General features: G+C 34.4%; 1 long non-coding RNA gene across 1 annotated transcript; it reads left to right on the top strand.

The window, feature by feature from the left end:
• Nucleotides 1–31,667: 31,667 nt before the first annotated feature.
• Nucleotides 31,668–52,464, top strand: LOC117664440 (uncharacterized). The gene is made up of 2 exons (XR_004591055.2): nt 31,668–31,748; nt 51,553–52,464. It is a non-coding gene; the product is annotated as an uncharacterized LOC117664440 (long non-coding RNA).
• The last annotated feature ends 19,625 nt before the right edge of the window (nt 52,465–72,089 follow it).

The raw sequence follows: 72,089 nt of genomic DNA, 5'->3' as shown, positions 1-72,089 counted from the left end.
TTAAGGGGCATATAAATTTGTTAAACAAACAAACAAACAAACAAACAAACAAACAAACAAACAAACAAAATCTTGCAAGTCTAAAAGTAGCCTCCCTTCTTTCCTTTTACTCTCAGAAAAACTAGGGAAGGTCCCTTCTGATAAATTTCCCATCCACTCCTTCCTTCTTTAGGCTGAAATATCTTTTACATGTCAAATGTCCAATTTGCAATTTTTCTTCTTGTCTCCAAAAGTCATTCCCACATACCATTATAAGCAGCTTGTGACTTGGAAGGTAAGAGAAGAAAGAATTAGAAATAAGTTTTTGGGGAAAAAAACTGTAGCATCCTAAATCAATATGATTAAGGGGTTGGGTCCTGTCCATGGGGTTTTCCCCATGAGAACGAAGTGGCTGGATGGAGGCACTGAAGCAGTAGGCATGAGCCTAAATGGACTCCAGAGGATTCCAGAAGACAGGAAGGCCTGGAGGAATGTTGTCCATGGTGTCGTGATGGGTCGGACATGACTTTGCAATTAACAACAACAAGGGGTTGGGAATAGAGGTACTCTATTAGGTTAAAAGAAGGTATGGATGAGAACAAAATGAAAGTTAAGCCATCAACTAAATGTTAATATTAGTGAACACATAGATTTTCTATGCCATGTGGCTCTAACTACAGATATTCCAAAGGTGAACTCATTGCCATTGTAACTAAATCCATTTGCTGCTGGTTATCTTCTTTTTCTGTTTCCTTCTGCCTTTCCTACAATATAAGCTTCTCTAATATAGGCTTGGATCATTGGATAGGCAGAAATTGATAAATTGCTGTCTTGTTTTATTTTGGTTTATTAGGCATAAAGTCCACTCCCATTATATTTCTAATTTTGACAATTTAATTTCCAATTACAAACAATACATATTGTTTGTCTGTTCTATAGATTTCAGATTTAATCTGATTATAAAATTTTTGCATCCTCCTGCACTGGTTGTTCAAATATTAACTTGGAATTCCCTGGTGATCCAAATGATGCTGTTGTTGCTCTCTCACTTGGAGGCTGTGGGGGCCTGGATGAGGATAACATGTTTTGGCTGAACCCTGGGAAGACTGAATGGCTTTGGGTTCATAGAGCTTCAAGATCTGTACTTTAACTAATTTAGCTCTGGATTGGGAGGCATTTCTCCTGAGAGACCCAGTCCACAACTTAGTTCTCCTGTCTCCAGTTCACCTGGACTCATGATTCCTGCTTGAAGAGCAGGTGGCAGTCACTGCTGTAAAAGACTTTGCATAATTTTGTGTTGTGTGTCAGTTGTGGCTTTTCTTGAATCAAGTGTTCCCGTGCTCAGTCCTTCAAGCCCTGATTGTCTCACATCTGGACATCTGCAATGAGCTCTACATGAGGCTATCCTTGAAGAGCTTTTGGAAGCCTCAACTGGTAAAGAGTGTGGCATTGCAGGCAATTCTTGGGGCTAGGGTTACACCAATACTCCAGAGCTGCACTGACTGCCAATTTGTTTCTGGGTATAATTTAAGGTGTATTATTAAATTAAGGCAAATAAAATAATTAAATAAAATAAATAATTTTCATACGGACAGATTGCTTACAAGTTTAATTGATAATATTTGGTCTTTGAGTAAGTACTGCCTTTACTATATCCTTTTTGACTCTGAAAGCAATACTGTTCATTCTTTGTTTTCACATACTGGGTAGTAAATAACACAATCTGATTCAAAATGTCAATTCCAGATCATTTCAATTTTCTGATGCCTAAGATACAAGTGTATAATCTATTCATTTTCATCTTTCACTGTACTGAAATTTCTCATGTTTATGCTTCTGTTTTAGATTCCCAATGTAATACTGTTTTTGGAGTTTTGGATTTTCTTTTCCTGAATGGCAATATTAGCAACTAGATATCCTGAAGGTTTTAATTTAACCACATCATAAATGCCATTAGTATTCTAAAAGATTATCTGCTTTTCCTCAATTGATGCATGCCAATTTTCCTAGGTGCCCATCAACTAGCATTTATACTGTCAATCACTTTATACATGTGGGTTTTTTGGTTAAATTTCATAATGGTTCACTGTTGTAATATGAAATTATGCCTTTGCCATTGTCATTAAAGTGATCATTTTCCTCCAGCCTCTTTACGTATCACTGCTGCCAGATATAAGTACCTAGAATCTCTAGAATAATATTTACACCTTGGATAATCCTGCTGGGATTATATATTCTTGGCATACATTCCTGGAACAATCCCTACCACAAATTATAAAAGGTTATAAGATCTCTATTTATGATATTTATCATACATGTAATATTTCTTCAGGGATACATCCTTTTGTTTTCACTCAATTTTTCAGCTTTCCCCATTTTAATTATATATTTGTTAAATATACATATTAGTTTAAAGACTTCTTTATTTTTTCATTGAAGTATCTTTATATACATATCTCCTCATGCATAAGCATGCATGATTCTTCCCCCCCCCCAATTTTAGGTAAAACTGTCTGTACATTCTTTTGAAGAAATGAAATTGAAATGAAATTGAATTGAATGTAGATTTTTATATTGTCCTTAATCTAGTTCAAAATACTAATACTCAAAAATTCTTTTCTTCTAGAAATTCTTTATTCTTATAACATTTTACAATTGTTATAAGAATAAAGCTCATTTACTTACCCCTTTTCAACCCCATGCTAATTAGGCAGGTTGTAATGGCAATAAATGAAGAGCAAGCGTTTAATTTTTTAAAAAAAAACCCTCATTTTTAGAATGCAGAACCAGGATATCACTTACAGGTAACTCAATAAAAGCAAGGTATTTCAATGTGCCACTAAATATTAGTTTCTGTCTTTTGGTTATGCTAGCTTTTTGATTCACTTTGTCACTTTGTTTAGAACTGGGGGGTGGGTGGGGGGGGAAACAGATGGGCAACTTTCTTACTGAAGCCCTAGCTCTTGTTTTGCAGCAGCTGTTGCTCTTTTGAGTGATCAAGTACACTATATTTCTTTGTCAAGTTTGAAGAAGCTGAGAAATAGAGAGGCAGGTGCTCAGTGCAGATCGGTAAAGGTAGTAAATGTGACCTGTCACATTGCCACCTTTCTGGTTTTCTTCATGTACCTGGATCTGCCCTGTCATTACATAAGCATTTATTTCTGCCGCCCATGGAAATGCTGCCAAAAAATGTTTGGCTTTCCAAGTCGGAAAATTTATTTATTTTGCAAAATTATTACATGAAGTCGTCATCTTATGACCATACATTTAGCAACCACTCAAAATTATGGCAGCACTGAAAAGCGACTTATGACCTGTCCTCACACTTACAATCATCACAGTTTCTGCATGGTGACACGATCAAAATTAGGGCATTTGGCAACTGCCATGTATTTATGGCAATTGGAGCACCCTGAAGTCAGATGATCACTAAGCTGGGTCCCAACCAGTAGTGGGTTGCCCTCGGTTCGGACGGTAGTAAAACCAGTGGGAGGCCCCACCCACTGCCCCGGATGTCGTCATATGTCACTGATGAAAGAAGATGTTGTTCTTTGTTATCTAATTTGGGTAATGAAACATCTTCAAGAAAACAACCAAGGTCAGAGAGCACCAAGGATACCTCAGATTCTAATGCACAATTCAATCCATAGTATAAGCATGTTATATTGGTGTTGTTTATACTCTATTTGAATAGTTATAATACAGGCACTAATAAGATTACTTACAGTTTCTTTCTTAATTTTACATAATCTACATTTGACAGTGGTGGAAACTTTCACAATATGACTTTATTGACATGTATGGTTTATTCTTGAGATGCTATGATTTTTTCCTTCATTTCTTTCTTCCATGTTCAAAGTTCAAACTGAAAGTTTCTAATTATATGAGATTTTGATCTGTTTTTCCTTCACTGTCATTCATACTCTGGCTATGAGATGAGAGTGAGTGAACATCTTATCAGATATTCATCCGACTTTGAATTATTTCATTTTATATTCCAATTCTGTTTCTGTTATTTCAGGAACTTTTCACTGCAAATTTTCATAAGTTCAGTCTCATTACTTTTTCTGATATAATCATTCAGATTCTTTTTTTTTTTTACTTCCACAATTATTTTATTTTCAACAATCCTCCAGCCCAGGAGGCAGTCCTTCCCTTCCCTAGTTACCTCGGCCCCTTAACCGCGGCCCATGGATCAGCTGATCCAGTGAGGGCCGGAAGTTTGTCACTCCGGGTGCCTGAAGATGTTTCCAGCGATGAGACAGAAAGCCATGTGACTGGTCGGAATTGGTTCCCCTTCCGCCTGTACCCAGCTGCTGCTGCTTAAGAAAAGGACAAAAAGGCAGGCAATTCTGAAAGATTGTGGGATGCATGTGCTTATGATAGAAGCAAAGTGCAGCCTGTCCCTTTCAAGCAATCAAATGTCTCTCTGTGAGTGAGTGAGAGAGACAGAGACAGAGAGAAAGAGAAATGATGGAGGGGAGTAATAAGAATTGCAGGCAATGCTGTTTGAAAGGGTTTCCTCTCCACTGTTTCTCAGCTTTTGTTTGTTTTGAGGAACTGTTTAGCAAATACATGCAGGCTCAGCATAGCTGTTTTGTGGAGGACATTCAGGCTCTGAAAGCAGCACAGATCAGCTGTTTAATGAGGCCATGGAGGCACTAAGCGGGACAGGCAGCTCACCACCCCCACTCTTCCGAATACAGGAAAAAAAATGGGGAAAAAGACTTCCCTTAAACTAAGACCTGGTGCCTTTTTTGGTGGTCCCAAAAATATAAGACCTAGTCTTATTTTCAGGGAAACATGGTACATATTTCATTGCAGGCACTGCCCAAGCTTTTACTGCTTTAACAATATTTCTGCAATTAATATAAAGTTTTTTAAAAAATAATTCCTTTAATTAATATTTGAACAAGTACTTTTTAAAACTTGTGATGAATAAAAAGCTTTTATTAGTCCTAAATACTTTTTCATATGCCAGTGTTCATGGCACTTCCATTTATTAACTATAGCTGATTTTCTCCTATAATTTCTTCCTGAATTTGCCAAATTAGCACTTTTGTCCAAATCAGATTTCCTTCCTATATCTTCAATAAATATGTGGACAGTGCTCAACAGAGACTTAATTTCAGTTTTGATTTAGCATATAATTTTAGGTAATCTATAGCAAATAGATTATTTTAGGGTTTTGTTTGTGACTTGCAGCCCACATTTGATTTTGTTCAGGATATAATGAATGAATCCTTACCAGTGCAAAGATTAATGGCGACAATAAGTCTCCTTGGAATGTGCCTTGTTTTATGTTTAATTCCCAAGTCCTCAATTACCATCAGTCATGTTTTTTTCATGAACTTAATGACATTTCCAGGAACTGTCTCATCTTTCTGCTTATTCTTAAAATTTCCAAACATTTTTTTAATTCAACTATGGATTAAAATGCCTTTTTATAATCTATGAAAACTCATTAACCCTATCCTCAAATCTAAGGAGGAACCAGAATCAGAAGGTCATATCTGCCATTGGTTTACATATTTACAACTGAAAGAAAGATTTAAATTAGACAAAAAGAATCATGGATTTAACTCTGTTAAAATGAATTGGAAATCCTATTGTATGGTAGTGATGAACATATTATTGCTAGACTATAAAATGTTATTGAATTTAAATCTGGAAAATAAGTATTCAGTGGGCAAGGAACTTTGGATATAATATAATGCTTGAACAATGGGAGAATATGTGGCATAAAGGTTTAAAATGTACATTAAACTATAACTTAAAAGTAAATTTCTATAAGATGAAGTATCATTAGTATTTAACTCCAGATAAATTGTCAAGAATGCATAAAGGTATTTCAAATGAGTGTTGGAAATGTAGATGTAAAGAAGGGACTTTTTATCATTTATGGTGGATGTGTGATAAAGAAAAGAAATATTGGAGTAGGATTCATATCTTAATACAGAAAATTCTTAAAGTGAATATAGAAATAAAACCATAGACTTTTCTTTTGAGTTTAATGGAAAAAAACCGTGGGGAGAAAAATCGGAACTTGTTATATATGTTGACAGCAATAAAACTACTTTATGCACAGAAATGGAAGGTCACCTCAATCTCTATAATGGATGAATGGCTGCAAAAACTAATGGAGTTAGCATAGATGGCTAAATTGACTGTTTTGATCAAAGAAAAAAAATACAAATACTTGCATTTCTGCTTGGAAACCGCTTCTGGACTTTGTGTTTGAGGTGGGAAAAAAATAAAACTTTGATTTTGGGCTTTACTGATTAGATAGATTTGTCATTATAGAAATGGCTAGTTTATACTATTATGTAAAAGTAAAAGTTGAGGGTTGATATTAATACCTTATTCTACTGCATAAAGGTAGTCGGACGTCAATGCCTTTTTTTTCTTTCCCCCCTTTCTTTCTCCCATTTTTCTCTTTCCTTTTCCCTTCCCTAACTTTCTTACTATTTACTTTTGTATTTTGTTTGTATGCTATATTATAAACTAATAAAAAATGTTTTAAAAACCCCTCTCATTAACAGTTTTGCTTTTTAACTGAATTTTTAAAAATACTTTCATCAATTATCTAGTATTTAATGTCATACTAATTTTGTAAGTTCCCTTTTTCACTGGGATCCACATAAAATATATTAATATATACAAATAGTATATTCAAATAGTATAAAAAATAATTTTGTAAGCTCCCTTTTTCACTGGGATCCACATAAAATATATAAATATATACTTTCAAATAGTGTAAAAAATAATAGTATAAAATATGTTGTCCAGGAAGGTCTGCCTATCTGGCAATCATTTTTCTGGAAGAAAAAAGTGAAGGGCATAGCAGCCAAAAAATTGTCTAAGAGGATAACATAGTATTATGCAGCCCAGGCTGAATATCTTGCAAACAATTGCCAAAATATGACAGCAGGCAGGATTTTTAAAATCAGATTCAGAGTCAAACCAGCATGAAGTACAGATATTCGTCCTTTCTTTAGGCCAACATCCATATCCACCCATTCTTTCTTTGTTATTGTCTGTTCCTAATAACCAATGGTGGGTTCCACTTACCTTTGCTACAGGTTTGCAACTATGACTGCGCATGCACAGCGCTTCTGCACATGCGCAGACCATCTGTGATGATATCTGGGCAGGTGGGTGGAGTCTCCCACCGCCGCTACCAGTTCGCGGGAACCGGAGCGAACTGGTAGAAACCCACCACTGTTAATAACTTCTATTGAGTTACCCTCTATGTAAATTTTAGGGAGAGGATGTAATTAAGTAATATGGCTGGTGGAGTGGGAAAGCCTGGCTTTTACCAAATAATTATGCAATGGGACTTTAAACCAGTGGTGAAATCTGAACCAGTTTGCTACCGGTTCTCTGGCCGCACATGCGTGTCACACACCAAGTGTGCGCTGCACCTGCACAGTTCGCACCAAATGCGCACTGTGCACGCATGCACAGTACACAACAAAAGAAGGCTTGGGAAGGTAAGTAGAACTGCAAGGGGGGAATCAGCTGTGGCACACAATCTTGCGGACCTTTTAAAAAAAACTTTTTAAAAGCATCTTTTACTACTGGTTAGATCGAATAAGTAGTAAAAAATGCTTTTAAAAAGTAAAAAAAAAGGTTCCGACGATCATAGCTGTGCCGCATGATTGTCGGAATCTTTTTTAAAAACTTTTTTAAAGCATTTTTAAAAAAGTATTATTTTATTTTTACTTCATTTTTCTTTTATTTATACTTTTTTCTTCTTTCTTCTTTCCTTCCTTCCTTCCTTCCTTCCTTCCTTCCTTCCTTCCTTCCTTCCTTCCTTCCTTCCTTCCTTCCTTCCTTCCTTCCTTCCTTCCTCCCTTCCTTCCTTCCTTCCTTCCTTCCTTCTTTTTTATGCAACAATATTTATGTACAATTGTATTTTGTTTTTATCTGCTACTGTATATTCTGGACACTGGTAATGCAGCTGATAAGTATCCTTGGATAGCTTTTGCACATATACTATATGTTTATGGCAAAGAGTACTAAGGGCCTTAAGAATGATACTTATGCTGTTTTCTCTCTATAATAATGAAACTCAATACCTGCAAATGTAAAACTGACTCAGCTATTTCTGAATGGCAATTAAGTCTTCAGGCTCTAAGGCCTTCCCAGAAATACCCACCCACATTTGAAAATAAGAAGTAGAACAAATTAATTGAACTTTTGATCTGATCCAGCAAAGCCATTCATTTTAAATAAAAAGAAATGCGGTCTCAAATTTTAAGACTGACTTTTGAAGATAAGCATAATACAATGTGATAGGTATAATCATACAGCACAATAATAGCTTAAAATCTTGCTCCATATCACAAGAGAAACTGGGCAATGATAATTCAGAAGCCCTCCATTAATGCTTTTAGAACTAGAGCAAGTAGGTTTTTAAGAAGATAGCAAATGTGCCCCAGTCACCTGGATTCAATCTCACTTTATCCATTGGCAGTTTCTCTTTTAATAGAATTAAAGTTTGTTAATATAATACTATATGCTCATCAGTGTGTTAGCCAAACTGTGAATTGCCCGAGCCAAAAACTGAATTTGTTTTTTCCTGGTGCAAAGTAGCCAATTATCACCCAAGGCAGGAAATTTCAGCCTGTTTATTCTTACAATGCAAAGAGGTGTATGACTAAATCACAAATTGAGAGCTCCTAATACACAAATTGGCATAGCATTTATACACTTTTGGAAAACAAAGGGACATGATCATTAGCAATAAACAACAATGTGTTCACACCCTGGTAGAGATTGGCCCACCTAGAAAGCAGGTTCATTAGCAAAATATTACAGTTCTCACCCTTCTGTCCTTAACTGATAAGACTTATAATTAAGTATGCAAAACTTTGTAGCTAACAGGAAAAGGAAGTTAACTCTGAATCAACTGCTAGCCTGGTTCGAGTTCCCTTTAGGTAGCCTTCCAGGAATTTTAGGGCAAAGATGTAAGACTCAAGAATGAGAAGTCACAGAAGGAAAACATCCCTTTGGAGGAAAAGAGCAAGACTCCCCCCACAACAAAACAGAGTTTCTCCAGCTACAACTAGCTATCCCAGTCCTACAAATGTAACACATCACAGTGTGTCCAAGATATCTATAGGAACTACTTCCTTACGTGGATTTTCCACTTAGGGAGTAAAACAAGAAAAGCATTAATTTTTTTAAAATTTTTTAATGAATATTTTTTATTATAGTTCAAAAAAACAAAAAAAAAACAAAGACAAATGTATAAGTTTTTTCTATCACAGTGTAACATCACCAAAATATCCATGTATATATACTCCTTAGTCTCCGGAGAGGGGCGGCATATAAATTAAATAAATAAATAAATAAATAAATAAATAAATAAATAATAATAATAATAATAATAATAATAATAATAATAATAATAATAATAATAAAATAAAATAAATAAATACACCAATAATCAGAAAGTAAAAATAGAAAATATTTACAGATTCTTATATACAATTTACATTTCCAATACTTATTGATTACCATAATTATAGCATCATCTATAATTATAATCTAACATTATCCTTTGTCTCTCTCCCATCGTTTCTGGATCCAATCATACCACATGTTCCAATTACTATAAAAATCTGAGTCTCTTTTACCCTTGATCAGCTTTGTAAGTCTGTCGGACTCCGCACATTCCATGATTTTATAAATTATTTTTGAGTCCGTTGGTAAGTCCTCATTCTTCCATTCTTGTGCGAATGCCAGTCTCCCTGCAGTGATTATGTGCAGAATCAGATACCATTTAGTCAATCCAATATTTACGGGTCTAACCCCCAACAAAAAGGTTTCCGGTTTCAGTTCCACTCTACAGTGTGTAATTTCAAGCAGCTAAAACATTAATTTGAATGGCTGAGCTGACCCCTTTTCTGTGCATAGAATAGCATATAGCTTTTGGTATGCGGTGGCTCAGTGGCTAAGACACTGAGCTTGTTGATCGAAAAGTCGGCAGTCTAGCGGTTTGAATCCCTAGTGCTCCGTAACGGGGTGAGCTTCCATTACTTGTCCCAGCTTCTGCCAACCTAACAGTTCGAAAGCAGTAAAAAATGCAAGTAGAAAAATAGGGACCACCTTTGGTGGGAAGTAACAGCATTCTGTGCGCCTTTGCCATTTAGTCATGCTGGCCACATGACAATAGAAACATCTTCGGACAGCGCTGACTCTTCAGCTTTGAAACAGAAATGAACACTGCGTCCTAGAGTCAGGAACGACTAGCACATATGTGCGAGGGGAACCTTTACCTTTTACCTTGCTGTGTGGGCTCATTCAGAAACTCTGTGTGTGGAGACATATTAAAGTGATCCTTGTAGGGTATTTGGGAGGTAGCCAGAATACTTTGACTTCACAAAGCTATTTAGAGATTTGCTAAATGCGGCTTATTTATGCAGAGGCTATATTTTAATGGGTTTTAGCACTCTGACTGATATTTTAAAATACTCTTTTATATATTTTGACTTTTTGCTGAAGTGATTTTAAGTAAATCTTCCCAACAGCAACATAGAGAATGAAAAATAAGTTAAATAATTTTAAATTAATCCTGTTTATGTCACAGTCTTTTTTAAAAAATGGAAGAACTGATGATATGGTATGAATCATTTTGATGAACACTTGAAAGCCAGGCAGGAGTTTAAACTATGTATTGAAAGGTGGCAGGGAGATTTATTAGATATAGGTAAATGTTATACTACTAGTTAAATATTGCCTTAGAAGGTGGTATAAAACATACCATAAATGTGTCCACACAAAAACACAATAAATAGTAATCATGACACAGTAATAGAAAATCATTTTATCAAGTTCCTCTTATGCATAATTTTGTGTGTATGTATGTAAATAGAAAATTGTAACTTTTTCCTTTATAAAGAAAATGTATCATTCTAATTATTTTCATTATTATTCCTCTCTAACACTATATATTTATTTAAATAACATTAACTTTGGTAAATGGTCGGATGGACTCAGTCCTGTTATTTGTGCTTTGTTTTCACAGTATGCTAGGCTTTATACCAGTTAATCATTTCGTAGCTTAGTTCATATGTGTCAAATTCATTTACATTTGTTTTCCTGTCTGAAAATATAAATATTTACAGACAGGAAAATGTAAATATAAAGATAACTTTTTCCATTTTCTCTAATAGAAAAAGAATTCGCTTGTTTTCCACATATAATATGTGAGCATTTTGACTAAAATAAACAAAGGAAATGATGGCTGGTAGCTGAATTTAGCTGGAGGGAAAATATATATGAACACTTTCATAGCAATACATTATTAATGTATTTATTGCAATAATATATTCTGGAGTTCAAGATGATAAGTGTAACAGTCCTTTTCCAAACGTATCCTTACAAGAAGACAATGAAGTAGGCTGTCCAGAAAAATGCTGAGGGAGCCAAAATTATCAAATTATTTTATGCATTTATTTTTCAAAATGTCTGCAAACCCCACATCGGCATCAGGAAAGGCATCTGGCCTGTAAATGCTCAGCTCCATTCAGTTGCCCTGACTCCACCTCATTGCAAGGGATTACAGATAGTCTTCTACTTACAATAGTTCATTTGCTGACTGTTCAAAGTTACGATGGCACTGAAAGAAGTGACTTAGGACCGTTTTTCACAGTTACAACCATTCCAGCAACCCCATGATCATATGATCAAAATTCAGATGCTTGTCAACTGATTCATACTTATATCTCTTCCAGTGTCCTGGGGTCATGTGATCACCTTTTGCTACCTTCTGACAAGCAAAGTCAATGGAAAAGCCAGATTCACTTAACAACCAGCTTACTAACTTATCAACTTTAGTGATTCGTTTAACAACTATGGCCAGAAATATAATAAAATGTAACAAATGTCTCACTTAAAAACAAAACTTTTGGGCTTAATTGTAGTCGTAAGCTGATGACTATCTTTACAGCGCTATTAAAAGAATTTTTTTTCAAAATGTTTATGCTTCTGTGAAAAATCCCCATGTACACTATTCAGTTTTTATTTATTTTGAAATAACTGCTATTATCTGTCTACTCAGTTCCTGATTATATTTTTTACTAAGGGTGACGACCCAGATGAATCTTCCTTCTCTTCTCAAATGAACCTTCTGTGCTGGAGTACTGTCCATTAGTAGGCGGAAGAGAAGATGTTATCACTTGGGGATACTTGACATAGAAAGCATATTTTAAGTTATGCTTACTATTATTCAATGCTTCATTTAAAAAAAAAGTGAAGCATAAGGAGTAAAATCATCAGGTACTTCTAAATAAAAATCAGAAATACATTATCAGACCGCAAAAGACGAGATACTAATCAATATATTGTTGAGTGAAAGAGCTCTATTTTATGTAAATTATTTCCAAATTGATAGACATTTCTTCGTTTTTTAAAAGAAGAAAAATGATACTGGCTGTATGACAGATGCTCAGCCTCTAGCTACTGTACCTCCTGTGGCTTTCATGATACTGTTCTGATTGAATATGAGCACAACAGTGCATTCTTTCCTTGAGACAACCTGATAAATGCACTTTGTGTGAAGGGGCATTTGCTTGGTCTCATAAACAAAGCTTTTTTCCTTGCCTCCAGATGTCTAGAGAAACAACAGCATCTTGCAGTTTCCATGAAATCCACTGTATCTTTAGATGCAATCAGACAGTCCTCATTGCTGACACAAAGATGTTTCAGACATAAGGCTAAATACTCCATTGCCATATAATGTTCACAGATGACAGAAACCTCTCTCCTATCCTTCTCCAAATTCACAGTAATCTCAATAATAGGAACACACAGAACAACTTTTCCCATTAAAATGGTTAGTTGGCAGATCGTTATAACACCATAGCTTTGTCTCTATTAGCCTGGCAGCCACTCATCCTTCAGATCTCACCCAGACTATCAGTTCACATGATGTGAAAAATAAACCAAGATTTCCTCAGATGCTGAAAATGTTTTGCTACCTGAGGTTAAATAACAGAACATTTTTCCAAGCCAAGATACTACAGCCTTTTGGCCTGAAAATACATATGCCTAAAAGTATAGATATGAAAAGAAATAGGCATAAAATGCAATAAGATAACCTCACAATACTATTAATATAATGCAAATAATAATGACAATCACAAAGATTATCACAAATCTTTAATTGTAGGTGAAGCAAACAGAACAAATAAAGGCAACAAATCAGCCACCTTGGGAAAGTACATCACAGTCCTAATTCGATAGAAAAAAGCAACAAGTAAACACTGTGTTCTCTGCCTGGGAATTTCTTTTAAATGAAGTAGATGAATGTCATCCAAGATCTATTTAAAGCAAGCAACAGAGAAGCATGTGGCTTAGGGAATCCAAGGAACCATCTCACAGGGGCATATGCGCAGCTATAGAGCAATAAACTTATAGTCTCCATCAGACTGCCAAAGGTTCTGTATCCAACTTGGCCAAGGTAAAGACCTAGCAAAACTAGAGTTATAATTGAGGAAAGATTGAATGATGGAACCTGTCCAGTTGAGAAAAAAATAAAATAAATTAATTGACTGTGGGGTCACTTGGACAATAATTATGCAATTGGCTAACAGTTTCCAAGACTCCTCAAACCTGCTGTTGACAGTAATTGTGCTTGCATTCACAAGCCTTCTTTTCTAACTGTTCAATCCAATCTAACTGTAAACTAACTTCAAATTATTTTAATTCCTATATTGATGCTACTTCTAACCATTGTTTGGTCTGGCTCTCCTACTATCAATGATTTCTTCCCTCATTCTTCTATTTTATTTTATAATTAGTTTTACTGAATAATTCTGGAGAGGTCACCTGAACCTGTGTAGCTGTTTGGTCTGACATTTTCTAATTTAAATGATATTTAATATATGAAAAGATTGTAAAGCTGACTCCTTTGAATGTGATGAAATAAATAATCAGAGCAAGGCTCTTACAACTGGAAAAGAAATAATGCTTCCAGAAATTACACAACATGGCCATTTCTTAGCACGTGACTAGAACTGAAAAATGAATTTGCCACAGAAATGGGAAATTGTTTTGGGGGGAAAGAGTAAATTTGGCTGACAGAAACATAATCTAGTCAAATATCTAATGCAAATCATGTGGAAGATAAGATGATGAATATAATCTTTTACATGTTTTTTTCCTTTTGAATATTTTGTTAATTCAATAGACTATACTGATTTGGCCTCTATTGAGAAGGCCTGAATGAGGCTTCCATTCTGGTAGCCTTCTAAAAGCTTACAAGTAGTCCTCAATTTATGACTGATTGCTTAGTGGGTTTTTTTTTTCAAAGTTACGACCTACATGAAACAAAAGCCTTATGAGTCAGATCTGAAGTTCTGACAGTGATCCCTTCTGTGATCATGTCATTTCATTTTGGTTGCTCAGCAACACAGCCACATTTACAGCCATTTGCAGCATCGTGTGGTCATGTGGCCACATTTTATGACAGTTTTGCCAAAAACCAGCACTTACAATGGGTTCAGACCTACTACCACTGTGTTTGCTTAACAACTGGGTTTCACACTTATGATCACTTCATTTGCTTAATGACCACCATAAAAACCATTGTAAAGGTGGATTGGTTCCATGACCAACACCTTTTATGTATATTATGATTTGTGACTATAATGGGCAAGCTCCATTACAGTTGTAACTTGAGGACTCCCTGTACTGGACAAGGTGGAACAGGAATAGAGGATAGATGTTAGTTAGCAAAATATATGTAGATGTATGTGTCAAAACCATTGCAACTCCAGCTGTTAGTTAATCCTGTTACTTGCTAATAAAAAGAGAAGTCATAGACATAATAGCTGAGATATATAGCAGATCCAGAAGTATTGGCAAGGAAAAAGATGGCCATCTTACCGTTTCTTATCAACAGCACCAGCCTATACTAAATTTACAGTGGACCTTCAAGAGCCTGAACGCTCCAGGATTTGTTTCAACTTATTACTGTTTTTAAGTTCCATGATGATAATAATGTTGCAACATCCTACAATATTATTTTTAATGTTATTTTTTTTAAAAAAACATCTGCTTATTCCAGGTCAAGGACTCAGTTGGTGAATGCCAAACCCACTTAACTATATGGCTGACTATGTGACCAACTGTAATAATTCCAAGGTAATGAAATGAGCCTACTTCACAGGACTCTGATATGAGTTTTTGATAAAATGAATATGAAATAATTTGAAGGTTTAGGAAATCTGTCATATATGTACTAAGGTGTTCAATTATCTTCCTAAAGACGTATGCCATATATTCATACCAGGTGATTTCAGAGAGACTTACATTTTTAGATATAAAGACTTACATTTTTAGGTAAATGTTTCCCCTGGCCAGTAGTCCCTGCCCAGTAGTGCCTCTCGGGGAGGTACTCAACTCTGTTTATTAGCAGACGGAACCAGCATTGTCTGAAGATACTTTCATGGTCATATATACCGAGGTGCAAATAATGCTCTTACTTTCCCATCAAAGTAGTACCTATTTAGTATCTTGTCCTGAAGGAAATGCAACTTTTAATAGGCAACATTTTTATTTGTGTGTGTGTGTGTGGGGGGATATATTATCTGAACAAAGAGGAATTTTTCACATATAATTTTTTTTAAATCACAGTTTATTGTTATTTGTAAAAATATACAAGGAAGTTCTGATTTGGAACAACGGTCACTATGCTAAAATGTCTCTAAAGCTAAGAAGTATTAGAAATTGCTATTGAAAGGACTATACCAGTGCTCCTGACTTTGTATGAATATTCTTATATAATGAAGAAGTTCTATTAAAGAACTGGCTACCAGTTTGATTTATTTAAAACTTTGTATTAATTCCATGATTATCCAGAAAAACATTTTTCTCTTTTACATTGTGTTGAAATGGATTTGGGCCTATATTTTCACCATTAATTAGTAGAATAGTATGATTAAATAATATGATTTATTTTTACTATGTTGTTATGTAAAAATGAAATCAAGGGATATTTTCTATTCTTGCTTCTTCCCAGCCCAAAAATAATTGAAGAAATCAACTGAGCACAATGACAACTTAAGTACAACAAAATAAGGAAGCCTGAGAGACTTTGACAGTTTTCATTAACAGTGTTGTGTGAGGGAAAATGCTACTTTGCCACATTTGGCAGAAAGCTAAGACAGCAACACAAGAAACATAATTACTCTGGGCCTGGAGCCAAGTCATTCTATGGTCAAATTATCATGCAAAGCACATTAAAGGTCTGACAGAAATTAGAGAATCTCTATATATCTCATTTTAAAAATGCCATGCTTTTGATGTAAAACTTGCCTTAGTGATCCCAAGTAGCAAGTTTTAGCTTCTCAAACATTTTTATATAAAGTTTAAAAGGAATCATTGAACAACAAAATTATTTTTACTTTGACAAAGAGCATTTTTTTTAAATGAATGAATTTAAAGTTGGCATTATGTTATGCTTTGGTCAGCGGTGTGTTCTTTTTTTAAAAAAAGCTTTTAATAGATTTTTAGAAAATTGAAGATGAAAAACACAAAGAAAAAAACAACTATATAATTAAAACATTATAGAAAGACTATGCCAACAGAATGCTTTCCATCCTGTTCTGTGATTTGGGGTATATTTTTAAATTTCTAGGCAATTTAGCAGATTCAGAAATCTTTGGATTCCTTTAAACTGCACCTTCATTTGAAAAACCCACAAAGAAATATTCTTTAAAGCTGATTGCCCAAAACTGACGTCAACTGCTTTTCTTTCTCTATCCTCCAATTCTGACTGAAGGGTTTGAAGAACTTTTGAAAAACATTATAGCTGGATTATCACTGTCCTGCATTGGACTTTATAACTATCTTAATCCTTTTAACTGTGCAATAGTGGTGAATGCCTGTAGCTTGGATGTAGGATGAGGGTGAAGTTTCGTCCTCTGAGCTTGTGGGTTTGGTTTCTGAATGTTTCATTACCAGGCTAGGTAACATCTTCAGTGGAGTTTAGAGAATCCCCTAAACATCCCCTAAACTCCGCTGAAGACGTTACTTAGCCTGGTAACAAAACATTCGGAAACCAACCCACAAGCTCTGAGAACGAACTTTCACCTTCATTCTTTTAATTGTTTCTGAACCCTAACATGAACAGGAGAGAAGACTTAAATAAAACATAAAATGGCAGTGAAAGATATGATATATTTTTATTAGATTTAACAATCATTACTAGCTTATAATGTTATTCTTTTTTTTTTAGCTTGCTATCTTTCCTTTATTGGGGTGGAGGGATTCTGAACTCTTTGTAAGAATTTTGGGATCTGTGGATAGGTTGCAAGGAGAGGGAGGAAGAATTCATCAGTCAATGGCAAACGTCATCAATATTTACATCACTTTTTATGCAGTCAATTTTATTTTTTATCTTTAACACATTTTCTGTCATTTGTTCTCTAATATCAAATATAAAAGCTACAATATATCTAAATGGGAGGGCTCAAAAATATGTGCATCTCAATGTTCCATACAGCCTTGCCAGTTTTGCTTGCCACACCTGCAATATCAATGAATAAAGTCAATGAAATGTGTGTACAAATATTGGGATAACATACCAAATAACCAATTGATAGGAATTTGTGGATCTTTTAATATGAATAAAAATAACTCTTAGCATCCATTAGTCATGTACTCAGAGCTGCTCAAAATAATAGTCCAACAATTTCTTTTCTTCTTCTTCTTCTTCTTCTTCTTCTTCTTCTTGTGCCATGTCCATCATCAGACATTGGCGATCTTGTTGGCAATACTATTTTTGTCAACAGTCGTATGAAAAAGTGCTGCTGAGTTTTGTCCAAACCAGTCCCTTAGGTTTTGAAGCCATGATGTTCTTCTGGCTGGGCCTCATTTGCCTTCAATTTTTCCCTGGAGGATTAAGTGAAGGATGCTGTATTTTTCTGGGTGTCGCATCATATGTCCAAAATACTCTAACTTTCACTTTTTAATGGCTTTGATTATTTCCCTTTGCTTTCCCAGGCGGCTTATCACCTCCTCATTTGTGATTTTGTTAACCCAGCTTATATGTAACAACTGTCTGTAAACCCACATTTCAAATACTTATAGTTTCTTCAAATGGTTTTCTGTCAGAGACCAACTCTCTACTCCGTTGAGCAGGATAGAAAAGATGTAACATCTGACAAGCCTGATTTTCAGTCTTAGGCTTATGTCGTGACTGCAGAAGTCCTTTTTCATTTTGAAGAATGCTGTTTGAGCTTTCTCTATCCTTGTTTTTACTTCACTGATCATGTCCCAGCTTTCATGTAAATTAAAACCGAGATACATGATCCTTTCAACTTTTTCTAATAGTATGCCTTCCAAATTTATCAGTGGTAAATTAATGGGTTGTTTGCTGATGACCATGATCTTGGTTTTTGAGGTGTTAAGCTTCAAGCCATATTTTTCAGATATTTCTGAGACTCTGTTGATAAGGAGCTGAAGGTCTTCATGCTTACTGGCAAGCAGAACTGTATCATCAGCATATCTTAAATTGTTGATCTGAACACCATTTACAATTTCTATAGGATCACAATTTTTAAGAAAAAAACAAGTCCAGATATAATTCAATATAATGCAAGCAAATTGTTTTCCTGAAAGGTGTCCGTGGTTGCACTCTACACTCTATTTTTGAGTATAGTGTGATTGTATTACTTGTGAGTAAATAAGTACCCTCTATTGCTGGGGTGTAAAATTGGCAGCCTGTGGGCCAGATGTGTCATCCTCAGGCTCCACCCAGCCCAGCTCTGCGAATGGGAAAAACGCCATGAAACATCATGTGATGGCAACGTGATGTGGCAACTTTGACACACGTGCCCTATTGACTTTATATGAGTAGCATTTGTGTAAATTTAAAAAGTCTATTCAACCAACTTTGAATAATATTTACCTGGCTTGATTAATTTAATATTTTAAAGTATGGAAAAAACAAAATAAAACCCTGTTTCTAGAACATTTTTCATTGGCCCTGTAAACATGAAAAAAACCAGTACCCATACACCATTTTACCATACTTTGTCAGGCTTAAGAAAGATCTCGCTCTTGTGATCTGGCGAGATCTGGCCATGAATGGTGTGAATGAGTTTTTAATGTTTTTAATGTTTTTAATTTTTCAATGTTTTTTAAATTATTTTTTTAAATGTATTGTGAGCCGCCCTGAGTCTTCAGAGAGGAGCGCCATATAAATTTAATTAATTAAATTTAATTAAATTAAATTATTCCTGGCTCTAAGCAAAAACCCTATAAATGCTTCATGACCAAAAATAAAGAAATATTAATGATTCCAACCCAAGCAGGATGATTCTGACAAAAGGCAGCAAGACTCAGTCCATGCAATTACCTTAGGCAGACCTAATCAGCAGAAAAGCAACAAAATAACTAGCTGAAACTGTGGATGTTTCATAGCCAATTAAGGACCCATGCATAACCCCATCAATGTTCCACCACTTGTTAGCAGGAAACAATGGCTATTTTCAGCATCGCTGACTGTTTAAAAAAAAGCATGGCTTTCTGGAACAATAATATGGCTCCATTATATACACGGAAATTAATCCAGTTTTCTTCCTATGGTCTCAAATTCTTAATAGGAAATCAGAGCCCTAGAATTTCTTTTCTTACTTCCAGTTCAAAATTCCTATAAAAGACCTTATTTTCTACTGTCCATTCTGTAACCTGGACCCAACTACCAGTGCTTTAATTAAAGTGTATAACCTCCTTTCCCAGAGTTGCACTCCATTTTTACCATCCATAAAATTAAATGAAATACTAGTGGTAATATATCACTGGAAGGCAAAGATGAAGCTTTTATTTATATAAAGGAATAGACATGATGAGGTGAGAAAAGAAACTGTATAGTATGTAAAAAAAAAAACTTTACACGTGTGTTAAAAACCTGGAACATGGGTTTAGGGATTCAGTTGAGACCATCTGGGTAAGAATAAAAGACAGGAAAATAAATGGTGATTATATATTGGGTGCATGTTATAAACAACTGAGTAAGACTAAAATCTAGATAAGGTGATCCTGGACCAGATTATAGCACTTTAAGGGAAGAGAGACCCATTCAAAGTCCTAGATCTTTGGGTAAAATTAAAAGTCATGTATAGGGGATAGGAGATCATATTACACAGCAGTACATAACATTGCATAAATTTATGGGTGCTCAAATTAAGAAAAATCATTGACAAACCAGAGCATAACCACAGGAGTACAACCAAGATGATAAGGAGCCAGGAATAAAGCCCTTATTAGGAATGACTGCTAGTTATGGATATATGATGGAGAAGAAAAGGTATGATATGTGAGTACCTGTTATATAGAACAGAAGAAAACTTCTTCAGGGTTGTTCCTGGGTTGAAATTAAAAAGTTGCAGATCTAATTGGACATCAGGGGGAAAAAAAACCCATTGATAATGGTATCAGCTGTCCAACAATGGAAGAGTTTCCATGGAGATGTTTAAGCAGACCTTGAATGGCCTTCTGTGATGGGTACTATACTAATGGATTCTTGAACCAGAGAGTGGTTAATAGATTAATTTCAAGGTCCTTTCTAATCCTGACATGCAATTACTCTGTGATAGTTATTAATCTGGGATAGTTATTAATCTGACACTCATTCAGAGTTATTTCTTAACGAGATGAAGCAATAAACCAAGACAAATGTGACAGTTATTTTATCACACACTATTTTTCCTATTTAGCTGACTACTATTTTACCAGTGAATTGACTATCTTGTGGAAACTGATGAGTTCAATATTGCTGATACATAAATATGCACATAATTAGGCACAATGGATATCCTTAGTTCCACAGAACTACTAGAGTCATCCACTAATATCAGATATTATCTTAATAGCAATGCTAAAAAGTCAAGGTGATGGTCCATCTTGCAAGGATAAAGTGTCTTGATTACTATTGATCTCAGTCCCTAGGATTAGCACTAGTTAGAAATTGGAAAATGTTTTTTCATGATGGGCTTTACAATTTCCCATCAGTTTTGCAATTATCCAACCAATGATACTGTATTCTTAAAATGATAAAGCAAAACGGATTAAAAGGCAGGGTAATGGTTGAGCCAATAAATGATATGTCTTCTACTCCTTTTGGCTGATTTTCTTATGAAGCTGTAATATTTTCATTCACTGTTTATAGCACTGTAATTAATGGCTGATCTTTCATAAGTATCAGTCTATTTAACACAAAAAAATTATGTACTTGCTGTGTTATTTCCCTGTTGTCCTGCACTGTTACCCTGACTAGAAAATCATGATGCAACCAGAAATAAGTACAATCATTAATTAATGCAAATTTTAATTATTTTACCCTGGTAATCTGAGATGAAACATTTTGGGTGGAAAGGCAACATTTGTTTTTCTAATCCTTTTTATTAATTTTTCAATATTTGTTTGGAGCTTAGTGGAATGTACTTCTAATTAGAAATGCATAAGATTTCATTGTTAATTATGATTGTTCCTCAGTAAAATGACATTTAAAGCCATTATGTTTGTTTTCATATGACAAAGCTTTTGACTGTAGACTGAAGGATGATGTTTAGTACAAATTCTGTCTGAAGGTAACCTTATTCATTCACTACTTCCTGCAGTATAAATTTAAGAACATTCACTGCAATTGTAGATATTCTAATCTAGTTTTTAAATATTTTGTGTTTTAATTATTCCTCTTTCTTTGGAGAAGAATAAAGTAAATAAAATGAGCTACTGAAGAAAAACATTTCACACCTTGAAATTTGGTTGGAAGTTCAATATAAGTTTAACTAAGTTTTTTAAAATGGATAGTGCTCAGGTTTTTTAAAATTATCATCTAGAATGAATAAATTAAAAGGTGCATTTAGAATACAACGCCCCTCTTTTTACAACGATGTTATGAAGGAAAAATTCTTTGAAAGATGAAAATTCTTTTGAACACATTATGGTTCCATTCCCCCTCCCCATTTTTAATCACAGGTTGATCAAGAACTGTTTGCAGATGTCCTGTTTGCAGTGTACAATCTTCCTGTACTTTCCAAATTTACATTAAATCCCATGGGAAGATCTCTGAAAGAAACTTCCCCAGTTGATGTTTATTAGTTTAAAACATACAGTATGTCAAACATTAAATCCCAATAACCAAAAATACCTCTATCATTGCTAAGTAAGCTAAAACAGCGGTCCCCAACCCCTAGTCCATGGGATCGGAACCGGGCCACGGCATGTCAGAAACCAGGCTGCAATAAGCGAAGCGCCATCTGTGGGATGCAGGCAGCACACAAAACCACACTCCCTCTGATCCATGGAAAAACCTCTCTCCACAGAACCGGTCCCTAGTGCCCAAAAGTTGGGACCGGAGGTGAAATGCTCCCGGTTCGGACCGGATCGCCCGATCCGGTAGCAATGGCAGCGGGTAGTTTGGAGAACCGGTAGCAAAATCCCTCCCCACCCCCATGGGACATTTTTTCTACAATCTCTTCAGCTGGAAAAATGATTTTAAAAGTAGAAACAAAGCCTCTGCTGATCAGGCAAGTCAGCTGGGATCGTCAGAGGCTTTAAAAAAAATAAAGAAAAGCCTCTGCTGATCAGGCAAGTCAGCTAGGATCGTCAGAGGCTTTTAAAAGCATTTTTTACAACCTCTTCAACCGAAGAGTTTGTAGAAAAAATGGTTTTAAAAGTAAAAAAAAAAAAAAGTTGGCCATGCCCACTCAGTCATATTACCCCCTCACCAAGCCACAGCCACAGAACCGGTAGTAACAAATTTTACATTTCACCAGTGGTTGGGGGCCACTGGGCTAAAAAAACCCCAGTATCATGGAAAATTAGAAGGAAAATATGAAGGACCTAGAGAAGAAGGCAATAAACCAAAGTCCCCTTTTGTAGGGACGAAAACTTTAAGAAATGCCAAGACAGGTTCATTACAGCATTAGCTGGAATTGCTGAGAGATGAGCCATGTGAATTTAGTAGCATTCTCTCTGCACTTATCAGGAAGATTCCACTCCCTACACCAAAAACCTGTAAAAATGGGAAAACCTTTCAAAATTGTATATTTTGCTATTTCCAATGGCAAGCCATCAGCACAAGATACCTATACATTTAGAGATGTTAAAAGTGTGCTGCCATTACATAAATTAGATCAAGTAATGTTCTGTTTATTGTAGTCAGATATTTCAGGTAGCAGGAAGTTAAATAAGAAAGTACTAACCCAAGTAAAATGTGGCATAGATAAACACCTACTCATACCACTAGAACTTTAAAAACTATATTATCTTTATATTATCAGATGTAGAAAGAATGAAATAGACCATGAATATGTATTGTGTTGTTTTCAAATGCTGCATTTAAAAGTATTTTTCTTCTACAAGTCCTTTTCTTTCTTTCTTGTTCCATAAATGCTTCCTTGTATTATTTTTCTCAATGTGGACTCCTTTATGCTAACAGCATGTATGCTTTTTATTTTTACATTGTTTTCTCCCACCCTTATTTTCATTTCTTTGCCCCTCTATGCCTATAGAGTTGTATGTTTCTAGTTGCTTTTATTTTGCAGAGGAGTCTTAAAAATTATTTTGGAGATAGTTGTTTTACAGCAGTGTTTTCCAAACTTGTAAACCTTAAGATGTGTGTGGAATTCAAATTTTCAGAATTTGCTGTTTAGAAAATTCTGTGGGTTAAAGTCTACATACCTGAAAGTTGCTACTCTTGAGGAATACTGTTTTCCAAGCTTTTATCATTGTTCATTTTTTAAAAAAAAATGTTTCTTATAGTTTATTGGTACCTTCTATTCTATTTAGTAATTTCATACTTATGAAACACACACACACACACACACACACACACACACACACAGAGAGAGAGAGAGAGAGAGAGAGAGAGACAGAGAGAGAGAGAGAGAGAGAGAGAGAGAGAGAGAGATGTCCCAGCAATAGTTTGCTATCCTAAAGATCATTCAGTTGAATAATTTCTGCATTCTTCCCTCAGTAGTTATATTGTATCACCGTATGCTGCATTTTTAAAGTAAATAAAAATTAAAAGAACTATCAAACATAAAACGATACATTAGCTTCTAATATCCAAATGCAGTATTCAATGCTCACAAAAATAGATCTAGATTAAGATCCACTGGAGTGTCAAAGCAAATTTGTGCCAATAAGCATGCATTTCTTGAATTAGTCTTGTTTGCAGAATTTGGAGTGTAAAATAGGAGAGTAATCACCATTATATTACTCTGAAGCCTTTAAATAATAAATTTATTAAATGAAGAGTCAAATGAAAAATACTTAATCCAGAAACAACTAATTTTGTATAGCATATGTGTGTGTTTGTGTGTATGTGTGTGTGTGTGTGGGGGGCAATGAGTTAATATATCTATCACATAATACTCTGAATACTCTGAAACATGTTTTATATTGCCTGGATTTGAGAAAGACTAGTTGCATGATGTCTAGGCAGCTATATAAATGGAATAAATAAATGGCATCTCAGATGTCAATTTCCTCTCATATTTTGATGGCTTGTAATTCAGAGGCAAATGATGCATTAAATGTCAGCATTTTAAGTGGTTTCACTAGTCATTAACCCCTAATTCTCATTAGCTTTCCAAAGGTATAGAGGTGTAGGAGGGCAATGAATGATGGTTTGTGGTCAGAGTGTGATGGGGTTGGAGAAGAACAGATAAAGCAAGACTTACCTAATTGTAATTGAAATTTTCCATAAAAGGAAAATATATTCCTGAAAGACGTTTGCTGTATAAAACTAAGCATAATGTGAATTACTGAGGGATAAACCTGTGGGCCGTGAATTAGTCAAGGGCTTATTCTGTGCTACCCATGGTGTACTTTGTGTATTTCTTTTTACAAATTCTTGTAGTATATAAATAAATAAGAAACTGACAATTTTTAGCAGCAACTTTTTTCTGTGATTCTCTTTTTTCCTGTTCCACAGTGTTTTATTTGAAAATGTGCCATGCCTTGTGGGTGGAGGGAAGGCACAAGTAAGTCGACATCCTCATCCATTGCCCTCTGATAAATGACTATTTTGTGAATAGTTCACTGCTGGGATCATTCTCTAAATACACTATCTTCTCATGACAGCCTTAGTGTGAGAATGGTCAAAAATGTTTATATATTCTAAATTCTAATCCTCTGTCTCTGAATATTGTTGGTCCCGCTATTAAGTCAAAGAACCCATGGGAAATATAGATTAAAAGTATTCACATTTAAAGAAATCCATTTTAATTTTACAGGATTTGCCTTTAAAAATGTAATCCCCATTTATATAATTAATTATTGTTCACTTAGATCCCAATATTTGTCTTAAAATTCTTTATTACTTAGTTGCCCGAGTTGCCTCAGATACAGGTTTATTTGGTTTCTAGGCATCTGGAATTCAATTATTAGTAAAATTATTTGAAAAAAAATCAAGCTTGCCTTGTTCATGATTCTTCTTCATTTATTGAAAAATCAAGAGAAGAAAACTAAAGTAATTTTAATATAAAAAAGCATTGTAAGAGATAATTAAGGTACAAAGGTTTAAGATCTAGAGTTGCTACCTAGTCATAACTAATTTATAAATACCCATCTGTTTTCCAATTTTCTAACAAGGATCAGTGGATTAACAGGTGATCCATGGAAGAATTTTAATGAGTTTCATTTCCAGCTGAAAGAACAGTATGGGAAAGGATAAAATGGAGCAAGAAGCATGGTTCAAGTGAAATTGCATCTTTTAAAAATATGAGCTATATCTAACACAGACTTTTTAAATTAAGGAATGTTTGGCACATTATAATCTCATACATTAATGCCACTAGTATTTTGTCACCTTTTATTTTGTTACAATTTTTGTAAAATTAGTAAATCTTTGCAAACTTAACAATTGCATGTTAATTTATACCATACAAAATATTTAAAATTAAAATATATCTAGTTAAATCAAGAAAGCAAATTAGAATTAATTCCACAGATTTCAGTGAAAATATTTTTACTTACAATTACGTATATTTTGCACATTCTGCTTATATAAGCATTTAAGGTAGTTTATAATACCCAATAAACCACTCTACTCTTGATTTAAGTTTGGACTACCAGTTATTTTATTGTGCAAGAATATATAGTACATTGATATTAATTTGATAAATTAATATAAAATAAACAGCATGGCTTGTATTTGTTGAAAGTAATTTAAATGTATTTAAAAGAGGAAGAACCTCTTTTTAGAACCTTTTAAATTATATCTTCTCACTTTTGCCTAGGAATCAGATAGCCATAGTGTTGGAGTTCTAAAATGAGAAACATATAAATCAGATACTCCATCTCTGTGTCAGACATGGGATCAGTGCCTACATTATGAATTTTGTATAATGAGGTTCATGTTTCAAAACTTTCAATGGCAAGAGATAATGGATACCATTAATCCAAATCTGAAATCCAATCCTTAGAGTTGCAACTTCATTTTAAAACTCTCCAGGATGCTTCCAATATAATAGCAAGAAAGAAGACTTCAATGGATTAATGTAAGTTTATTGGCAAAACCAAGAAATCTGAGACAGAATAGAAAAATCTTTCTTGCAGAACATACTGAATATGTTCCTGTCCTTGGCGCAAGAAAGACAGTTAAGGTATAATTCCAACCATGTTCAGCTATTATTCATTTCAGTTAAAAGAAACTCTTTGGTTTTGTATTTCGATGTCTTTATTTTTATTATTCATAAAAAGGTAGAAGGCAGCTTTGCTATCTAATAAAACTTTAAAAAAACAGAAAAAGTCTCAAATGGTGATTATATAAATTATAGTAAATATGATTGTGTGTATGTATGGATGTGTCTTTTTTTCTATACATTTATTCCCATATATTGTAAAGAGTTCTTTATAGAAAGTATTTATTTTATAGAGAGCCAGTTTGGTGTAGTGGTTAAAGCATCTGCTAGAAACTGAGAGACCTTGAGTTTTAGTCCATTTTAGGCACTAATACAACTGGATGTCTTTGGGCCAGTCATTTGCTCTTGGCCCTAGAAGGCAGAAACTGCAAACATTTTTGATGAATAAAAATATGCCAGGAAAATGGCAGAGACTTGTGTAGGCAGTTTCCAACAATTTCATGATTGAATGAAATTTTCAAGAAAAACCTACGGTCCCATAACGTGTTTGAATAAGTTTTCACTGGGATATAATCTTTAAAACAGATGTATTACATAGATTTATAAGGCTTAAGAAAGATAAAAGGACTTGGACTAACTCATAAATGCTTTCCAAAGTGTGCATCTACCACCTTCTGGGTACATATACCTACACATAAGGGATAAAAAGGATATATTTTATGCCTACCAGTGTGACTTCTATACTAATGTGTTATGCAAGCTCTGTCAAAATCTGAATTTTGGCCAACAGATAATTTTTGATCTTATTGTATAAAATGATGTAGCTATCCTCTCCAGGTATCAAGTAGGCATGAGAGAGTACTCACCAGTTTTACTTGGATGTCTAATCTTGCAAATTTTATTCTTTATGATGGAAATGTAACAGCAATAGAAATAGCACTTATATACCACTTCACGGTGATTTTACAGCCATCTCTAAGTAGTTTACAGAGTCAGCATATTGCCCCCAACAATCTGGGTCCTCATTTTACCAACATCGGAAGGATGGAAGGCTGAGTCAACCTTGAGCCTGGTGAGATTTGATCTGCCAAATTGCAGGCAGCTGGCAGTCAGCAGAAGTAGTCTGCAGTACTGCATTTTAATTACTGTGCCAATGTGTCACAGGAATTGACAGGAAAAATTAAGTCAGTTTTGGCTTCTAGTGACTACTGCAATTTCTGGAAGTTTGCACCTACTGTATGCATGATGTGAAGAAGAGTTCCCTATATTATTATATTCCAGTGTTAGTATTAATTTAGCGAGTAAATGTAATGAACTATTATCAGATGGTGCACTGTTATGAAATTATTATATATGTCTTCATCAAAGTTTTAAAGAACACATTCACAACTCCTTGTTTAGACTAGAATTTACTCACAGAAGTCTTGGCACTTGAAACTGAGATTAAATTGATGTTTTTTGAAAACTGTTTTGCTTACTTGACATTACTTGACATTTTGGTGTTATCATGATCAGAGACAATTAAATGAGACTTGTGTAACCTATCTGATTAATGTTTGGCCTCAATTGACTTTAAGAGAGTGTTGTCTGACGTGAAAAAGGTACTTAATGTAGGTTGGTATAAATAAGCCCTATTTAAATTGAGTTTGCTTCCTTTTAGTCGCTGCTATTGTATTTTAGCCTTTATACCTGCTGTATTTGATGTTTGCCAGAAATAATGGCAGGAGTAAGGGAATACATTTATCTCTGCATGATAAGAAAAGCAGAATCCATGTCATGTGTTCTTCTTCCAGATAATCTGATATAAAGTTTTGATAATGCCTGAATTAATACACATGACTGATCAAAAGAAGAAATTATTTTTCTCTTAGGTGACAGCAGTGATGGGTTGCTACCAGTTCGCTCCAGATTGGATGAACCGGTAGTGGCGGTGGCGGGAGGCTCCACCCACCCACCCAGATGTGTCTGTGTATGCGCAGAAGCGTCGCGCAAGCACATGCATGCCCACAAGTGAACCGGTAGCAAATGAAATTGAAACCCACTACTGGGTGACAGGTGAGTAGAAATTTTCAATGAAAATTTTGATAAAATGTCATTGTTTTATATCATTTAATACTGTAGATTATAATTATTGAATTATATATGAATTATTGAAGTTGTCATTTTGTAAGCCGCCTTGAGTCCCTAGGGAGAAAGGCGGCATATTAATTGCAATAAATAAATAAATAAATAAATAAATAAATAAATAAATAAATAAATAAATAATTGTTTTATATTTCTTCCTTACTCTGATATTTCTCCATTGTTGTATTTATTGGGAACTTTGAATGTAAATAAAGCTATTGATTAAATTATTGATGGGTAAGTATCAATATTCCTATGGAAATTTAACTTAATTGACAACTATTATTTGCATTAGCAATTTTTCATAATGAATTATATTTAGGTTATTTAGCAAAAATAAACGGATTTAACCCGACAGACAAATCTTTTTAGAGACAAATCTATCTTGTATTTGACATGGAAATTCAATTTCTTTAGTTCTCTGCTACTCTTTTCCAAATTTCAAAATCAAAGTATTCAAATATTTGTTTTGCACTTTTTCAAATAGTCAATGCAATATCAAAATTCTAAAACAAAATCTATTTAACTTGGAACAGATTTTGAGTGTTTTATAGATAGGTATGTGGAAAAACAAAATGTAATATCTGTTAGTAATGTGTATATCACAAAATTATTCAAATTTAGTGAGTTGATGTTGTTCAAACAAAAAATGGTATCAATTAAAATGCTTACATTATTCTCAGGTTTCTAGGAACCAAACAGATAGTAAGACAAATGTTCTATGTTTATGCTTACAGAAGATCCAAAACTTCTGATTATGTTTCAAGCATCTTCCTATATTGAATAATGACTTTTGTGCCTTGATTCACACTGTTGGAGATATATCTATCCCACCCTTAATTATGTGAGACAGTATAGGAAGAATTGACAGGAAAAATTAAGTCAGTTTTGGCTTCTAGCAACTACTGCAATTTTTGGAAGTTTGCACCTACTGTATACATGATGTGAAGAAGAGTTCCCATATAATGTATGATGTATGCTTCCTAGGGAGAATTGGAGTTTGAGTTCATAGAATCACAGAGCTAGAAGAGTTTATTTGAAGCATCAAATCCAATTTCATATTCAGTTCAGGCATCCAAATTAAACTATTCCAAACAAATGGCTTTCTAGTCTCCAGTGGATCATATCAAGTAAAAGGTTGCTTACCATTCCACTAATAACTGAATTCACTAGCAGAGTGTACCTACCATTTTCCTATATTCAACCTTAATCTGCTTCCTATAATTTAAGAATATTTTTTTGCAGAATTGTGTATCTGAGGAATACTCCAAAATGAAAATCAAAACAATTGAGAATAACTTTTTCAGTGTGAAATTGTTTAGGTATTTGAAATGTGTTATTCATATTTTATCTCATTTTTCTCATGTTCATGTCTGATCAGCTTTAGAGCAGGTTACAGACTTCAGATTGCTTTGATCAACTTAATGAATTATTTTGTTTTTTGGAGCTTACAGAAGTGTGAATATCGATGACACTTTTGGGATGCATGACAGATCTTTGAATAGTGTACTGCTTTGTGGTAAAAATGGAAGCTTCAGAACTGTACTCTGTCTCCAGTGCTTTTCCATTGCTGCAAAAGTTTAAACTTGCTAAACTGTATATTTTAATGAATCCCCAAGTAAACACAGAAGCTCTGTATGGTTCATTAAATACAGTATTTTATGCAAGTTAATAATTGCACTCTTAACTATTTATGTGCATATAGTTACAAATTAAAAAAAAAGAAGAATAAAATTTACACCTAGGTAGCTAAGTATTTTTATGGAACTATGTAAAAAGCTTTGTCTACAATGTTCATAAACTCGTATCGCAATTGTCTATGGAAATTCTCAGTTACCCAGGTAATTTATGTATTTATTTATGTATTAAATGTCTATGCCACCCATTGCCCCTACAGTATGACAAACGTTTGGTTGTCCAAAAGGTGTTTTGTTGTTTTTCGTTGAGAAGATGGAGCTATGACTTCTGTATGATGTTTCCTGCCCTATGTCATTTTACTATTGAACATAAGTGTGGGCTGTTGGGGATGAGTCTGTGTTGCCTGCATCTCAAATTGAAGCACAACTAGTTCCTATAGTCTGCAAGTTTTTTGGAAGTTCATTTGTATTCCTGTATCAGTGAAAAGATATTCATCCCAAAGTGTGTGGCTAAAAGTCTGTGCAGATTCTCAGTTATTTAGCCATGGTTATCCTTGATGTATTCAAAACTTGCAGCTATCCCAACTGGGCCTTTGTCAAACAAAAGATTTAGTAGGAGCAGTTTTATCACAGACAAGAGAAAAAGAAAACAACAAACAGAAAAACATTGTCATTCCAAATGTTGCAGGAGTATTGGAGAAGCTTGGAGGATTTTCAAGAAACACAGTATAATGTACACTTTAAGCCAGGAACACATTAAGACAGAAGCTTAAGAATAAAACATCCAGGCACTAACAGAGCAATGTTGCACATGCAGTGCAATAGAGAGAGGTATGTTAGATTTGTACATTGGGAAAACAAAACAATCACTCCGCAAATGTATGGCACAACACAGGAGAATTAATTCATCAGGACAGGATTCAGCACTTCATCTACAACTGAAAGACAAAGGCCACTCCTTTGAAGACAACAACGTTCACATTCTGGACAGAGAGTACCACTGTTTTGAAAGAGGAGTCAGAAGCTATGTTAAAACTGTTAATCCTGCCTCAACAGAGGGAGAGGGATACAATACCGCCTATCTCCTGTTTATAATACAATCCTTTCAGCTGTCCCAAGACAGCTGCACTCCTTTGCACTGTGATTCAGGTACTTTGAGGACACAGGTTAACCCCAGGTGGTTTCAATGACTTTTAGACTGTTAATGATTGGCTGACTAAAAAGAGTATAAATCCTTTCTTTCCCACCACTTAGTTAGAAGCGAAGAAGCTTCTCAGAGGAGAAACAAAACGTTTTCAGAAAAAATCAGAAAAGTCCAGTTGCACCTTTGGGTTATGTGACAACTCAGATGTGAATTTTTCCTCTATTTACAGTGAACTGCATTGCCTGCCAGGTTTGTTTTATAAAATTCCCTAAACATCTATTACTACATTTAATGTTTCATTTTCTTTATTTTAGTTCTTTCTCAGATTTTAAAAATGAAATTATGATTTGTTTTAAATGGCCAGGAAAACTTTTGAATCAGTGACTTATTTTTAATAATTATTTAATAAAATGTGTATATTTTCTGTATTTAAGAGAATGTTTATAACAAGAATTTCGTAAAATCTCAATCTCTCTCTCTCTCCCTCCCTCCCTCCCTCCCTCCTTCCCTCTCTCTCTCTCTCTCTCTCTCTCATACTTGGGAATAATTCTAGTCATATTTGGGAATAATTCTAAATCCCTCCATGAATTAAAATTCAGATAATGATAAAATCTGGAGACTTGACTATAATTGGATGATTTTTGATATACTAGTCAGAAAAAGAAATCTAAATCAGCAATATATCCTTTACATCTTGGATTTAATATTGACCTAAAATTAGTCTTGCATTGTTTTTTGTGCTTACTTTATGGATTTTTGTTGAAATCTTTTATGAATTTAAAAATACTGACAGCTAAATTCTAAATTACTGGTATAGAAACTACATACTGCAGTGGTGGTACTGAAGTTTTGCAGGTAATATTTAGCTCTGTCCATTCTGGATTTTAGATAGAAAGGCAGATTCTTACAGAAACTATTTACAAAATGAAATTTTAATATTTAACATTTCTGTCTAGGTATATTGCCATAGTTGGAGTTCTATTTATTTAAAATAGATTTATTTTTGGAATATGTGCTTGTTTTTTAAAAAATTGTTTTTAATGGATTCTAAAGATGCTTGTAAAGCTTTTATATTATAATGAATAGACTATTTGTATCTATTTATCAACTATATCTACCTACCAAAAATCTATAACTTATCTGTCAATAAATCTATCAATCTATCAATTTTTATAGAAGATTAATATTAAAGAATATTTAATATTTTGGGAGAAATGTTCCATTTTGTATTATTTATTTTGCAAATAAATAAATCACCGTTCAATGATTTTACTTTTGACTGTTTTCTGAAGCAATATTTGCCTGCCTGGATTATTTTCTTATTAAATGGTAGAATTGTCAAAGGTCTATCTTTGTATGTCTCTTTGTGTGTATGTTTTAATTCTTCTTTTCTAGCATAGGTAAAGTGGACACGATCATTATATTCATCTTTGTTCAACTCACACTTGCTGACATCCATGTGCCCTGCTGGCATTTTTTTAGCAATCCAGTTTTATGCACTGTTTGCATTTGTTCCAGGAACACATGCACACATGACATTTTCAAAGAGAGTGAATTAAATATGAAAGGAATAATCATGACTCTTCTGACATTAATAGGGTCAGAGTACAATAGTGACTGACTGACAGAGTGTTCTCTAATGACATTATGGTGAATCAAAGCTGTACAGGAACTAAACTTCCTAAAATAGAAAGTTTGAATTGCAGGGGATTTGGTGTTTGATTGAATGGGATAGAAAGTGGGAAATTTATGGTAATCTCTTTTAATTAAAAGATCAGATGGTACAAAGATGTAGATTCAGGTCATGGATTCCATCCTGCAGTTGCATAACCTGCTTAAATTTTCTTACAGTAGAGATTGTCAATGGAGAAAATCTACAATAGCAGCATGCTTTGAATAGTGTATGATGTGAATCTGGATAACAGTTTAAGGCACAAAGCAGTTCTAAGGAAAAAGGAGCCTCTTTGACATTATCTCACATTGGTTCTAAAGTCCTGTGAAAATGACGCAGTGACAATAAATGGCAGTTAACATCATGTAATCTTTTAGAATTGTCAGAGATTTTGAATCCAGGTGGCAAAGGTAAATAAGTATGTCCCTGGATTAAAAGCTTTACATTTTAGCTGTCTTTGGAGGACTATTTTTCTTGACATTTAGAAGTAATTTAACAGACTTTGCAATGGTATTGGAAATAGTAAGTACTTTTTAAAATTAACTGTAGCTACAGTATAAAGCAGTGCATTATTTTAGTAGAGCAATAAGTTAATCATATTGTACAAAACAGATTTTGGCAATCAGAAACTGTCTATTTTGTGAGAAGAATCCTTTTGGAATTGAACTAGATATTTCAGTATCCATTAGGATGATTCAAAGAACATATAGAAATGTTTTTTTTTCCCCTGAGTTGATTCAAAACTTCAAATCACTGGTGTAAAATGATGTTTTGAATATTCTTTCAAATCAAGTCATATTAAAAGTTCATGTTTGAGACTTTGACCATTTTGTTGGAACAGCATGAAAGATTTTTTTTGGTCAGTTTTTTGAAGATTATTGAGTTTCAGGTGTATGATAAAATGAGCTAAAAAATAAAATGGTACAATTCTGCTTTGAAAAATATGATTATTCAAGGTAGTCAGCTAACAGGAGAAAATCACATATGAAAAAGGATACAAAGTTAATAAGTTATAACCTATGAGTTTAATTAATGAGTATGGAGTGATTAATATTTTTGGATCTAAGTTTCCTTTCTACAAATAAAAGACTTCCTTTCATTAGTAGAGATAGTCAGTTCCTCACTTATGAATTTCTATTAATTTCTCCTTGTTTCTCACACACTTTATAAAGTATTCCAATACTTATATTTTTGAAGCTGTGAGTAGCTGTAAGTATTAGAATTTACAGCTCTACTTGTCATTTGCTCATAAGATCATCCAATTCAAGAAGTTAAATTTATAACTGAAACATAGCAGGATTTTCAAAGTCTTCAGTCAAATTTGTGAACAGAAAAGCAAAGTGGGTGATTCTGCAATAGAAAGGAAACAACTGCACCATTTCTTAGCATTTTCCTTTTCTATTGACAATAGAATCACTATTGAAAAAGCCTAGTAAAAAGGTACCGTCATATGTTTCTTTGGAATTTAACTGCTGCGTGGAAAATTAGTCAGCCTTCAGATCACTGGAGAGATAATAATAGAATGAAAGTCCTGGACATTCATTTGCACCCATAAGTGTAAGAACAGCTCGCTCTATACATTCTGTTCTGTTTTGAAAGAATTTTTGAATTGAATTACCTTTGAACGAATTGAATAAAACATGCAGATTCAAAGTAGCTGCGCTACACAAACCTGACCAAACTCTGTATTTGTTAATAGGGATATTTAGATTTATTCAATTTATATCAGTAATGGGATTCAAATTCCGTTGCTACCGGTTTGCTCGTGGGTGTATGCGTGTGCGTGCGCTGCTTCTGTGCACGTGCAGAGCCTCCCGCCACCGCCGCTACCAGTTTGCCTGAACTGGGGCAAACTGGTAGCAACCCACCACTGATTTACAGGGACCATCATGTTTTGCTCTGCAGCATTCCTTGGACTGATAAAGTCAAATAATTACTTGCCTGAGACTATCAACTATCAAACCCTTGATTTTCTCACAGCTTTTTATAGCAACAGTACTATATTGTGGAAATGTATTCAGCAGGTCTTATCTGAATAACAACATCCATAATTTTTATAATAAAAAGCACTCTATTTCTTTAGAGTTATAGTAATTGTTTTAGAAAGATTAAATATGCTCACATAAGGAATATTTTAAAGAATAAAAATCCTGTAAGTAGAATAGTTCATTTCCTTTTAATGTTAGCATTATGTTTTTACAATTACTTTCTTTAAGACATTGTGTGGCAAGGAAAAAAAAAATTTTCAGAACAAACTGTGTCAGCAGAATGCAGTTGAATATAATAATAACTGGAATAGATTTAATTTTAACAATTTGTCTTCTAAATAAATCTAGAGAAATAAATATATTATGATCTCTGGTTCATATTTAAGATGAAGTCATTGTTACAAAGCAGCAATATAGGTTGGGACAGGACAGGAATAATAGATATAATTTCATTCTAATGTAAACCTGCAGTTGCAATTTTACAAGGCTACTAAACCTGGGATAAAAATCTGTAACAGATAACAATAAATTACAGAACATCCTAATCTTGTGCTGAGTACATCATGAGAAAGGCGGGGCTAGATGAATCATAAATTGGAATTAAGATTGCCGGGAGAAATATCAACAACTTCAGATATGCAGATGATACCACTCTAATGGCAGAAAGTGAGGAACTAAAGAGCTTCTTGATGTGGGTGAAGGAGAAGAGTGCAAAAGTTGGCTTGAAACTCAACATTAAGAAAATTAAGATCATGGCATCTGGCCCCCTCAATTCCTGGCAAATAGATAAGGAAGTGATAGGTAGTGACTGATTCTATTGTCCTGGGCTCCAAGATCATGGCAGATGGGGACTACAGCCAAGAAATTAAAAGACGCTTGCTCTTGGGGAGGAAAGCTATGGCAAATATAGACAGCATACTAAAAAGCAGAGATATCACCCTGCCAACAAAAGTGTAGTCAAGGCTATGGTTTTCCCAGTTGCAATGTATGGCTGTGAAAGTTGGACCGTAAGGAAAGCTGAGAGCCAAAGAATTGAGGCCTTTGAACTATGGTGCTGGAGAAGACTCCTGTAAATCCCTTGGACTGCAAGGCGATCAAACTGGTCAGTCATAGAGGACATGAACCCTGACTGCTTTTTAGAAGGCCAGATCCTGAAGATGAAACTCAAATATTTTGGCCACCTACTGAGAAGGAAGGACTCACTGGAGAAGACCCTAATGCTGGGAAAGATTGAGGGCAAAAGAAGAAGAAGACAACAAAGAATAAGGTGACTGGATGGAGTCACTGAAGCAGTCGGCATGAACTTAAATGGACTCCGAGGAATGAAAGAGGACAGTAAGGCCTAGAAGAATGTTGTCCATTGGTTGCGATGGTTGGACATGACTTCACGACTAACAATAACAACAATGACAATCTTGTGCTGTAATTTTATAATCTTCAGAAATTTTGCAGCCCAGGAATGCTGGAGATATATATATATATATATCCTGTGCAAGAAATTAAAGGCAAATCTTATTGTGTAGCAGTGCTTTTTGAAACTGCAAAAAAGAAGGCAAAACTAAAATAAACTAAAATTAGCTTTTCAATCAAGAATACAGGAGTAGGTTATCCAAAAGCAAAAACAAAAACTAATCACAAAAACGTTGTAAATGTAGCTGCATTAAGCATGGTGCGGTTTCAGAAAACAACAAAGCCCAAAAGATCTGTCCCTGGCAAAAGATTGAAGATAATATCCCCCAATTCCAGAACCTGTTGCCATTTTTCCCAGATAAAAATTAAATCAAGCCTTTGACCCCACTGTGAATTGAAAAAGCAATAACTTGGATTAGTATGGTGGCTATGAACTCCTGAGTCAGTTCTGAATCTTTACTCAAGTATGGCACATTGAAGTTCTCCTCTACCAAAAGCCTGGAGAATGCTACTGGCAGCACAGCCACATACCAAAGTTGCTCAAAGAGGGAGGTGGCTGTATTGTTGGGCAGCAAACAGTTGATATGTATAATACCCTACTACTTTACAAACAGAACAGTGCAACTGGCTATTTATGAGGCACCACTTTTGGAAGCACCGTAGATCCTTGGATAACAATAACTACACCCTATTCCAATCCTGAACGTGTGACTTGTGACCCATACATATACTAGCTGGATGCATTTCTGCAAGTGAAACTTCCCTCACCCTGTGCCCTCTCAGATTTTGGTAATGCAAGCCAGCTCAGTTTATTGGATTCTTCCAGGAATTAAAGCATAAAAATAAAGAGATCCTAACTTCTGGTTTTATTTATAGTGTATTAAAAGAACCCTGAAATACATTATTTTATTTTATTTTGAAAAAATGATGAAAGATTTCTGAAGTGCTTTGCAGACATAGTAATATTCTTGAGGTAGTATATAGTTCATTAAAAAAAGTATAGTACTATTGGTTCTAAGATACATATGCTTCATAAAAGTGAAATTTATCCAAAGTTGTGGCAATTAATAAAATGTGAAAAACTAATGATGGAGTCACAGTGATTTCCACTGAGAATGATTTTCTCATTTAAAATGTCAATAAGACTGAAATAAATGTACATTTTAAAAATGTGATAATTTATAGAGTTTAAATTGCAGAGGTGAAGCAGGCAAGGAACTTTACTAATCAGTAGTTATTAGTCTGAATTGAGATGAAAGCTTTTCATAATCCAACTGATTCTTGGTTCTTTGCCAATTAGTTTTTCATCTTTTATATTTTGGTCTTGTTTTAGATTTTTTTTAACAATAAAGACTTTATTATAGTTAAACAGAACAAATAGCACTGATTAAACAACAAAAGATGTCTTATGAATGTAAATAAGAAATTATACTTGATACCCTTATGGATAAAAGCCTGTTCAGGAATTATATTTGTGTTTCAATTCAACATTAGAGGAACAGTGAGTAATCCTTTCCATCTTTAAATCATGCTGGTGATATATGTAGTAAAATGGTTCTAAACCGGCAGTGTAAATTTTAGCAGTATGAACTCTTCATAGGAATGTGAATGTTTATATATGACATTAAAATTATAATGCATATAGATGTGACCATGTATGAGTCTTGAAGGCATCATTATGTAAATTCAAATATTATTTCTTTGCTTGTATGATCAGCAAGGCTAGGAGAAGAAAGTTGCTCACTGATTTTCAAGTGTCAGATTGAACATGTGAAGTTAATATTGCAGTATTTGGATTTTCAATAGAATTTTATTATGTGAACTCTATATAAACAGGTATATAGTTTCTGGAACTCTATATAAACAGCGATATAGTTATCTGGAATTAACAAAGATGAGAATACTTCTGAAATAATTTATTTATTAGGTAACTACAAAATAATAGCAATATAAAATATTAAAATAAAATGTTGACAATTCATGATTTCAATTAGCAGGAAAACTACATGAAATATGCAATTTAAAAGAGGAGAGAAAAAAGAGAAAATTCTACAAATATATAGTCTCTTAAACTGCGCTATTTACAATCACCTACAATTTTATATGCAATAGTGGGTAAAAAATTTAATGGGCTGCCTGAAAATCCTCCTTCTTACCCATAGTTTAAAATTGTAGGTAAATATTTGTTGTGGCAGATCAATTACAGATACTCTTCTACAGTTGTGCAAATAATACATTCAATCCAAAGATATTGTGATGAGTTCCAGATAAATGGCATATAACCAAAAGAGAATGTGTAGCATTATATCACTATGATGAACATTCTGGAATGTTTTACCAGAATTTGGAGGAGGTAGATTATAGGATAAAAGATGAGAGAGGTGGAAACTGCGAAGGAATTGTTTGCAAGGCCCTTTTTTTTTGCTACAAAGAACAAAACAGTCTGCATAATAGAGCTTGTCTGCCAACGGAAAATTATTATGTTATCACTTTACAAAGTCCATATTTCATAACCCTGCCCAATTAATTTGCAAACTTTTAAATCAGAATTTTGAGCATGTCCACATATGTTCCTTTTTCATCTTAGAATAGTTTTTGCAAGCACACATCCTTTTAAAGTAATCTAATTTGTTCAATAAATCAACAGTATGGCAGACTGTTGCAGACATTACTCTATGGTTCAAAAGTTCTGGCCATTTTAATTCAGTAACTGGCTTGGGTCAATGATGATACAAAATAAATATACTGTGAAAACAAAATGGTTTTAGTATATTAGAACTTAACTGCCTTTAGGGTTTTACATGCTTTGTTAAATTGAAATTTCATACACAGAAGATACATCCAATATCATGGTGTTCCTAATATCATGCTTTAGCAATAATTTCCTTTCCTGGGAAAGAGGTGAAAAATAAATGTAATTGCTTAAATTCTGAAAAATGTTTTTCTTTGAACTCAGTGAAGCACAAAGATGAATAGTGTATTATGAAAGGGAATTCAGCTCTATTTATGTCTGCTTGTACTGTGAAATTGGCTGTTTGTGATCTCTACAGACTGGTTTTATTTTCAACATTTTACATTATAGTTCAAACCATAAAAAAGTGGTGTGAATAAGCTACATTTTGGGTACTTTTATGTTTATGAAAAATATTGTGTTTGTTTTTGATAACTTTGGGATCTGATGTAATAAGTGTGATTAAAAAGCACCACAAATAAACAGTAATGGATTTAGATAAGACTGATCTTTTCAATCTGAGCAAACTCCTGCAGACTAGTAAGGTAGATAAAATTGTTTCTATCCATAATCGTTCAGTCTTTGGTGTCACCCATTAGACACATTTTGATTTAAATGTTTTAGAGTTATATTGCCCTGAGGATTATAGAATTGTTGAGAAAACCTTTGCTATCTCTAGAAATAAGGTTCAAATATAACATGAAAACTAGGATAAACATTGTATAGTTTAAAAATTCAGAAATGTATTTACTCAACTGAATGTTTCTGTTTCAGCATGGCAGTGGAACCATTACAGCAGCAAATAATTAAGTTTAGAATACATGCATTCTTTAGACACTGTAGAAGTACATCTTGGCTTTTCTACAACAGTAGTTTTCAATGTGTGGCCTGCGAAGCCCTGAGGGGCTGCAATGTAATCACAAGGGATTCATGAAGATGAAGAAATGTTATGCTTTAAATTTTGAGTCAAATCTTGGTGGTCCATGGCCATGAAAGTTATTTAAAGGGAGTCTGTGGTAAAGAAAAGGTTGAGAACCACTGTTCTACAGTATGTAGTCCTGATTAATCTTTTAATTAAATTATTTTGGAGCCACTATCATCTATAAGAATCTGAATACTTCAAAAACAAAAAATATACAATATTATGGTCAAATCTGGTAGATTTCTATAGATGTCAAACTTGATCATGGCACTTGACATATTGTGACTTTTTTACCTTTACGGACCTGGGGTGGGCATGGCCAGCACATTTCACATCCGGCTCATGGGAGACCAGATTGACAGACCTGCCATAGATGTTGGTTAAAAAGAATAACAATTTCATTCACAAAATTAGAGGATATGCATAAGAAAAATTAATACAAGTAATAAAATAAATGAATAATAAAGAAAATATAATGTGTATTGATAAGTAAGGGCATGGTATTCTAATGAAAATTTGAAGAATGAAATGAACATTTTTGCATATTCTTTAAAAATAAAAGTGAGACTATGTCTACTCTTATTAAAATGCTATAGATTTTATTCAGATTTAATGCCATATTCAGAGATTGATTGTGTTGACACTGTAGCTCTTGGTTGATACCAGATTATTAAGATAACTTTTTCAGAGTGAGGTGCATTCCAATGGCCATTAGTTTCTAAAAACTGATATTTTGGAACTTTCTGGTCCAAATATAATAAATATAATAAAAACAAATAAAAAATATTATTGTGCAAAACCTGTTTGTGTTTTATTAAGCTCTCTGTCCCTTATACACACACTAGAAACCATTCTAGAGTTAGTACTTTCTAATAACACTAATTGTTAATATTGCTAGAAATATATGCCATATTTATAATCAACTCTGGGATTTTAATAGAGAGTGTTCTGCCGTGAGTACATATGCAGCAAAATAAAAGATAATCTTTTACTTGTGGAATAAACTACAGCTCAGATTGTGCATCATGTGAACCTATTGCAATCAGAAACCTGCATAGGATATTGAATGGATAGATTATCACATGTGAAAGCCGTAAAATATGATGGTCCCCATTTTCAGACAGAGGGCCTGATGAATTGCGGTCTTAAGATTTTATTACTACATTCCACTTCTTATATAGGCCAAGATGGATTCAGTGTGTTCTGTTTCAGATAAGATGAGGGAAGAATTTGTTGATAGGAGCCAATGTTTGTGGTTACTGATATATTCACACAAAACACACACACACATATACAGACAGACATACATGTATGAAAGTGCACATTACTGTCTTTCCACAAAGTGAGATTTTAGTAAATGAGGTTGCTGCTGCTTTTGAACTCAAGTGCAATAATTCAGATAAGCCTAGAACATAAGAATGATGCCAATTTATTATCGTTTATTATAATAGGTTAATTGTTATGTGCTACTAAAAGTATTGATGTTCAGATCACAGCCAGAAAAGTGTAATGTCTGGACACTGAAAGAACATAAATAAAAGGTCTGATCTCATTGGATCTTACTTTGAATAAAATGATTGTTTGGCCTTTGGCCTTCTATCAGAGTGATTGATGAAGGGTTTTCTTTTCTTACTGTACAAAATTCAAAGTAATAAAAAATGTATCTGAGACTTCCAATCCTGAATGTTCCCAGAAGTTTTCCTCCCAAAAAATGATTGAGGACCACAAATACAGAATGTGAAGGACAGCCAGACTTGCAAGAATATATGAAATGGTAATATTGGCTGCAGAGAAATCAGACTAAATTCAAAAGGACACCTAGCTGTAAGATATGGTCCTGTAGTAAATGTTAAAACCCCATTATCAAAAAATTGCAAATGATAAAAACAGTATTCATTTAAAAAAATAAATAAATAGTACTTAAGCATTCTTAATTGTAACTGGATTGTGGTATTCTGTCTCATAGTATAAAATAATGTAATGATGACTTCTGAAAGATGAAAAATATTTCAATAGTCTAGGTCATTTTTCTATTCTAACAAAATCCCTTGTGTGTAAGAGACTGGCTAGCATTCTGTAATACTTTATTTGTTCTGTGTGTCAAATATACACATTCTGCCCTATAACCATTTTCAAATCAATAACATGAAACAATCTCCCATGATTATTGATAGAAAAACAAGTTAATAAGAGGAATCTTAAAGCACTGGGTCTTTTTTTTTTTTCAATAAAGGCAATCACTTTCTATTCAAATGATAGAAATTTTAAAAATGCAAAAAAATTGTCAACGTTTTCAGCACTTAAGTAAAAAACAAGAAGCATCAAGTGGTATTATAATTTCAAAGAATTATGCCCAAACTTCAATTTAAAATCCCCCTAGGTCTCTTAGTAAAATATTTAGTCATCCAATTTAATCAATCTTTTTTTTCAAAACAATTACCTCCTTTTAGCAATGATTGTATATAAATTAATTACTCAGTTTTCTAGTCCTGGGCCTTATTATGCATTATATTTCAAATTGCTGAAATAATAGTGTGTGTGTATGGATATATATTGTGAAGTAGATTCTATACATTTACAAAGACACATGATATTGTCTTTCTTGGGATGTGTATTTGAGTTAGTGTGTATGTATGTGTATGTATACAAATTGAAGCTTGTTTTATTAAATGATATTTTAAAAGTGCTTTTCTGACATGAGGATGTTTTCTCCATAAACCAAGAATGATAAAAAGTGTTCTCATTTACTTAACTCTTGAATGTATTTATTTCTTTGAAACACCAGATGGTTGCAGGGTAAAATGCTCCCAGTTCGGACTGGCTCGGGCTAGTAGGTAGTGATGGCAGCGGGCAGTTCGGAGAACGGGTAGGAAAAATCCCTGCCCTGCCCCCCATGCCCAGCTTAGCCGGGTGATCAGAGGCTTTTTTTCTTTTAAATGCCTCTGATGAGCCAAGCTCTGACAATCCAAGCTCTGACGATCCCAGCTGAGTTGCCTGCTGATCAGGTAAATTCCCATTCCGATCCTCCATGATGACATGGCTTAAAGGAAAATTTTTAATTTTTATTCAGATTGTGAGTATCAGAACAGAAGCATTTTAATTCTGTCATGTTTATGCTGTTGGTTTATATGTGCATATTAAGCAAAGTTCAGACCACTTAAGGATTTTGAAATTAATTCCTTTGATATTTCAGTGGAACAGAATATCACTTACATTAAATTTCCTCAGTGAAAGCAATGACACAAGCATTTTTAACTTAATTAGATTATGCCATTCATTATATAACTCACTCTCTAAGGTGTTGTTCATGGAATTATTCATTCAAGCTTATTCCACAAACTGGGAGAAGGTGCTAAATTAATATAAGGATTTGCACATGATACTTTGATATTCTTGAGATATTAACATGAAACTAACTTGCCTCATATTTTAAATTAGTATGTTTAAAACCTGGGTATCAATGTAGGGGGCTAAATTCTGCCAAAATGTATTTTTACAGACTAGCAATTATTTCAGCAAGACAGGATATTAAATGAAAATGAGTGTTCTCCAGTGTCCTCTGTTCAGGAGTAAAATACAAAATTGTCTTGCTCTGGTTATTCAATGCCTGCCAAACTATTCTGCTCAGTGATACAGGAAAAGGTCTTAAATTGAAAATACAAACCATCTTATGAAATCTATTGATTCTTGGACACAAGAGATTGATTCACATTTCTAATATATATCACTAACAAAGACATTTAATTGGCATGCTGAGCCATCTGCCTTGGAGATTTATTTTACTTTTGTATTATATCATCTACTTTAAATATTAAAACTATCAACCCAATTGTAGTGCGTTAAAAAAAGGCCTAGAACTATAATGCAGAAAGTCTGATTAAACTGGAGCACATTCCATTTAGAATGTATTGCATTGTGTTCAGATAACTGTTGATACACTCTTCTTATTTCAAATCAATTGTCCTTCAGAATATGAACTTCTTTGGATAACTGCCTGAGGATAAGGAATAAGTCCAAGCATCTCTATCTCAGAAAATAAACTAATTAATAATCCATGAAATAAGAAAGCAGATGTAGCATCAAATTGCCAGGTTTTAAAAACAAAATATCTCTTTAATCATTTGAAAGAAACCAAGGCAATTTAACTAATTTTAAATTGATTTAGAGTTTCAAGATAGATGTTCTTTTAAAAAACGAACAATAATCCCTTTCAGGATTGTTTCTACTATATATTGCAAACATGGAAAAAAATAATGCAACTGTCAATTTTATGATCTAAGACTTTGATGAATCAGCTGGAAATCTGGAAATGAACACCTAATTCTACAGAGTTTTATACATATATTTTGGAACCTCAATCATATAGAGTTACAGTTTAGTACAGTAGCTCTTCACAATATATATTGTGGCCTTCACAACTGCAAATAAATAGAAAAGGCCTAATGACAATACATACCTAACAGGATGTCTAACAGGAAAGAGTCACAGAAGTTGCTTCCTCTATGGGAGCTCCTGTCTAATGGAATAGTTTGCCCCTAGAATTAAGATATGGCTATTCTGATAATATACTGTTGAAAGAGATATAATGCATTATAGTGTTATAATGTTCTATTGTTTATTAATTTTATTATACATATATACTATTTTACTGTGAATTACTTAAAATCTATTGTGATTGAAGCATATAAGTTTTAATAAAAAAATAATGCCTCTAATTGATTTTGGTAAGATTAGAATTAGATTAGAATTCTTTATTGACCAAGTATGACTGGACACACAAGGAATTTGTCTTTGTGCATACACTCTCAGTGTACATAAAAGAAAAGATACATTCGCCAAGAATCATAAGGTACAACACTTAGTGATAGTCAGAGGGAACAAATAAGCAATCAAATCATATTAGGAAACAGTCAATATAAATCCAGCAACACAGTTATAGTCATACAGTCATAAGTGGGAGAGATGGGTGATAGGAATGATGAGAAGATTAATAATAATGCAGACTTAGTAACTAGTTTGACAGTGTTGAGGGAATTATTTGTTTAACAGAGTAATGGCATTCAGGAAAAAAACTGTTCTTGTGTCTAGTTGTCCTGGTGTGCAATGCTCTGTAGTGTTGTTTTCAGGGTAGGAGTTGAAACAGTTTATGTCCAGGATGTGAGGTGTCTGTTAATATTTTCACAGTCCTCTTTTTGACTCGTGCAGTATACAGGTCCTGAATGGAAGGCAGGTTAGTAGTAATTGTTTTTTCTGCAGTTCTAATTATCCTCTGAAGTCTGTGTCTGTCTTGTTGGGTTGCAGAACTAAACCAGACAGTTATAGAGTTATAGACAATTCATCATTGTCTCGAATGAGACCGATTACTGTTGTGTCATCTGCAAACTTCAGTAGTTTAACAGATGGATCATTTGTGATGCAGTCATTGGTCTATAGAGAGAAGAGAAGTGGAGAGAGCACACATCCTTGGGGGGCCCTGTGCTAATTGTATAGGTATCTATGTGATTCTGCTTAGCTTCACCTGCTGCTTCCTGTCTGTTAGGAAGCTTATGATCCACTTACAAGTGTGTTCAGGTACTGCTATCTGGTTTAGCTTAGTTAGAAGAATGTCTGGAATGATGGTGTTGAATGCTGAACTAAAGTCTACAAAGAGGACCCTTGCATAGGTCTTTGGAGATTCAAGATGTTGTAGGATGTAGTGCAGAGCCATATAAACAGCATCATCTGTTGATCTATTTGTTCGGTATGCAAATTGCAAGAGGTCTAACAGCAGATCTGTGATGGTTTTCAAGTGGGAAAGCACTAGCCTTTCAAAGTTTTTCATAACTACAGATGTTAGAGCAACTGGTCTGTAGTCATTCAGTTCCTTGAGGGCTTCTTCAGCACTGGGATGATTGAAGCAAGAAGGAACATAGCACATCTATAGCGATTTATTGAAGATATGGGTGAAGATGGGGGCCAATTGGTCAGCACACAGACTTTTAAGCAAGAAGGAGTTATCTTATCTGGCCCTGGAGCTTTTCCTGGCTTTTATCTGTGAAATAGGTCTTGCACTTCCTTTTCTGTGATCACTAGGGGTTGTGAACCCAATGGGATGGGGTCAGTTGTAGGAGATTTGGCTGTTGTTGGTATGTCTGAGATAAGTCTACACTATCTTCAATTAAGTCTGGATCTAATAAACAATGGCCCTTCTAGATATTCATGTCTTTTTTATCTTCATTAGTAAACTTGAAAAAACCATTTTGTTTTTTTTCACGTATAATTTCCAATTGATTTCACCTATTTCCAATTGGTTTCACCCCCTTTGGTACAAAGGCCTTTCCTGGCATGGGTATAGTGGCCAATGGCTTGACCATTTATAAAAAAAATCATCTGTTTATAAAAGACTGATAAATTGCAAATATTAGTACAGTCCACTTAATCCAACTTTGGAGAAGGGTTTCAGGATGTCTTTAGTAAAAGTGAGCTTATCTTCAATGTCTCAGGTAGCAACATCCACTTTTATTGCCATATATCTTTTAAGTTTTACAAGATTATGTAAGATCACCCTCCATTCAGTGCAAATAACACTGTATTTTATCTATTCCATTTGAATACAATATAAGGATAGGGGTGAAAGTGATATATATTCAATTGCCTCATCCAGTTTCGGGGGAAAAACATACTTTATTCCTTGCATTAGACAGAATGACTAAGGACTCTTTAAAGATTCTATACACAACGTCAAGATTCCCAGAGATAAGCAATAGTTTAATTTATTCATAATTCATTTATATCCACTGAATCTTATGGAAACAGTATTCTTGGCACTACAACAGCAGTACATTTCAGTCTATAGTTTTTGTTCCAAATATTTTTCTTCCTGCTACAGATAGCCATTTTTGTTTTTTTACATTAGACTATGGTGATGTAGAAGTCATCAGATTGGGATGTTGCAGCTTAGTATGGACATCTGGATATTGTATAGTTTTGAGTAATATGATAAATACAATCCAAATTGCCTAGAGGTTGCTTTTCTGGTGAATATATCACAATGTAAATAAAAAGGAACAGCTCTTAGCTTTGTAGGGCAATACATGCTTTGTTGTTAAAGTTACATCTTCAGGCCCTAGCCGTTGGAAACACAGCTTGAAAACATGCATGTAGTATTGTAGAAGTATTACTATGGGTTAAGAATTTAATGAATGAATGAATGAATGAATAACTTATTTTCGGTTGAATCTATAGAAATATCTGGCCAATCTGAATCAATATATTTGAAACATACCTTCATATCCACCATGAAGTATTTAAAGATAAAGATAAAGCATCAAAGATAACATTTTGAATAGCTCTTAGGTTTGTAAACTTGAATATTATTGAACATTTATGAATATAGTGCATGCAAACAAATACAAGAACATTCTTGAGTTGGGAGAATTTTGTAGGGATGATGAGTAAGCAGAGAGAATCTTGAGCAAGAATACAAAGATCCTAAGCTAGTTTTAGGATTTTTTTTCAAAATATTATAAAGTGGTGTCTAAAAGGGCACCCAAACCCCTGCATGTGCCATATACACTCTTTTGTTATTTTGAAATTATTAACAGGTCACATAAATAGTAAGTATGGATTCAGATTTGCAGATTTGTGTTTAATTTTGTACCATGTAAATTTGTTCCTGCTTTTATTTTACAGTTTGGTTATTTAAAGCATGCAATTTAATTGAGAGTGGATAAATCTTTTTATGACAGACCTCCATGCAGCACTCACTGTTGACCATGAATTTAGAAACAACTATTGGAAGGTTCCTATCTTCTTAAATCCAATAGAGAAAATATTTTTTCAGGAGAAAAAAACAAACTTTTTTTTTATTTCAGAGAGGTCTGATGGTAAATAGAATGCTTGTGGTTGGTTGCTGAAGCAAGCAAAATGTTTAGAGGTGTTGCACTGGTGTATTATTTCTCCCACACAATTTCTGCCTTCCCCAGCTTTGGAATTGAGTACCAAGTTTGAAAGATTCCATGATTTTTGCACAAATCAGTCCCATGAATACACATATTTTTTCCAATGCCTTACTACACTTTTACAGCCTTGATAACTTGTGAAACTCATGGGAATTACTAGAGACAAGCTAATTTAAATATTATTAACCTTTTTTTTTCAATGTGACAGCACTAATACAGCAGAATAATCAGAATAAATTTATCTGACAGAATCAGTAATTATCATCTTGAACTCCAATTAATTCTGAGAAGCCAGGACAAATTTCAGATCTTTTCTTGAACTTACCTACACACATGTGCACACATGCACAGGCACACAAACAGCCATACAAATATAAACACATACTGTATACACCTATAGTACATACACAACCTTTCCTAAAGATTCAGAGTAGTGCAGTGTTTGTTAATGAAAGAATAATATGTGCATTTAGCAACTTTTCCACAAGAAATTTCATTTTCAGCTATAAAAAATTCAAAAAGTACAACTGCTAATAAAATCCATGTCTCTGAAACAGATACCTCATTACATCTTTGTTGTTTTTAAGTAATGTAGCTTTTTATTGAGAGAGTCCTGTGAATATGGAAAAATGGATTAACAATTTTAAAAAGTAATCTGAACCATTTATTTCTAGCACAGCATAAATCCATTCTCTTAAAATTAATGCATCCTTACACACATTTTATCTCAGTGCTGAATTTCATTAGAATTTGTGAAAAAAAAACAGAAAGATTGTTCTATGAATTTCTATTACATTCATGGTAAACATTTGTTAATCTAAACAATATTTTCTATGACATTAATATTTTCCTACAATCTTTAATGGAATTAATAGAGAATTGACAAATGTTTCTATTTATGCAAATAGATCATGTATTGTAGCTACTCATTCTGAAGCAATTAATACCTCTCTTGGCCTTATCAAAGGGGCGATGTTCCGTGTTTCTTCCTAGGTAACTTCTTTGAAGATAAAGCAGGCTGCACAAGACATTTACACCTTTTGGGAGATGCGACCAGATTTATTTTATGACATAGTCTGTATTTGGGCACTAAGTCAATTTATTTCTGGTTCTGTGCTATTTCACTGAAACCACAGCAAAGCAGGTATTTTCCTTTGAATCACTGCAGCTCTACTGATCATGGGGGAGTCCAATTTTCCACTTGATTCACCATGCCTTCCATTTCTGTTCCTAAGCTACCCATTACTCCTATCCTTGGAAGTTTAGCATCTTATTCCTGGAGTAAATCTATTGTTTTACTGATTAACATTTTTCTTTTTCCCTCAAAATTAGCTATTGTAGCAACCTACGACGATAGTCATAGCCAAGTCTGCAGCCAAAATTTACAGCTGTACAACTGCCAGCAAACTAGTATCTCTCCTTCACAATTAAAAAGAACTTTTAATACATCAGATAACTGAAGGATTCAATGTTTGTATTTTTTATGATTGATGTTTCCTCATGTAATTTCCTACAATGGTAACCATCAGACAAAAGCACTTAATTCTATGTACTAAGATACATGTATTTCAGGGGTGGGTTCCACTTATCTTTATTACTGGTTCGCAGCGGGAGCAGGAGATCACCCATGATGACATCGTGGTGGGTGGATAGAGCGTCCCGCCAGTTTTACTACCAGTTCTATAGAACCGGACTGAACCGGGAGCTACCTATCACTGATGTATCTCCATGTGTAGGAGGATTAGCAACTTTTAACATTTCTTTTTTCAATATGTTTTATGTAAGCATTCTTTTTCTTGCATAGACTTACTTTATGGCTGGTCATAGCTTTGGGGATACAGGTAGTTCTTGACTTATGACCATTCATTTAGCAACAATTTGAAGTTATGACAGTGTTTATGACACTGTCATAACTTCATAAGGGACTTGTGGCTTGTCATAAGGGACTTATGACAAGCCATCACTCTTATGAGTGTTGCAGTGTCGCTGTGATCACTTTATCGTGTGCTATTTATAGTTGCAGCATCCCAGGTCACATGATCACCATTTGCAATCTTTTCATCTTGCTTCTGAAAAGCAAAATCAATGGAGAAGCCTGTAAGACATCACTTCATGGACATGTGGTAGCTAGAGAAAACAAAGAAACAAGTATTTTATTGTTTTTATTGTTTTAGGAACATTTTAGAATTTTAATTCTAGTGTATGTTTCTGAATTGAGAGCTGCTGAGAGTTGTTTGAAGATATGATGGCAATAGCATTCAAACAAATAACTATATAATTTTTGCTTAATAACCATGGCAAAAAATATAGTAAAATTGGGTGCGATTTTACACTTAATGACAATACCACTTAACCGCAAATATTTTCGTTGTAGTGGTCATAAGTCAAAGACTACCTGTGCTGTTAGAATATTGTTCTTTGCATTCTGCTATTGGTCAATTGAAAGATGAAAGGGTGAATAATATTAGGCTCAAAGTATTTTGTATTTACTTCTGCATTTCAAGACTGACAGATGTTAAAGTGAATATGGGTTAATTTTACCTGTTATGGAGACTGGGAAGCATAAATATTGCTGTTGTGAAAGTTTTCAGGAGAGAAATGTTCTAGTTTTCATTATCCACTAGCATTTCACATGAGTAACTATGTTATGAAGAAAAAAATAAATACAAGAAAATGTTTTTGTTTATTTGTTCTCCTTTTTTATGATGGAATAGTCTTTCTCTTTCTCTCTGTCTGTATATGTTTGTATGCATAATTGTTTATTGTAGCAGCATAAAAAAACACAGTATGTTTATAAATATATAAATAATGTTTCTATTTTCAGCTCCAATGTTCTCTTTTAATCTGTTCCTATCAAATGTAACACCTCCTGTTTTGGTATTTTAAAATGAAACAAGCAAACCAAAAAGGCAAAAAATTTTTTTTTCCCTTGATCTACTATCTGCAGATACCTTACTTACATATATTGTTGTATTTTATTCTATGATCAGATTCTAAGAAAATATCTTAATATTTGTAACTTTGGGTCCGGTATTACTTAGGACTATCATTCCTTTTCTAGAATGCCTGGCAATTACTTGCCTGGCATTCTAAGACTGGCAGTCTTAGAATGTCCAGTTAGAATGCTGTTTTTTCTTCTTTTTTATAATTCTTGAAAATTCTATATATGTGCATATTAAAAAGCCAGCATAGGACATTGGTTGAAACATGGGACAAAAAGATTCCGGAAAACTCCTGTTAAACTGGATAAATTTAAATTTACATGGAGAAAAAAAAAAGATTTTATTAAACAATAATAATAATAATAATTTAACTTGAATTTATAAATGTTTAAAATGTTTTGGAAATTATTATCATCAGATAATTCAAAAATATTTGTTCTTTCAATAGGAGGAGATATTGAAAGCTTACATCAGCAAAGAATAAGTAATCTGAGATGAGTGATCCTTTCATTGATTGAGGACTTTTTACAGCAACTTGAAGACTGAAAAATTTCCAAATATTTCACTCTCTTTCCATTCAGTGGATCTGTTGGATTAAAGCACTTTCTGTCAGTGAGAGAATGCTAATTAGAGACAATCTAATATTCACTCCTATTCCATTCAGTGCTTCTTCTACTGGATTAAAGAGCTTTCTGTCAGTGAGAAGAAGCTAATTAGAGACAATCTATGTTCTTTATTTGGAAAGAGCCCTGGGACCGGTTGCTGTGATGCAAATGATTGTCCATTAGAGGTGTGTCATGCTGTGGAATTTTGACAAGGTATAGAAGGCATAACACAGAAAGATTTTTCATAAGGTGGCATGGCTCAATTTTCAGCTGACTGGCTTGTACAGTTTACGCAGATCCATAGGTTTCAGGTAAAAGGCACAAATTAGTTTTGTTTCAACTACAAAATTATGCAGTTCTAGCCATGGGGGACGGAAATAAGTATGAGAATAATAGATATTTTACTATCTCAAATGCTTGCCGTGTAAAAGTGAATGAATGTGGTCCAACATTTTTAAAGTGCTGATTCCTGTGAATCTTTGATTGTAGAGGAGAATTTTCTTAGCTTTGGTTCTGAGCAGAACACTGTGGTAGTCAGTCTATAAAATCTGCATGATTATAATGCTGTCTTAATTAAAAGCATTCCTTTTTCCACACAGCTGTTAAATGAATGCTTGGAGACCTTTAAAAGTCTTTATTCTTTCTTTTCTCTGTACTTTCTCTGGCAAACTTATTGAATACAAAGAAGCTATCTATGTTAGAGATTTGTGTTAATTATGAAATTGCATGAATAAACAGTGTATAAATGCTCTGTAGCCACTTCTTTTTTTTTCTTTTGAAAAGGTGCGAGGAATGGTCCACAGAGAGACTTTGCCTTATATTAATGGAAAAGCAACACAGCTGCTTGAAGCATAAATTTAAAAAGTATATACTTTTTAAGCACAGAACAATGCTGCAACTTTGACATCTTGTAAATATTATACAATTAAAAACTCCCTTTTTATTACTCTGTAATCTTTTAATTTGGCATAGAATTGAGGTGACTAGATGGAGGTGAGCATTTACTGGCCAAATGCCCTTACTGACACCACACAGAGTTCATAGCAGCTATTTTTTCTTTTATTTTTAGGAGAGTAACATCTGCTGCTAGCAGAACCGAATTCTCAATATTGACTAATAGTGTTATTTACATATGCACCAAAGAATAATAGTTCCCAATCAATGCTCTGCAAATCACTGAAGGCTATTTCTATTACCAGTACAGAAAAAAAAAATTAAAGGGTCAAAATCTTGAGAGAGTCTCTTTTTTTTGGTAATGTCACTTTAAATGTCATGAGATTTTTGCAGGAAAATCAACAAACCTAAGATTTGATACCCTTATGAGATTTGGGGTCCTATGTATGGAACTGAAAGGATTTTTTTTTAAAAAATAGGATTTTTATGTTTAAATCCTGTTTCTTGGGTTGGCAGTAAGATGTATATTTATATAGAAAGAAGAAAGTGGTTGGGATTCAGAATGCCTTTTGATATTGTAATTGAGTTGAAAGTAACCTTGAGGAAGGAAAAAGATAATAAGATGCAGACATGCAATTCCAGGCAAAATGTGGGGGAAAAAATATCAAGTTATGATTATATTAATAGGATGCTTATCCTATGGTTAAAGAAATATATATATCAGAATTGATATCATGATCGAGGAACCAGTTTTCGGCTTATTTTATTGACAATACAAGCAGTTCTGACTTAGTGATCACAATTGGGATAGCCAACTTTGTCACAAGGCACCATGGCAGTTAAAGAAAACATCATGTAACTGTGATGGAATAATACCACATTCCATTCAGTCATCAAGTGAATCATCACAGTCATTAAGCAGAATATTCTCCAAAGCACCTGAAGGCAGGGCAAGAGCAATGGATGGAAACTGATCAGGAGAGAACCAATCCAGAACTAAGGAGAAATTCCCTGACAGTTAATCAATATTCAGTGGAATGACTTGCCTCCAGAAGTTGTGGGTGCTTCAACAATGGAGGTTTTTAAAAAGAGATTGGACAACCATTTGTCTGAAATGGTATAGGATTTCCTGCTTGAGCAAGAGATTGGACTAGAAGACCGCCAAAGTCCTCTGCAACTCTGTTATTCTGTTATTGTGTTTTATGTCCACATTCTCCATTAACTTTCTTTGTCAGAAGCTGGTTGTGAAGCAAAACAAATGATTATGTGACTTTGGGATCCTGCTATGATTATAAAATGCAAGGATCACTTGCAAAGCTGCCCCCCGCCCCCTTGTAACTATGAATGATCATTCAAAGATGCAGTAAGCAAGGGTTACTTCTACAAAGTTGGGAGCTTTTTCTATCTATGTAATATAATTAATTATTGATGACTGTTGATGTACCTTTTTTATATCCTTTATAATTGTCCACCAATCTATGCCAGAGCTGTGGGTCATTTTAATAATGACACCTTATTTACATTGTTTTGTTTTATATTTTAGTGGATCATTATTATCACACAACACATGGACTTCCCTTTGGAGAAGAATATCCACAGAATATTTTACAGTGCTGCCCTCAGTAGATATGCATTTGGTGTCTCAATATAAAGCACCGTGTTGCTTATGCAAAGTAAGGATAGTGCTAGTTAAGAAATGAAATGCTCTGAGGTAGTAGAGCAATAGGTCATGTGTTTTGACATGTGAATATGTCTATAGTTTATCCTTCATTCTTGTCATTCCAAGGAGCAGATGCTAGTTACTAGTCTTTGTGAAAATAGAAGATGGTTTTAAGACCCAATCTAAGCCTGCTGGTCATCTTGCTGATTTTCCATCTGTTGATTTTACAACCAATTCAGCTCTGTCCTTGGTTCTTGTTCACATTCTCTGCAGTTATTAGTTAAGGGTCCACAAATTCAGGATTTTCCACATGATGGAAAATTAAATCTTTTAAGCCAAATACAATGGCAAATAGTGTTCAAGCTGGGCAGACTGAAATCTAAGTCAACTTTCAAACAAATGTCAACTTTTAGTTTTCTTTTAATATATTCTGACTGAAATGACACAACTAGAATATATCTCAATAGGGCTAGTTGTCAGATCTTTATTGTACAAATTATATATTAAAAAAGTGTTGAAATCTCAGACAATTTCTCAAAATTGCATTTTTCCAATGATTGTTTTGTTCTACTGCCCCAACTTCATCATAAACAGTTAATATAACAGACATGCATAGGTTACCATAGCCTTATAGACTTCTTAGATGTGATTTCATTGAAAAGGTCTAAAGTCTACCTTTGATATAACAATGAGTATTTATGTCAGAAGTGCCATTTTTATTGGGCAAAGGCTATGCTTGCCCACAGCTGTATTCAAAAAGTACATAAAAATGAAAAACATTTCATGTAAATTTTATTTACATGTAATTAAAACTAAACATTTAAGGTGCTATTCTTTAACCAAGCATTTAGTAATTTTCTAACAAACTAAACATTAGGGTTTGGTAAGAAGATATGAGGGTGAGTGATAGTACTTAGAAAAGAAAGGGGACAAAGTATAGCTCTCACTCATGGTCTAACTCCTATCTTAAGACTTCTATTGTAGATCAAATCAGTAGGAATTTAGGCTTCACACCACAGCTGTTCATTTTAAGTCTGACCAATTTTTTGGGGGTATAAGTTTTATTTGCAGTTTTCCTTTAACAACCAACATATTTTGTGGACAGTGTAATGACTGGGTCAATACACTTTTTTACACAGTGTTGACAGTAATAATACAATTACATATACATATACATTTTTATCTTCCAACTTCTAACCTTAATATGCTCATTATAATTATAATATATTATTTTATATATCAATATGTATAATACTATTTCCCCAATTTGTGCCCCCCCCCCTTGTTGGGGTTCTTCCATATTTACTTCTTTATCTTTAAACAGTACTATTCTCTCTTTCCCCTTCATGGATTACTGCCTTGTCATGGCGAAGGGGCTTGTGTAGCTCAATGAAGCTATGAGCTATGCTGTGCAGGGCACCCAAGATGGACAGGTCATAGCAGAGAGTTCTGACAAAATGTGATCCATTGGAGAAGGAATGGCAATCCACTCCAGTATCTTTGCCATGAAAACCCCATGGACAGTACCAAAAGAAAAAAGAAATGATGCCAGAAGATGAGTCCCTCAGGTTGAAGGTGTCCAATATGCTACTGGGGAAAAGCAGAGGGCTAGTACTCGTAGCTCCAGAAAGAGTGAAGCAACTGGGCCAAAGCCAAAAGGACATTCAGCTGTGGATGCATCTTGTGGTGAAAGGAAAGTCCGATGCTGTAGATTTTTTCTCTATAGGAACCTGGAATGTAAGATCCATGAATCAAGGCAAGCTGGACATGGTCAAACAAGACATAATAAGACTAAACATCGACATCTTAGGAATCAGAAAACTAAAATAGACAGGAATGGATCAATTTAATTCAGATGACCATCAGGTATACTACTGCGGACAAGAATCCCTCAGAAGAAATTGAGTAGCTTTAATAATCAATTAAAGAGTACAAAAAGCAATACTGGGATACAATCCCCAAAATGACAGAATGATCTCAGTTCAAATCCAAGGCAAACCATTCAATAACTCAGTAATCCAAGTCTGTGCCCCAACCACTGGTGCTGAAGAGGATGAAATTGATCGGTTCAATGAAGCCCTACAGCACCTTATAGAATTAACACCAAAAATGATGTGCTTATCATCATGGGGATTGGAATGCTAAAGTAGGAAGCCAGAAGATAACCAGAATAACATGCAAGTTCGGACTTGGAGTACAAAATGAAGCAGGGCACAGGCTGAAAGAATTTTGTCAAGACAATATGATGGTCATAGCAAACACTCTTTTCCAATAACCCAAGAGACAACTCTACACATGGACATCACCAGACCATCAATACAGAAATCAGATTGAGTATGTGCTTTGCAGGCAAAGATGGAGAAGCTCTATATAGTCAGTAAAAACAAAACCAGGAACTGACTGTGGCTCATACCATGAGTTTCTCATTGCAAAATTTAGAATTAAATTGAAGAAAGTAGGGAAAAGCACTAGGCCACTCAGGTGTGGACTAAATCATATCCCTGATGAATATACAGTAGAGGTAACAAATAGATTTAAGGAATTAGATCTGATAGACAGAATGCCTGAAGAACTATGGATGGAGGGTCACAACATTGTACAGGAGGTAGCAACTAAAACCATCCCAAAGAAAAAGAAATGCAAGAAAGCAAAATGGCTGTCTGAGGAAGCTTTGCAAATAGTTGAGGAAAGAAGGGAAACGAAAGGCAAGAGAGAAAGAGAAAGATACACCCAATTGAATGCAGAATTCCAGATAATAGTTAGAAAAGATAAGAATACCTTCTTAAATGAACAGTGCAAAGAAATAGAAGAAAACAATAGAATAAGGAGGACCAGAGATCTTTTCAAGAAAATTGGAGATATGAAAGGAACGTTTCATAAAAAGATGGGCATGATAAAGGACCAAAATGGCAGCGACCTAACAGAGGCAGAAGAGATTAAGAAAAGGTGGCAAAAGATATATTCTTGAAAACTACGATACAACCTTTAATGAAAAAAAAATTAAGGAGGATATGATGAGGAGGAGAAGGAGTGTATGATATAAAACTGATAGGATATGAGCCTTTTTCTCCACACACCTATTGAAGGGACTCATTAATTTTATGAAATCCCATTGGATTGTTGGGGTAGGGGTGTAACTAAAAAAGGATTAATTGATTCTGAAATTAATGAGGGGCATGATGGCTATTTGGGAAGGGGGTGGCTGAAGTTCATGGCATGCTGCTGCAGGCAGACAATTAACTCCAAAGAAAATTTTCCATTCTATTTGGACAGGTAGTTAATGGACATGAGCTAATGATGCAGTGAAGTTGTGCTGACTGATTTCCCCTTCAGTCTTACAACAGATGTATGAAAATCTTCTCTCAATACAAATTGTAATATTGGATATTGGGCTTTATGTAATGATTGTTCTGAGCAAAGAAAAAAAATGAAAAGAATCTTAGGAATTCTGACATAGAACTCTTGTTCTATCTTAGCCATTTGATAAATGCTTTAGTTAAGCCAATGTTAAATCAAGGGCATGCAAGTTATGATGTTCATTGGATATAATCTTATTTTTCTTCTTAAATTGTCTTAGTTCTGCCTCATATGCCAACCTGAAAGATCAAGATTCAACTAGTAAATATTTTTTAAAGTTTATTATATAGGGATATAATAATTCCACTACTTACTACCCCTCCCTTGAGTGTAGAGTTTCTGGAAATGGTTTGAAATCTAAAAATATTTCTGGCAGAAATAGTTGCACCAGACGTCTTAATTATTATGTTTCCAAGGAAATGACAGCCTGCCTAAAAGAAGCTGACAAATCTTCCCTGCAGCTATGTGCTTTTTATATTGGAACTTTAAGTTATTATAAATTACTCAGGACTGAAACTGGCTTGAACACAATACATCAGATTTAAACCAGCAGGCAGGTTATGCCGTGGGTCCATTAACTCTTCCTTGCCCACAGTCCATCTGCCTGCATGCCATGTGCCTGTGTAAAAGAAACTAGGCTAGGGATTTCAAGGTTTTCAAAAGAAATGGTGAAAGGTTGCCTGCAGCCCCTCCCTTTGCTAGCCTACACCTATTCATTTCAAGTTATCAAAATGAACATGAAAGCTCAGTACGCCATTTGGCTGGGGCATTCCCCTGCTTGCTGTTCTCAACAGCCGTTGTTTGATTTGAGGCATGGCTTGATATGTTGACTGCCAGATCTGCACATCAAAAGAGGCATTCAATCTCCATGCCTGCTAGCTCCTAGCTAGAGGTGAAAGGAAAAGGCAGGAAAGTGCTCTGGTATTTGCTGTGCATATTATAACAATGTACAAAGTCAAGTAAACATACTGAACTAGATCCTGCTGAGCAGATGCTTTGGGGATTGCAGTGTCTCCCCAAGACTTTTGGCCTGCCAAATTAACCTATATAATCTAGGGAATAAGAAAGGGAATCAAATATCTTTGCAAAAGAATTATTTTTGGAAGCTTCCAGTGAGTATTCATGACAAACTCGATATCTTTGAAGAAGGCATTATGATAGAGATCAGCAGGCAGCACTCTGTTAATCTGCATGGTAAAAGGTAAAGGTTCCCTTCGCACATATGTGCTAGTTGATCCTGACTCTAGGGGACAGTGCTAATCTCCGTTTCAAAGCCAAAGAGCCAGAGCTGTCAGAAGATGTCTCCGTAGTCATGTGGCCAGCATGATTAAATGCCAAAGGCGCATGGAACACTGTTTCCCACCAAAGGTGGTCCCTATTTTTCTATTTGCATTTTTCTACATGCTTTCGAACTGCTAGGTTGGCAGAAATCTGCATGACAAGTCTGTAAAAAAAGGAGAGAGATTGTGAGATTGCCCACTTGCATTCTGATTAGCTGCTTCTCATGAGTAGACTACAAGAACTGAGGTTTTTGAAGTTAGCTCATGAATTGAGGGATTTAAATTAAGTTCACAGCTGTAATGCAGTTAATATGGACATAGGTTCACAAGAGCTGATATTTCTTAACTACTTTCAGATTAACTAATTTAACTAAACAGGGATTTTTTTAAAAAAGCAACAGGATAAGAAAATTACATTAATGGATTCATTCACCATCATTTTGGCCTAATTACATGCCATCTTAACCAATTGGGTAGGACATGTATTTAATATGTTTGCCACTTTGAGTTACGGTATTTGTGAAAATAATAAAGGTGGAATAAAATAAATTATAAAGCAAATTCCTTCACTACTATCTCAACCACAAAATCAAACAAGGTAGAGAAGCTGTGATGCACCAGGCCAGATGGTTCAGTAGAGGCAATTCTGTCTGATCCTTTGGTATTGCTACTCTATTCTCCACTAATTTTTAAAGCTCTTCAGACATTGTTTTACTTTTAAGAGGATAGATATCTGACATATTGCAAAGCAACATGTAGCATGATATTTATCATAAAATACTTTTGTATGCCAAATAGAACCCAAGGAAGGAAGGAAGGAAGGAAGGAAGGGAGGAAGGAAGGAGGGAGGGTAGGAGGGAGGGAGGGAGGGAGGGAGGAAGGAAGGAAGGAAGGAAGGAAGAAAGGAAGGAAGGAAGGAAGGAAGGAAGGAAGGAAGGAAGGAAGGAAGGACCTTACCAAGAAATATAATACAGGTACAGCAAAGCAGTAAGGATTATTTTGCAATAAGTATGCTATATGGTGAGAGATAAAACATTTTGAATAATGAGTAACAATTTTATAACTATGGAAAGTTCTGCAGAATTCATTTTGTGAAAGAACCTACAACATCTATTAAATATACTGAATGTGCTTACCAATCCTAAAAGAATGAAAAGTCTACTCAAGTCTGTCAAGACTCTTCTGAATCTCAACTCTATCTTTTAAAATGTTGTCAATTCCTCCCAGCTTGATGTCATCTGAAAATGTGATGAGTTCCCTTCTATCCCCTCATCTAAATCATAAATAGAACAATGTTACAAACTTTTTGTACACTTCCATTTTAAGAAGTGCTATTGGTTGAATAGGAAGATAACACTTTTCTGATAGATAATATAAAACTGCTGCAGATATATTTGAGGAATAAGGCCGTTGGTTGTTTGACAGCAGCCTAACAACAGCATGGGGGAATCAAACTTTTTATCAGATGTAACCAAAAGCCAAATAATCAGAATGAGATCCAAAGTTACCCAATCCAAATGAAAGTCATAAAATATATATTAAAAAGAGTCTTCTAAGTCAATAAAATATCCCAGTAACAAGCAACTGGCTAATCACTTGCTGCTATGTGAGATTTTGGGTCAAAAGAAAGTAGAGACAATGGCACTGCCCAAGAGAGCCATGGTCCATTCCACTGGATGAAAACATCTAAACCGTCTATAGTAGCAGCTCAGCCTAATAGAAGAGATGACAAACAATAGGATAAGAATTGCAATTATCTGGGGAAATTGCATTACATTAGTGAGATTTATTTCTAAATAAAAAAGAACAGGACATTAACCTAATGTATTTATTTGAAAGATGTTTTCAAAAACAAAATATGAGATGACCGATTCTTGAAATATGTTCATAGTTTTTTTGAAAGAATTTAGAAATACATTTCAACAAACCCTAAATATTAATTTTAAATCTATTTTTTCCAAAATGATCTCACCTTTTCAGAAACTGCAAACATTAAAGTAAGATATATTAATATATCCCTAACTGATCAGTCTTATCCTAAAACAAATCTTTCTCTGTATCAAAATTTCAAAATTTCAATCTTTGAAAAAAATCTAAGGTATCAGGAACAAAAATTATAAAAAATAATTGGAATATTGATAATTGCTTGGCATAAAACCACTGTTCATTTACACACATTTTATCTGCACTTCATTCATTTGAAATGTGAAAGTAATAGAACGTGGAAATACTGCTTTAGTATTTATTAACTATCCTATATTCATAGAACTTAGTGCTTTAAATCACAAGCTCAGCTATTCTACAGGAATGTTATTATGTAGGACAACTGTATCCATCTATTCATCCTAATACTTTCAAATGTACTTCAAACTAACTTCCAAAAGAATTTCTCTGTGAATGAACATATTTCAAAGGAAATTATTTTATTTTTTAGTGTACCTGGTGAATAGGTACGCTGAAAGTCACTGCCACAAGGTTAATTTTGTCCACAAGAAAAGAAAAATAACTTCATGCAAGACAGTTCTCTTGCTAACCTATTTTGTTACTTATTTTAAAAGTTATTAAATGCATTATTTATCCAAGCTAAGACTGGACTAGCACTGATAATGTTACCTAGTTTGGGTAATGGAACATCTGCAAGAAAACAACCAAGCTCAGAAAGCACCAAGGACCCCTCATTTTAGCCTTGACCTACAAATATTCTTCTTTATTGGTATCTTTACAATTAATTGTCTGCCAAAATCTGGCCATCAAATGATTTTATCAGAATTGCAAAACTCAATTGGGAATAGTTTAATACAAATTTCAATTCACATTTGAAGTTCAGTCTTGAGTTTATAAGAAGAGTAGGAGAATATCTTAAGGCAAGATATAATATAAATATATTTTTCACACTTAGGGACTTATACACAGAATACTGCATTCTATAAAAAAAAAGTAGCTGGCCACCTAATAAGCAGTTTTGAACTGGTCTAATCTAATAGATTTGTAAGAGATACTATTCAGCAGCAAGATGCAGCATTCATATTGCTGATAAGACAGATATATGAATAAGTGCAAGGTACATTATTGTGCTTAACACCTTCCCCCATTTTGTCAAATTATATTCAGAATAGAACAAAATAATGGAACATTACAAATATTTGAATGCTAAGAAACTTAAGTGACAAAACTGCCTATTCTATCAGAATTCTTTGAGTGCCAAACTCTTGAAATATGACTTTAAAATTAACTCTGTTGTGCTGTTAATTGTATCTGTTAAATTTGCAACTGTAGATTAGTAAGAATTTTCCTTAATAAATTATTTTTTAATAAAAACTTGCCCATATTCACCATTCATTGTAAATGGAAAGGAAAAAAATTGACATTTAAGAAAGAAATCAATTATGGAAGTATCTTAGATGCCATCATGCTTGGCTTTCTGCTAAAATCCAAATGTATGCATATGTTTCTTCTCTTTTCCTTATTAAGGGAGTGCAAAATATGATGAAATGGTCACCATCTGCTATTAGTACTGTGCTGTGCTGTGCTACTGATTGAGTTTTCTAAGATAAGTTTATTGGCTTAGTTGAGAAACAAGTAAAGAGATCAAAATGACCTCGATAAGGAGAAGATAAATTTATTCTAAAAGATCCTTTATGGCGGAACTTTTACCTAACAAGCCTTCCATGTCAAATCCTGTAGCTAATAATAAAGTAATATGAATTGCATATCACAAACTGTAAAAGTGGAAACTATGTTTCATATTAATTAATCTGTTGATTTTTATTAGAGCAACCTTTCTAGAAGGATCCACAATGGAAATGAACATTAGGTCAGCTCATATTATCTTCACATTAAATGTATAAGAGTTGCTTCACAATCCTTCAACTTTTCTATATAATGGCTTTCTTCTTCTTCTTTTTAAATCCTTGTCTCACTTTTGCTTTTGGGGAAAAAAACCTCTTGCAATTGGAAAGTTGAAGCCATAAAAATGAAAGAAAAGAAAGGGAAAAAAGCATTCTGAGTTCACTTTTACTTTCTGATAAGATTTACTTTGTCTATGCAAATTACAATAAATTCAAGGCTTAAAAAATGTTTTAAAAAACATTTTGTCTTATTTTTGATGGCTGTTCTATGTAATTCATTTTTGTAAAATAAATTAGTCAAGATAGGAAAATTAATTATAGCTTTAGACTCATTATTAAAGCCAAAGTGCCTTTGTCAAGCAATAGTTTTTAGTATTTTTTTGGTGCATTTAAGACATCCTGAAGTTAATTTAACTTAGTTAACTCTAAAACACTCATGAGAGAAATACTTTCTTATGATCAAATATAATGTCTGCCTTTAGTCTTTGTTTGGTGCAAAAGGCAGATGTGCTAATTAATATATGTCAAAAAATTAAAAATTAAATGTCACTGTCTTTTGAGTCCTGTAAATTGAGTCCCTACATTCTCTTATTGAAATTACTAAGAATAATAATGGCATTTCTGAGAGTTTGCAACGCTTATGTACTTTAAGTTGAAAATAACTTGACCATATTGTTGTAATAATTCAAACACATTTTTTTTTATAATTCAAGCAACATTTTAATTACTTCAATTGTTATTTCAATGTTATGGGTTCATTTTAACCACAGGCATTAACCTTAGTCATTTAGCCTTACGCAAGCACCCCTTCAAATTACAAATTAATTGAGACCTCTTTTTCCATTTATGCACAGATATTATTTGAGGCAGCTTGGCTATCTGTGTACAGACTATTTTTTAAAAACAGAAATCCTATGTATAATGCATGCCTTTAACAAGCAAGCAAATGTCAGACTTATCATTAGAAGAGAATGGACCGTATTTTTTTTTTTTTACTATAATTTAATTCTGTCCATGTCTAGTAAAATAAAATCAGAAAAGAAGCCATTTTGCTAAATTTATGAATAAACACCACCCCATCCTTTGAGATTCAGAAATCAAAAAAGAGCTTGCTAGTGGTCTGTGTTCTTTGAGGCTTCTTGGGAATAGCATTGGTTAGAGAATGAATTATGTTAAGTTAGATCACAGAATGTAACTCTTTTATCACCCTGACTGTCTTTCCCCCAAAAAATTGTACATAAACTTCAAACTATAATAACTATTTAGTGAATTATTTGGGGGAGGGTTGTTGTTGTATGTGCTAAATACCTTGTCCATTTCTTTCATAGCTATTTTCTTTAGAGCTCAGTCTCCATTTTGGAGGAACTTTGCCATTGTTCCTATATTTACATGTCCTCTTTTGATTTACGTGTTTTTATCTAAGCCCAACGCTCAAACTATTTCTCTTTGCTCACATATGATTCAATAGAAATTATATAGATAATTTTAGTGCCAGTTCATGTTTTGGGGTTTGTATATGCTAACATAACTCAGAAGCCTATTCTTCTACAAATTAAATAGAGTACTAGATTTCAATTGCCCTTGTGATTTTTGATTACAAAGGAAAATATCTTTTCCTTCTGTGGACTTTGCTCTTATACTTGTTTTTAAAGGCATGAAAACAAGGTCATGGGAGTGAATACCAGTGAAAGTGACCAGTGCTGAACTGCTCTATGCAGTCCTGGATAAATAGTGTGTTGCAATATTTTCAGGATCAGACTCAATAAGATCAACAAGAGTTAAAGATTTAACTATATATTCTTTTATTTACATTAGGCATTCTATATTCATTGAATATTCACAGATAGAAGCAAAGGAAAGGGTGTAGGTAGCTCCTTATATATACAATGGGTGGAGCTATGTGTGGGAGTGGTGAATTATGAATACATTAAGAAGTGAAGAATAAGTTAACCCCTGATACCCTGTCTGTACACTATTTACACATTGGAGAATAAGGCATTTACATCTGACAAATCCCCCTCTAAATGCCGATTCGTTATACAACACCAGTTACATTCAGATTCAGGACAATACAAAACATACAACTTAGAGGTTAAGTATTTATGCTGTTTAGAAGGTAAAGGCTTTGTTAATATATCAGCTAATTGTTCTGAAGTGTCGCAATGCACTGCTTTAATAAATCCATCCTGAGATAATTGTCTCACATGTTTAAATTTTATATCTATATGTCTGGACCTTTGTCCAATGGCATCAGATCTAGATATTTCAATGGCTGCTTTATTGTCTTCATGCATAACAAAAGGCAGAGCAGGTTTTTTCCAGACATCTGAAATTAAATCATTAAACCATACAAGGTTATTTGCGGCCTTGGATAAACAAACATATTCCGCTTCTGTTGTTGAAGTAGCCACTAGTTCTTGTTTACCAGTGTACCAGTAAACTGGACAGTCATTTAAGAGAAATACATAACCAGATGTGCTTTTTCTGCATGAGGTGTCTCCAGCCCAATCTGCGTCTGCATAACACGTAAGCTTTGGTTCTTTAATATCATTAGGCTCTAACATTAAACAAAAATCTAGTGTACTTTTTAAATATCTTAAAATTCTTTTAACAGCTTCCCAGTGGTACATTGTTGGTTTGCTGACATGCCTAGATAATAAATTGAGTGGTAAAGCGATATCTGGTCTAGTCCAATTAGATATGTAAAGGAGTGAACCTATGATTGATCTATAGAATGTATTGTCCTTGAACTCGGGAGAAGATTCATCAGAATTTCTTAGAAAGTCAGTTTGCATAGGGGTATCACAAGGTTTGGCATTGTTTAAGTTGCATTTATTTAAAAGATCTATGATCTTATCTCTCTGGGTAAGTTTGAATCCCCTTTTTGTCTTATTAATTTGGACACCAAGGTATTTGTTTACCTTGCCTAAAGATTTCAATGAGAAATGTTCATTTAGTTTAGTTACAAAAGTTTCTCTTCTTTCTTTATGTTTTCCTATGTATAAAATGTCATCCACATAAATCAATACAAATTCAATGTAATCATCACCCCTCTTGACAAAGAAACAATTATCAGCAGTGGTAGCGTTGAAGTCCATGGTCTTAAGTACTTTTACTAAACAATCATACCACCGTTTACCAGATTGTTTTAGCCCGTATAAACTCTTGTTTAACAACCAAGTCTCATTTCTGTTTGTGTATGGACTATGAGGTGCTCTCACGTATATTTCTTTATCTAATTTTGCGTGTAGGTACGCAGTCTGTATGTCATATTGGAATACATCTAGATTGAGTGCTGAAGCTACCACTAGAGCTGTTTTGACACTCTCTGTTCTTACAGTGGGGGAATACGTGTCAGTATAGTCCTCCGGATATTTCTGTGCATAACCCTGTGCAACCAATCTAGCTTTGTATAGAGTATTTCCTCCCTCTAAATTCTTAATTTTATATATCCATCTGGTACCAATAATTGTCTTATCTTTAGGTGCAGATGCAGGTGTAAATACATTTAGTCCTTGTAAACTTTCCATCTCTTTCTTCATTGCTAATTCCCATTTTTCTTTTTCTTCGTGAGGAAGTTTTAACACTTCCTCGTATGTATTGGGTGTTGTTGGTTCACCATTCATGTGCATTACATAATCCTTGTATTTATTTGGCATTTGATTTCTGGTGTTTCTAATGATTTTCTCGGGTTTACTATCGTTATCATGCAAATATCTTGCTTCCTTTTTTGTTAGTGTGTCTGTCTTTATTTTGAGTTGGCTATTTGTCCAAGTTTTGGTTTTGTTTTTATATTTGTTGATATTTTGTTTTTCTATAGTCCCTTTCTCATGAGATTTTGTATCTTCATGTTTATTTGGGAATATCTCATTAAGATGTAATTTAGACCAGTTAGCTTGTTCATGGAACACAGCTGTTCTGGAGACTATAAATTTGTTGTTACTATCAATGAATCTGTATCCTTTAGTGCCAGTCTCATATCCCATAAATCTGAGTCTCCTGGACACATTTTCTCCCTTTCTTCTTAATTGTTTAGGTATGTGTACGTCTGCTGTGACTCCAAATATATGCATGTGTGCTAATTTTGGTTTTCTATTATACATCACTTCATATGGTGTCTTATTTATAATGCTGGACCATGTTCTATTTTGTGTGTAATTTGAATAATGTAAGGCTTCTGACCAGAATTGTTTGCTTAAGCCAGCATCTTCTAATGTGCATCTAATCATGGTTTGTAATGTGGAATTTTTTCTCTCTGCAATCCCGTTTTGGAACGGAGAAAATGGACTAGATGTGTAATGTAACATTCCTTTGTCTTTTAACCATTGTGAGAATTCTTTAGACATGAATTCGCATCCTCTGTCTGTCATAATTTGTTTTATTTTGATGTTGTGTTGTGTTTCTATGCGTTTGTAAAATTCTTTAAATTTTTGAAATGTTTCATCTTTGTGTTTTAATGTGTAAACAAATCCATAGCGGCTATAATCGTCCACTATTGTCAGGAAGTAACGTTTCCTATAAGTGATTGATGGAGTTAATGGACCAACTAAGTCCATGTGTACTAAATCAAAAATTTTGTTAGTTGATCTGGTAGATTTTCTTGGCCTGGGACTAGTTTTTAGTTTTGTAGATTTACATACTGAGCATTCCAGATAATTTTCACAATTTTTTATTTTAACACCTTCTGCGTGTTCAGTCATTTTTTGCACTACAGGAAAACTGGCATGTCCTAACTTCCTATGCAATATGTGAGCACACTCATCATGAATTGGTTTACCTATCTTTGGCTTCTTATCGTTGTGTGCATCTGTGTGATCATGAGATATTTTACATTCATCATTGTCACTGTTGCTAACATTCTCATCATCTATTTCAATACAATCTTCCATATTTGAATCAATGTTATGTAACCATTTTTCTTTTGTTATTAGGTAAGGTAGTCCTCCTTTAGTCACCACAGTGCCTACATTTATTTTATTCTTTTCCAAAGTTGCCTTTCCTTTTGAAAAGACAATGTTAATGTCAGAATCTCTGCTTAGTTTTATGGCACTTAATATGTTATGAGGTATTTCAGGTATTAGTAATACCCCCTCTATTTTTCCTAAACCAGGTAAGGTTACATTTCCTCTACCTAATACTTGAACCTTTTCTTGGTTAGCTACCTTAATTACAAATTTATCTTCTGCAAATGAAGACAATATACTTTTGTTATTAGTGGTGTGATTAGTTGCTCCAGAATCAATAAGCCAATTATTGTTCTCACTTTGTTGTGTGTTAGTGTTGTCTTGTTTATTTAATCCATTCAGTGAACCAGACTTTCTATCCTTTGAATTGTCTCTGCCCCCTCTATTCTCTCTGTGATTTGGTGGGCTCCTATATCTATGCCTTTCTATGGAAGGCTGTCTATAATCGTATTTGTTTCTGTATTCTGATCTATATCTTTCTTTTAAGAATTTTGGGCAATCTCTTCTATTGTGTTCCCTGGATCCACAATTATGACATTTAAATGTTCCACTATATTTTTCTTGGAAAGCTACTTTCCTATATGGTTTATGTTCTGTGTGATTGTTAGAACGATTCCTTCTAGAATTATCTTCTGTTATCAATTTGTTAGATAGACTTTCTATGGATAAATACCCTAGATTGATTGTGTCTAAATGTGACATAAAATTGTCCCATGATGGATCAAGTGAGTTGATAATAACACTTTTCATTGTTTGGTCTGAAATCACCTCCCCCCTCAAGTGCAGTTCAGCTCTTATTTTGTTCAAAGATATTAAATGTTCACTTATGGAAACCCCTGGTTTTATCCTAGATGAAAAGAAGTCTTTAGATATCCTTGTGGTGGTAGCTACACTGTCACTGTGAAACAAATTAAACATGCATTGAATAATTTCTGAAACAGTCAAATTTGGCTTAATGCTGTGATACATTGCAGGAGACACACTAGATATTATTAAGAAAAAAGCTCTATGGTGTAAACAATCTATTTTTAGTGTCCAAGGTCTTTTTGGGGGACTAGTGATAAAAAACAGTAAGTTTTCCTTCATAAAGACAACCTGGAGCTGTTGATACCATTCTTGTAAATTAATGCCATCAACCCTTAGTTTTGGGAAGTCACTGGGTAAATTTCCGACATTATTGGGTCCATTACTTACAACCTGAGGTAGTCCGTGGTCTCGTAAATGCAGAAAATTGCAAAACGGCGTGGGGATGCTCGCTACGAGTCTGCATGATCTTCTCTCCTGTTCATGTCTTCCCGGATCGTCAGCGTAGTTTTGCGCATGCGCGTTGCTCATTTCTTCTTCAGCGTCGTCGTGGAAGGTTCTCCTCACCGCGGCCTGCTCGCTCTGCTCTTCTTCAGATGAGTCGGTCTCTGGTTCGACTTTGGGGGTTCTGGCGACGGTGGCTGTTCTTTCTCTTCTATTGAGAGCGTTGGTGCTTGCTTCGGTCTGCGGCGTAGGGCGGTATCGGCAGGGCTCTCTGGGTTCCGGCGTCAGCGCTCTAGTAGTCAGGATGGGAGCGGGCAGGTCTTGAGGCATTGGCTTGCTCGTTCGCTTTTTTGGTATCTTTTTAGTAATTTTCAGTTTTGGCCCAAATGCAGCAAAGAGCGTTTTCATCGCTGATTTTATTTGGTGTTTTGTTGGATCTTCCTCACTTTCTGGTTCTGATTCTTCTGAGGTGTTTGAATCTTCCTTTTCGTTTTCGTTGTCTGATAATATTTTTCGCGCCAGAAATTTTGAATTGAGCTTGCTGATTGGTTCTGCTTCGTTCATCTTGGAGGCCGGTTGAAACCAAGATGGCCGCCATTCAAATTTTTGCGCGGGATCATCGTTTTTCTTCTTTGTAATGATTTTCTCCGCAGTCATATTACTCACTATTTTTGGATCTTTAGGTTTTTCATTGGTGATGTTTTTCTCTCTCGCTGCTCCGCTGTTCTTCAGCATATCTTGGAGGTTCGCGATGAGGCTTTCATCATTCTTCTGGCTTTTTAATAGTTTTAATATCTCTGACCTGAGTTCGTTATTTTCTATTTCGATTTCCTCCTGGTCATCAATTATTTCTTCGTCTTCAGTGGTGTATTCTTCGGATTCTCTCGAAATTGCATTCGTGGATTCGTTGATTATTTCTTGTTCCGTTTCCATTTCTTTGCTGTAGGCCCTGGTGTTGGGCCTATCTTTCTTAGACATTTTAAAGCTTTTTATTGAGTCAATTAACCATCCTCTGCTACCAGTTTGTTGCAATATTTTCAGGATCAGACTCAATAAGATCAACAAGAGTTAAAGATTTAACTATATATTCTTTTATTTACATTAGGCATTCTATATTCACTGAATATTCACAGATAGAAGCAAAGGAAAGGGTGTAGGTAGCTCCTTATATATACAATGGGTGGAGCTATGTGTGGGAGTGGTGAATTATGAATACATTAAGAAGTGAAGAATAAGTTAACCCCTGATACCCTGTCTGTACACTATTTACACATTGGAGAATAAGGCATTTACATTTGACATAGTGCTTGTTTAGTGGGTTTAATTTTTATATTATGATTGCTTCAAGAATTGTGCCATGCATTCAGATGGAAGAGAAAAAAAATGACTACACTGCTGTTTTGAAGACAAGTGTTAAAGTCATCTATACAAAGGAACATTGGGGGCTAGAGAACTCTTGTTGAAAAAAGAAAGAAGTGACAAAGTATTTTTTAATAAAGTTTACAAGCACAAACATAAAAAACTAATACAAACTACATAAAAAGAAACAAAGAGTAGAAGGATAAAAAATACAAGAAAAGAGAAAGAAGATATGTAAACAAATTTAGTAACTTCATAGCTCTGGTATTTCAGTAAAAAGTCTCTCATTTCTATATCTCATCTTTTCTCAACAATCAAATTGTAAAAACTAGTTATTTAGTCCTAATCAGCAAAAGTCAATCAACAATTACAGAATAATTAACATATATTTTGTAATCCAAATTTATCACTTTAAGAAATAAAAAAAAAAATCTCTCCCCATGTATAGTTTCCTGCTTGAGCAGGGGCTTGGACTAGAAGACTTCCAAGATCCCTTCCAATGCTGTTATTTTGTTATTCTGTTATCTTATTATTCAGTCGTGGTCAAAACCACATCCCATTAACAGAAACCACAACATATTTTAGATCAGATTTACTTTCTAAACCTTTCGTCTAGTTTTTAAAAGTTTACTCTTTTAAATCAAGCAAATTCTTCCAAGTTGATTTCCTCTTTGTCTCCTTTATGCAATACTTTCAATAATTTCTGTTTGTCTCTTCACAGAAACAGTTTCCTCAATTTCACACTTTCGTTTTATAAATCTGAGAAAACAAGGTTTTCCAAATCACTCTTCTGACTTCATTATTTATACATTCCTTTTAATTAAAACATCAGCTGGTTTCATTAGCAATTCCCTTTTAACATCTTTTTCTATATCACGTTTATAATCCAGCATTTTTTTTCTCCAAATCCCCATTGAAGTCAGTCTCAGTTTCTGTTGTACTCAGTAAAATCTTTTTTTCCTCTATATCAAACTCGCTGCATCTGGATCCAGCTGTTTTGGCTAACTACCGGCCAGTCTCCAACTCCAAGGTTGTTGAGAGTGTGGTGGAGCGACAGCTTCTGCAGTACCTGCATGAAGCTGTCTATCTAGATCCACTCCAGACAGGCTTCAGGCCTGGGCACAGCACAGAAATGGCATTGGTCGCATTGGTGGATGATCTCGGGAGGGCTCGGTAGAGGGGTTGTACCTCTATCCTAGTCCAGTTAGACCTCTCAGCGACTTTTGATACCATTGTCCATTGTATGATGCTGCGCCGGTTGGAGCGGTTGGGGGTGGGGGGCACCGTTTTACAGTGGTTCTCCTCCTATCTCTCTGACCGGTCACAGTCGGTGTTGGCAGAGGGGTAGAGGTCGACCCCGAGGTGCCTTGTTTGTGGGGTGCTGCAGGGGTCGGTCCTCTCACCCCTCCTGTTCAACATTTATGTGAAGCCGCTGGGTGAGATCATCCGTGGTTTTGGGATGGAGTTCCATCAGTACGTTGATGATACTCAGCTGTACATCTCCACCCCAGGCCATCCCAATGATGCACTTGAAGTGATGTCCCGGTGCCTAGAGGCTGTGCAGGTCTGGACGGGGAGAAACAGGCTCTGACTCAACCCTTCCAAGACCGAATGCCTGTGGCTTCTGGAACCCGATATAGCCAGCTGGTGCCATCTCTGGCTATTGGGGGCGAGTTACTGGCCCCCACTGCAAGGGCTCGCAACTTGGGAATCTTCCTGGATGCATGGCTGTCTTTAGAAGACCATATGACGGCCGTGGCCAGGAGAGCT

This window comes from Pantherophis guttatus, chromosome 5 (assembly GCF_059756535.1).
Source record: "Pantherophis guttatus breed Tessera chromosome 5, ASM5975653v1, whole genome shotgun sequence".
In the NCBI taxonomy this organism is placed as follows: Eukaryota; Metazoa; Chordata; class Lepidosauria; order Squamata; family Colubridae; genus Pantherophis; species Pantherophis guttatus.
Note: the sequence above shows the minus strand (reverse complement) of the source record. Positions and strands in the feature narration are given on the sequence as shown.